We start from the raw sequence: 72,089 nt of genomic DNA on the forward strand, positions 1-72,089 counted from the left end.
TGCCCGACCCCTCTCGCGAGGGCGACCTCTATCTCACCGGCCTCCGCCCCTGGCTGGCTGGGCAGGTGGGGAAGCAGCTGGAGCTGTGATCATAGCCTGAGAACTCTGAGGAGCCCGCTGCGGCTGAGCAGTCTGTGAAGATGCACCCCTACCAAGTCTGGGACATTCCCTAACCATATGGCGTGTATCGTCACACTCGAAACAAGCTCTGGGAGGACGCGGTGGCTGTGACTGGCTGGGGCTAGGCCTGCTGGACTGACCTCTAGAAGTACCCCGCGCAGGAGGCGCGCTAGAAATTGGAGGCGCGTAATAAGGCTCCTGAGGTGTAGGCGGAGCTGGAGTACTGCCGGCTGCTGGTAAAGCTGAATGTACAGGGCGGCCAGAATAACCCTTACCATAACGACCTGCTGATAGGGTACGGGCACCAGAGTAGTGACCCGACTCTCGAGACGTCTTGGCCTCCCTCTCCCCTCGCTCCCTGGCGAGCATACCCTCAATCCTCCTAGCAATGCTCACTACCTGTTGGTAAGGAATATCCATCTCCAACTCTCGAGCCATGCTGGACCGGATGGGCGGAATAAGACCATCGATAAACCTCCGAACTCTCTCCCGTACTGTCGCAACCAAGGCCGGTGCATGCCTGGCCAACCTGGTATAACGGATGGCATACTTTGAAACTGTCATAGCACCCTGGCGCAAGTGCTCAAACTCCGCGCGCCATGAATCCCTGAGGCTCTGGGGAACAAACTCTCTCATAAAAATGTCTGAGAACTGGATCCAAGTCAGTGAAGCAGCCTTGACTGGACTGTCTAACTCATAAGTATGCCACCAATCATAGGCGGCTCCCCAAATCTGAAAGGCGGTGAAAGAAACCCCGCTAAAATCCACTATGCCCATAGTGCGAAGGATACGATGACACTCCTCCAAAAATCCCAAGGCATCATCTGATGCTAAGCTACTAAACACTGGGGGTTCATATTTCTTGAACCTCTCTAGTCTACGCTGCTCGTCCTCTGAAGCAGCTGACCCATCCCCGGGCTGTACTGGTGCTGCAGGCGGTGCAGGAATAATCTCCGGAGCCTGCTCAACCTGCACTCGTTGCTTGGGAGTGTGGACGGCGGGAGTCTGTGCTCCTCCCCCGGCCTGGGATGTGGCTGCAGTAAGGGGAAGTAACCCGGCCTGAGCCAAGGTGGTGTACATGCTCATGAACTGAGCCAGAGTCTCCTGGAGCGCTGGAGTAGTAGTAGCAGTGGTAGGTGTGCCAGGTGCCTGGGCTCCGGCCAAATCTGCTGGTGGTACCTTGGCGGCAGCTCGCGCAGGTGCTGTGGCTGCACCACGTGCGCGTCCTCGACCTCTACCCCGGCCCCGGCCTCTAACGGCTGCAGCAGGGGGCGCGGGTGCCTGGTCCTCTCGTGTAGCACGTGTCCTCACCATTTATGAGAGAATAGAAGACAGAAGTTTAGAATTGATGTCAAAATATCGCACGACAAGGAATTCAAAAGAAATGAAGGTTTTTCCTAAACAGTTACATAGCCTCTCGTAGATAAATACAGATGTCTCCATACCGATCAGCGAGACTCTAATAAACCGGCCTGTGTTTCGTGACTCCTATGAACCTAGAGCTCTGATATCAACTTGTCAGGACCCTAGTTCACCAACCATGAACATGTCATGACGGCACCTGGTCCCCAAGACCAGAAGCCTATTATTGAGGAAACATAATAATCGCGGAAAAATAGAGAAAATCAAATTAAATATCTAAAGGAAACTGTACTGAATGCCGCTCGGCATGTACAACTCGATAACACAAATCTAAGACAATTCCCAAAACCCGGAAACTCACGGGCAACACAGGCTACAGAAGTATATAGTATGGCTCCAAAACTCCAGAATATCTAACAACCGAAAGAGAGAAAACTAAGTACTAAAGATAGAGTAAGAGGGGGACTCGTCGGTTTGCGGACGCAGCAGATCTACCTCGAAGTCTCCGAAATCCTCCTGCCTCACTGATAGTGCGCCTGAGTAGAGGTACCTGGATGATCTGCACATGAAAAACATGCGCAGAAAGGGCATGAGTACACCACAGCGGTACTCAGTAAGTGCCAAGCCTAACCTCGGTTGGGTAGTGACGAGGAAGGTCAAGGCCCTACTGAGGCAAAAATATAACAATAGCAATAATTAACAGTGTGGAAATCTAACAGAAATAATAAATACAGCAGTGTAATAAGGCAAGTCAACGAGGCAATACTAACTACAAAGATAGAGTAAAACACAGAGGAAACACATCTCAATGTCAAGATACCAATGAGGGTCTCCCAGGATACCGTCCTGTAGCCCTTTCCTCAACTGTCCAGTGGATCTCCCGGGATACCGTCCCGTAGTCCAACTCACGTACCAATACCAGAGGATCTCCCGGGATACCGTCCCGTAGTCCAATCATCAATGTGCAGGGGGATCTACCGGGATACCGTCCCGTAGTCCCAAAGTAAAAGCGCAATCACAGCCAGGAACAAACCAAGGAATAAGGTACGAAAGACAAACACAGATAGAACTAGCCTAGCATGCTACATGTAGTGCAGTCAAAATAATCTAAGCAAGTAGGCAGTCAAATCAGCTAAACATGCTTTTCCTAATCTAGCATAAGTCATAACTCCAAGTAGACCAAAGCAAATAAGGATAAGAACTAAGTTTCCATAGCTTAAGCAAAAAAAAAATGGGATTTCACAATCGGCTCAAGTACGCGCTCGTCACCTCACGCACAAGGCACTCAAATATCAAGTAAAAATCCTAAGGGAAAAAGGTCCCCCACACAAGGTTAGACAAGTCACTTACCTCGAACCGGCTCAATATCACTAGAAACCTCGCCTTTGCAACGAGTATCCGACTCCAAATGGCCCAAATCTATTCAATTCAATTACACATCGTAAATAATATTGCAAACAACTGATTCCACTATTAAATATAAAGCTAGAGCGCGAAAATAGGTAAAATGACCAAAATGCCCCTCCAGCCAATGTCTCGGAATTGAATAATTTTCACGTTTTCAGAACCCTCGTACGCTCACGAGTCCAACCATATAAAAATCTCCCAAATCGGAGGTCAAATGCCCCCTCAAAACCCAATAGTTTGGTCTATGAACTTTCACCCAATTTTCATTCAAAATCCGAAATTTAAAGATGAAATCGTGATTAGATTAGTGAGTATTAAGCATAAAAGAGTAGAGAATCGTTACCCAATCGTTGCTCTTGAAAACCCCTCGAAATTTCTCCCAAATCCGAGCTCTCTAGCTTGAGTTTTGTTAAAAATGGCTAAAACCCTCGTTTGAAATGTTTATAACTGTTCAGGAGTTTAAAGCATCGCGAACGCGGAGGGTTACCCGCATTCGCGAAGAAGAAATTATTAGCTGGCCAAAAATGTCCTTCGCGATCGCGAAGGGAGGAATGCGAACGCGAAGGCCTGGGGTCTCAACCTATACGAACGTGATGCAAGGGAACACGAACGCATTGAAGGAAAAATGGAAGGGCCTGAAATTGCCCTATGCGAACGCGAAGTTGCACACGCGAACGCGACGGGGAAGGTGCTGAAGCTATGCAAACGCGGTGGCGGGTACGCGAACGCGTATAAGGAAATTGGCCCCCTCTAGGATTACACTACGCGAACGCGGTGGATGGGCCGTGAACGCGATGAAGGGATAGGCTACTACTACACCAACGCGATGGTTTCTTCGCGAACGCGAAGAAGAAATCTGGACCTGCAACTGCTGAGAGTTTTCTGCAATTTTTCAAACACTAAAATACCCCGTTGGGCATTTGAAACACACCCGAGCCCCCCGGGACCTCAACCAAACCTACGGACATATTCCATAACATCATTCAAACTTGTTCCAGTCCTTAAACCACCTAAAACAACGCCGGAAACACGAATTAATCAAAGATTCAAGCCTAAGAACTTCAAATTCTAACAAAACACACTTTCGATCAAAAACCTAACCAAACCTTGCCCGAATGACCTGAAATTTTGCACACACATCCCAAATGACATGACGGAGCTACTGCAACTTCCGGAATTCAAATCCGACCCTCGGATCAAAAACTCACTATCGGACCGGAAGCTTCAAAAATTCAAACTTCGGTATTTCAAGCCTAAATGAGCTACGAACCTCCAAAATACATTCCGAACATGCTCCCAACCCCGAAATCACCTAACGGAGCTAACGGAACCATCGGATTTCCATTCCGAGGTCGTCTTCACACTGTTCCGATTACGGAATATTTTTCAACTCTTAAGCTCTCATTTAGGGACTAAGTGTCCCAAAACACTCCGAATCCTAACACCGAATGTCCCGACAAACCAAAATAGCAGAAATGAACTTAGGGGAAGCAGTAAATGGGGGATCGGGCCGTAAATTCCAAAAAATGACCGGCCGGATCATTACACAAATAGCCAAGTCAGTTTCGTAGAAGAAGGAAAAATAAAGACAATAAAGGCAATAAAGAAGCAGTAAAGTCACAAGTAACATGAAATGGTAAAATCCTAAAGAAAAATCCCCAGCAGAGTTGCCATGCTGTCGATGCCCCCTTTTTCTCGCGAAATTGGGTTTATGACATTTGGGCGGACAACTTTTTTCCTTTTGGGAATTGGGTTTGCAATTTTTGAAGAGTCTCCACCTAATGATTAAGTGCATTAGGACACTAAAAATGAATTTGATTTAGAAAACCAGAGATTGGGTAAGGACTTGAAATTATCTCGAGGGGAAGGTGTTAGGCACCCCTCAAGATCCACTAGTGTGGTTCCCAGCCATGCTACAATTGTGACTTTAAGTATAACAAGTAAGCAAGCAAGAATTATAAATACTAGATAGATTCCATATAATGGTTGTAAACAACTAAAGTACAAGAAGTTAAAGAATGCTGAAATTTGGAAGAAAGCAGTTTTGGAATTCTAAGAAAAACACACGAGTAAAGGGGAAGGGGTTGGCACATGATTGGTGTAAGTAATCGAAAAAAAGGTGAAAGAAGCGGAGGTTTTGGGAAGAAAAACAGTACTGAAAATTAAACAAGTAAAAGAGAGGTTTTTACATAATTGGTGCGAGTAAGTGAAGTAAAAGAAAAGTTAAAGAAACTGAAAATTAAACACCCTTTTAAAATTCCAAAAAAATGTAAAAAAGTAAAGGGAAGGGGGGGTCCTAGGTTTATAAATAACATGGATCACCCCACACAACACCCGGTAACCGTTTATACATGTGGTGTTATCCCGTGGTCATCATATCCACGTCTACCCTTATCCACCCCGTTAAGGTATTAAACGCAGAATAATGTCATTACTTATTACATGCTAGTACCCGCCCCAATCCTATCAGTCCCGGAGGTATTAGGGATTACTAGTCCTAAAAGGGAGGGAGAGTTGGCTTTTAGTGGTTTAAAAGGACAAAAGTCTAAGGCGACAGTCAAAACATATATGACAAGTATGGGGAAGCACATAGACAAATAAGGCTCAAGCAAACCTCCTCACTTTAAAGCAACAAATTGTTAGCGTGACTTACATATACTGGTTATGGTCTGGATTAAACTTAAACGTTAAGGCGTGGCTGATTTATCACATATTTTCAGATAAGAAGTCCTAATTAAACCTGCCTGCTGGGTGTAATTATCAAAGTCATGTGCAGTTAATTAATCACCTAATGGCTTGCCTAGGTGAAACCTATGGGCATGATATCTAACAATACAAAGCATACCGATTTTAAGGAAGTATTACCGATTTTAGAAACAAATAAATTCTGCAGATATTAAACGACATTACTACTATTTTTAGACTTGTAGACGAATCAGATTCAAAAGATTACTCATATAGGCATGACTTCTAAGCGTTATTGATTTTAAAACGGTTGTGTAAGTGCAGGAGTCCTATAAGCATGGTGTCTAGGATGCAATTGATTATTTTTTAACCTATAGACTGTTTGCCTAATGACATATGTATATACAGAAGTGCAGAAAACCTATAATCATAATTTCAATATGCAGAAGTGCAGAAACTTATAGACATGGTTTCTAATGTAGAAGTGCAGAAACTTATAGACATGATTTCTAATGAAACAACTTATAGGCAGGATTTCTATATGCAGTAATGAAACAACTTATAGGCAAGATTTCTATGCGGTAATGAAACAACTTATAGGCAGGATCTCTATATGCAGTAATGAAATAACTTATAGGCAAGATTTCTAATGCAGTAATGAAACAACTTATAGGCAGGATTTCTAATGCAGTAACGAAACAACTTATAGGCAGGATTTCTATATGCAGATGCATAAACTTATAGGCAAGATTTCTATATGCAGTTGTATAAGCGAAAAAATAGGCTATGATTGTAGAAGTAAATACCTAAAGCATGATATCTACCCACATGCATAACATGAGTGACCCTCCCTTTTTTTTTTTTTTTTTTTTTTTTTTTTTGCAAACCGTTAGGCATGTGCCTACGGCTAATTTTGTAGTAACAAAGAAACAACAAACTACAATGGAAGAGTATGTGTAAGGGGGGCATGAACCTTACCTTACTATTCCCAATGAAGCTAAAAGGAAGCTAAAATAATCTAATCTTCTAGGAAGCATGTAAAAAATATGAACTTGAAAGTAGCAAGTATTCTATGATCGCCATAGAGTTTATAACACACTCTATGACGTTATTACAATTGATAATGCTTAGAAAATGATAAACTAACACGATGTAGAAATTAGATTGTTGCCCCTCGTTTATCAACATTGTGATTTCTTCAAATAGAACTTCGATGAAATCCTCTTTAACTGTCTTCAGAAATTCTTCAAAATTCTTCATTTCTTATATGATGTATGATTTCTTTCAAGTTCTGCACTTTGAAGATGCACCTTTACCTTGATTTGTTGTTGTCCAAAGAAGCCAATGGTATGATCAGTGCAGCATGGCATTTGTTCCCAAGTGAAGTCCTCAGATATTTGTCCTTTTTTGCGTGTGGCCATGTTAGCTTCCTCAAAATTCATTTGGACTACACAACTTGTTGCATTATGTTTCTTTACTGAACGGATCTCTTTATTCTCCTTGTATTGAATTTTCCTATAATGCCGACCATTTTGTTGCAATCTTTCCTGAATGTGTGACTTGCAGTCTTTTTGTGATGTCTTAAGAAATGTGTAACTTCCTGTGGATGTGTAGCAATTTTTTCCTTTTGTTATGTTTCCATTGCAACAATCGTGAATTAAACAGTTGCACAGCTGTGTTTGCCCATGTTGTATTGCCAGTTTTTCCTCGAAGTCTTGCCTTATCCAGCGAGCTGATTGTATGTCCAATGCATTTAGCCATTCTTGATGTGAAATGGTATGGTTTTGGACTTTGGCAGATCTTGTCTCTAATTGCTCCAGAAGAGAGTGCCGTAAACCTCGTGAGAAGAGTTGCTGCAACACAGTGATATTAGACCTCATTATTTTCATTGTACTGATAAACCTTTGTTGAGGCATTTGGTCTTTATTGCAGAAAATATGTGTATCATCTCTAGTCCTTGTTACCCACGTCTTCCCTTCAATGGATTGAGTACAATGTACTAATACCACCATTTGAAGGATCGACAGTAGGTAATGAAAAGCTGTAGTATATTTCCCTGCAAAAAAGAGTAAAGAGTTAGAAAATACTATGTTGTTCTCCTCCAACTGGATGTGACAAAGTCTCCCCTGATGCATTTCTCCTAGTCCATCCCTCGTTGATCTTTTCCTCATGCTTCTGTAAAGCATATACACCCTTATCCATTTCTGGCTACTCTTATACGTATGTAAGGACATTGAAGTTTATCACTATTAACAATCCTCCTTCCTTGTATCTCTAGTTGCTGAAAGTTGTGAGCCTCATGATCCCCATGGTCGAGTGCATGGTTTGCTAGGAAGTCAGCCAATTTGTTTCCTTCTCGCATGATGTGTGATACCCTACAATTACATCTTGTCATTAACTGTTTAATCTCCTGAACAAATGCCTCTACTGCCCAAGGTGGATCCCATGTACCATCTATCACGTTCTTCAAAAACAATGAATCTGTTTGGATGTGGATATTGGGATATCCTTACTGCACACATGTTTTTATTGCCTCAAGAATAGCAATGGTTTCTGCTTCCACATTTGTTCCCTCCTTAATTTCTTTCCCCCTTGCATATCTCACATCTCCTTCACTATCCCGTAGGACAAAACCAATGGAGCGTCTACCCGGATTTCCCCTCGATGCCCCGTCAGTATTCACCTTTATCCAATCCTGTTCAGGTAACTCCGAAAGTACCCTAGTGACTTTTAGAGCAGGCATATATTGTTCCATCATTTTTAGAAGATCAGGCCATTTATGAGGGACTTGTTGTATGCTTGGTTTTATGATTTTAACAAGTGATTGAAGGGATGTGGAAATCTGGTATATTACCCTACTAATAGTGACCATTTCACCATATTTTTGGCAGTTTCTTCTCTTCCATAATTCCCACAAAATGATCGATGGTAAAGCTTGGAATATAGGCTTGAGTCGTGGAACAACTTGTACAGTCCAACATTTTCCTATTGCCTGCTGCAATGACATTCCATTTATGGAAATTCCAGCATTTGCCATGAAGTAGTACCACACTGTATGTGCTGCAAAGGATTTGAAAAACACATGTGACATAGTTTCCTCGTCTGGTTCTCTGCAGCACCAACATCTTGAGGGTAAACAATATCCCAACCTCTTGAAAAAATCATCCAGTGGTATTCTTCCTTTCCAAACTTTCCACATAAAAAATGCAATCTTGAAAAGCAAGCCCTTGACCCAAATATTTGTGAATGCTGCATTTTGATCCCTCCTTCTTCTCACATAATCCCAGGCAGATTTGACAGTGAAGTAACCTTTTGGTTCCATCATCCAAAAAGGTTTATCTAATTCATCTGAGAGAGCTCGAGGTTTGATATTAGCAATGATGTGGCTGGCTATGTCGTGTGGCAATATCTGCATTAATCTTGTTTCATTCCATGTAGCACTACCTCATGAACATTGTGGATTGATTCATCACAGTAGAACTCAGGTGGTGTTGTGAAATACAATCCACCCATCCCTGTCCAATTGTCGAACCAAAAAAGAGATGACCCCATTCTTGGTTGCCAAATGATTTGGTGTTCAATTGCCTCCGTACAGTCAAGCATTTTCCTCCAAACATGAGAACCTTTTCTCCATGGTACTACAATCGTATTCAGCTTTTTGCAATATTTTTGGCTCATGAAAGAACTCCAAAGTGTTGGTTTAGTTCTAAAATTCCACCATATCTTACAAAATAATGCCATTGACATATCATGTAATGAGCGAAATCCAGCCCCTCCTTCCTCTTTAGGTAAACATAATGAGTCCCAAGATGCCCAATGTCTTGCCTTTCCTCCTGTGGAATTACTCCAAAAGAACTGAGCAATCAATTTGTGGAGTTTATTTATGACACAAGCTGGTGGATTTACTGCTGAAAGCAGATGAATAGGCATTCCTTGAAGCACATGGTTAATTAAGACTGCCCGACCTCCAATTGATAATAGTTTTCCTTGCCATGATTGGATCTTATCCAGTACCTTTTTCATCAGATCATGATAAAATTCCATCTTCCTCCTGGCGTAGAATATTGGACAACCAAGGTATCTGAATGGGCTGGTTATCACCCTACCATGCTATCTTGGACTGCCATGCCAAGACTGTGACCTTACCTTTGCCGGGTATGCCTCGTTTAAAGTGGAGAGGTACTCCCGGTCATTCTACCCGCAGTATTATCTCGTATGTGATGGCTTGGCGTATGGTCAAGAAGGGTTTTTGTCCTACTTGGCTTATGTTTGCAATTCCAGTGCTGAGGTCCCTTCTATTGATTCCGTGCCCATTGTTCGGGAGTTTCCTGATGTTTTCCCTTCAGACCTGCCGGGTATGCCACCCGACAGGGATATTGATTTTTGTATTGATTTGGCTCCGGGCACTCAGCCCATTTCTATCTCGCCATATCGTATGGCCCCGCCGAAGTTGAAATAGTTAAAGGAACAGTTGCAGGATTTGCTTGAGAATGGTTTCATTAGACCCAATGTTCTGCCTTGGGGTGCGCCAGTGTTATTTGTCAAGAAGAAAGATGGGTCAATGAGAATGTGTATTGATTACCGACAATTGAACAAGGTTACAGCGAAGAATAAGTATCCGCTGCCGAGAATTGATGATTTTATCGATCAGCTTCAGGGTGCCATGGTATTTACCAAGATTGACTTGAGATCTGGCTACCATCAGTTGAGAATTAGGGCATCTGATGTCCCTAAGACAGCTTTCCGCACTCGGTACAGGCATTATGAGTTCTTGGTTATGTCATTCGGGTTGACAAATGCCTCAACAGCCTTTATGGATTTGATGAACTGAGTATTCCGGCCTTATTGGATTCGTTCGTGATAGTCTTCATTGATGATATACTGATATATTTTCGTAGCCAGGAGGAGCACGAGCAGCACCTAGAGTGGTTCTTCAGACTCTGAGGGATAGCCAGTTATATGCCAAGTTCTCTAAGTGTGAGTTCTGGCTGAGTTCAGTTGCATTTCTGGGTCATGTTGTATCAGCAGAGGGTATTTAGGTTGATCCGAAGAAGATTGAGGCAGTCGAAAACTGGCCTAGACCAGCCTCAGCTACAGAGATTCGGAGTTTCTTGGAGTTGGCAGGCTACTATCGTCGGTTCGTGGAGGGGTTTTCATCTATTGCAGCCCCGATGACCAGATTAACCCAGAAGGGTGCCCAGTTCAGATGGTCGGACGAGTGTGAGGCGAGCTTTCGGAAGCTCAAGACAACTCTGACCATGACACTAGTGTTGGTTTTTCCCACAGGTTCAGGGCCTTATTCAGATTATTGTGATGTTTCTCGTATGGGGCTTGGTGTAGTGTTGATACAGGATGGAAAAGTCATTGCCTATGCTTCGCGGCAGTTGAGGATTCATGAGAAGAACTATTCGGTTAATGATTTAGAGTTGGCAACCATTGTTCACGCATTGAAGATCTGGAGGCATTATCTGTATGGCGTGGCATGTGAGGTGTTCACAGATCACAAGAGCCTTCACTATTTGTTCAAGCAAAATGAGTTAAATTTGAGGCATAAAAAATGGTTGGAGTTGCTGAAAGATTATGATATATCTTATATCACCAGGGAAAGGCCAATGTGGTGGCCGATGCCTTGAGTAGAAAGTCAGCCAGTATGGGCAGTCTTGCTTATATTCCAGTTGGTGAGAGGCCGCTTGCTTTGGATGTTCAGGCTTTGGCCAACCAGTTCGTGAGACTGGATGTTTCTGAGCCTAGTCGTGTGTTGGCTTGCACGTCGCTTGTTCTTCATTATTGGAGCGCATCCGTGATCAGCAGTATGATGATCCCCATTTGTGTATCCTTAGAGACACAGTGCAGCGCGGAGGCGCTAAGCAGGTTACCTTAGATGATGATGGAGTTTTGAGATTGCAGGGCCGAGTTTGTGTGCCTAATGTGGATGGGCTCCGAGAGTTGATCTTAGAGGAGGTCCATAGCTCCCGGTATTCTATCCATCCGGTCGCAGCGAAGATGTATCAGGATCTGCGACAGCATTATTGGTGGCGTAGAATGAAGGAGGATATCATTGCATATTTGGCTCATTGTCTAAATTGTCAGCAGGTCAAGTACGAGCATTAGAGGCCTGGTGGTTTATTTCAGAGGATCGAACTTCCCGAGTGGAAGTGGGAGCAGATCACTATGGACTTCGTTACTAGACTCCCGCAGACTCGAAAGAAGTTCGACGCAGTATGGGTCATTGTTGATAGGCTGACAAGTCAGCACATTTCATTCTGGTGGGAGTCACCTATTCTTCTGAGAGGTTAGCTGAGATCTACATTCGGGAGATTGTTCGCCTTCATGGTGTGCCCATATCTATCATTTCGGACCGGGGTACGCAGTTTACCTCGCGCTTCTGGAGAGCAGTTCAGCGAGAGTTGGGCACACGGGTTGAGTTGAGCACAACATTTCATCCCCAAACGGACGGTCAGTCAGAGAAGACTATTTAGATTTTGGAGGATATGCTCCAAGCTTGCGTTATTGACCTTAGAGGTTCGTGGGATCAGTTTTTGCCATTAGCAGAGTTTGCCTACAACAACAGCTATCAGTCAAGTATCCAGATGGCTCCTTATGAGGCTTTATATGGTAGGCTGTGTCGATCTCCGGTTGGATGGTTTGAGTCGGGGGAGGCTCGGTTGTTGGGTACAGATTTGGTTCATGAGGCCTTGGGCAAGGTCGGGATCATTCAGGATAGCCTTCGTTTGGCTCAGTCCAGGCAAAAAAGCTATGTAGACTGTAAGGTTCGAGACGTGGCTTTCATGGTTGGTGAGCAAGTATTGCTCCGAGTGTCGCCTATGAAGGGCGTGATGAGATTTGGGAAGAAGTGCAAGCTTAGCCCTAGGTTCATTGGTCAGTTTGAGATTCTTGATCGAGTGGGAGAAGTTGCTTATAGACTTGCTTTGCCGCCGAGCTTATCAGCCGTGCATCCAGTATTTCATGTGTCCATGCTTCAGAGGTATCACGACAATCTAGCCCAAGTGTTAGATTTCAGCACTGTCCAGTTGGACAAGGACTTGTCCTATGAGGAGGAGCCGGTGGCAATTCTAGACCAGCAGGTTCGTCAGTTGAGGTCGAAGAGTTTCCTTTCTGTTCGTGTTCAGTGGAGATGTCAGCCTCCTGAGGCATCGACCTGGGAGTTTGAGTCCGATATGCGGGGCCGTTATCCTCATCTTTTCCCCGACTCGGGTACTTCCTTCTTCTGTCCGTTCGAGGACGAACAGTTGTTTTAGAGGTGGAGAATGTGATGACCCAAACAGTCATCACTTGTTTTAAATTAAATTTTATGGCTCTGAGGCCTTGAAACCTCATTTAGAGTCACCTCTATTTGCGTGTGCAGTCCGGGCGCGTAGCCGGAAAGCTGAAATATGAAATTTTGTGAAAAATGCTAAGTTTTGATGTTAAAATGAATAAATTTAACTTTGGTCAACATTTTGGGCAAACAGACCCGGACCCGTGATTTGATGGTCCCAGAGTGTCCGTAGGAAAATATGGGACTTGGGCGTATGCCCGGAATCGAATTCCGAGGTCCCAAGCCCGAGAAATGAATTTTTGAAAGAAATTGTTTTATGGAAATGTTTAAGAAACTTTGAAATGAAATTCGATTAGAAAGCTATGGTATCGGGCCCGTATTTTGGTTCCGGCGCCTGGTACAGGTCTTATATATATCATAAGTACTTCCTGTAAAATTTGGTGAAAAACGAACGTCGTTCGACACGATTCGGACCTAAATTGGAAGATTTGTTGTTTTATGAAGTTTGAAGGAATTCATGGATTTTGAGGTTTAATTCGATGTTTATGATGTCATTTGGCAATTTAATCGCACGGATAAGTTTGTATGATGTTATTGAGTTAGTACGTATGTTTAGTTTGGAGTTACGAGGGCTCGGGTGAGTTTCGGGGTAGGTTCCGGGATGCCTTAGGCTTAGGAATCAGATGTTGCAGGTTCAGGAAGTTGAAGGCCTCTTGACCCACTTGTGCGGTCCGCGAGAAATCGCGTGCGACTGCGGAGGGTCCAGCGCGGTCGCGCTAGCCTTCGTGTGGTCCGCGGTGGAGGCTGTGCGACCGCAGTCGATTTTATGTAGTCCACACAGCAAGGTCCAGAGACCTTACCCTCAGGACCAGGGCTGTGCGGCCGCGGTTCGTTTTGTACGGTCCGCACAGGGGCTCTGAGAGGGGTACAAATGGACGGTATTTTCAGTCATTTTTCATTTTTCAAAACCCCAAAAACATAAGAGGCGATTTTTCAAACATTGTTTCTTCTCCAAAACGATTGGTAAGTGATTTCTAACTTATTTTCTTCACTCCTTAACATATTGTAACATGATTTCAATGTAGAATCAAAGATTTTCATGGGGAAATTGGGTGTTTTGGGTGGAACCTAGGTTTTTCAAAAATTGGGGATTTGGACCTCAATTTAAGGTCCGATTTCAAAACAAATTATATATTCGAGTTCATAGGGGAATGGTTAATCGGGTTTTGGTTCGAACCTCGGGTTTTGACCATGTGGGCCCGGGGGCGATTTTTGACTTTTTGGGTAAAACTTTGGAAAACTCATTTTCATTCATTGGGTTTAATTCATTTAGCATTTACTAATGTAATTAAGTAACTTGTGGCTAGATTCGAGAGGATTGGTGGTGGAATCAAGGGGTAAAACTATCATTGAGACTTGAGTTGTGTTCAAGGTGTCGAGGTAAGTGGTTGGTCTAACCTTAGCTTGAGGGATTAGGAGCTGAGTCCTATTTGCTATGTGGTAATTATCGTGTACGACATATAGGCATGGTGACGAGTATCTATACATCGGTGTCAAGCATGACCGTGAGTCTTTACATCGCGAATATCTTGATTTCGTTGTATCTCTCATGCCTTAGTGGTGATTCCTAATTGTTGTGAAAAGCTTGTGGAAGGAAATTGTGACCTATGAACATCGAGGAGAATTGACTCGAGTTATATTACAGTTGTGAAAGTATATGAGATAATTGAACCCTATGGAGCATTGGCTCAAGTGGTAAAGTGAGTTATGAAATAAAAGTGAGAGAAAGAGAAAGCGTATTTAATTGTTCCTTGTCGGGACATTATTGCTTTGTTGATGTTGTTACCTTTGTCGGGAGTTAATTGTTTAATTGTGATCCTTGCCGGAATTTCTATTATTATTCCTGTTTATTCCCTTGCCCCTTGTTTATGATTGCTGTTTGGGTGAGGAAGAGTGTTAAAGCACGAAGGGTGATGCCGTGCACTTGCTGCTTTCTGATTCTTTATTGATGTCTGAGTTATGTTGTTTCCTTCGTTACTTGATGACTTTTACTTGCAATTGTTACTTTTCCCCAGAGCATGCTCCCCTACCATATTGACTGGTTATCTCTATATTTCTGTTTCCGCTATATATATATATATATATAACTGCACAGGTTTATGCGGTGGTCTGGTCTAGCCTCGTCACTACTTTGCCGAGGTTAGGCTAGGCACTTACCAGCACATGGGGTCGGTTGTGCTGATACTACACTTGGCACTTATGTGCAGATACCGGAGCAGTATAAGGTGGTCAGCATTAGTTCGGGAGTCAGCCTTCAGCCCGTGAGATCCCGAGGTAGTCCTGCAGGCGTCCGCAGGCCCGACATCTCTTCTATCTATGTTGATGCACTGTTTACTTTTGTACCCGAGACAGACTTTATTTCTTTGTTTCAGATACTTGTATGTAGTACTCTTAGATAGTCCGTATACGTTGTGACACCAGTTCTGGGTAGAGACATATGTGGATTCTCTTACCATTTTGGTTTATTTCATCTAAATCTTCCGCTAAATTACAAATTTCGTTGTTGATTAATTATTTATATCCTGTTAATGAAATTATTAATAATGGAGTTGAAACAAAAGTACTTATGGATTCTAAATGCGTGGCTTGCCTAGCTTCTACGAGTAGGCGCCATCACGACTCCCGAAGGTGGAGATTCTGGATCGTGATACTTTTTTTTGAATTTTTAGTCTTAATATACGAAAGAAATATAAAAGAAATTTTTTTTGAGTTCTAGATATTAATTTCGTAAAATAAAACCACCTCAAGCTTCTTCTTTTTTTAAATTTTTAGGAGTAGTATTTCTAAAAACAATTCTAACAGAAATAAAAAACGCAAAATATCTCTTTTTTGGAATTTTGATTTATAATACATTTTCAAATGCAAAATAGGAAATAATAACAAAAGACTCGACAAACTTAACTGGACTATGACAGACTCTAGCATTAACTAAATGACTAAATACTACAATACAGGACTAGAAAGCAAAAGATGAGCAATAGACTCAAAAACATAAAAAAAAACTCCTCAGGCAGCTCCTGAATGCAGTGGTCCTGGGGTATCTATCATGCCCAAACTCCGATAAGTAGATCCACACATGTATCAGAAAACTTCAACCTACATTATGTGAGACAATAGCATTCCCTACTAGACACGTGCAAGACATGATTGTGACTATTTTTCCAAAATTAACTTATATGGCTAAAAATGTAAGATTTGGCTAAGACCCCGCGAAGCCAAGAACCTAAGATTTACTAGGAAGACCGGACCCTATGTGGGTTGCCTACGTATCACGCCCCAAAAGACGAGAATCAGGTATGCGTAGTTCCAGCAGATTGGATACAGGCAAGAATTAAAAAAAAATAACTAATTTAAAGAAAATATATTTTTTTTGTCTTTTTTTTTTGAATAATGATGAAACATGTAAACTCTTTTTTGGATTTTCTTTTTCCTCTTTTTTGATTTTTGATTTTCGGAAAATGATGAAAAAGTACAAAATCTTTTCACACTTCTTGCTTTACTTGCTTTATTTTCACACTTCACCCTCTCTTTTTTCTTTTCTTTTTTATTTGCCCTCAACTATCATTGGTTAGCCAAATGACCCTTTTACCCTTGAAGAAATGCAACATGTAGCACATAGGATGTATCAAGATGGTCTGTTATTTTGGGTATACCTGTCCTAGACGGACCCAAACCCTGTGTTGAGTCCCCAAAGTCAAATGCACGTGAAATATACGCTTTGGTTTTCAACTTAGATGCAAACCTTTATCAAGGGAATAAGAGGAAGTTGAACAGATGTCGGATAACAACCATGATTTGCAACCAGACGAGCACTTTGAATTTCTCTCCTCGAAATCTCAGTCAAGCCATAGACTGATTCTTGCTGCATCAGTCAACGGAATACTCATTCAAACTGCTGAGCTTATATTGGCCATAAGAAGATACTCAATTGGAGGAAAACTAATGAAAGAATTCTCTCATTTTCGCATATGATACTCCAAATTTTCTGGTTAGGACTCTGGTTGTAAACCTTCATATAACACTATATATTTGTATCAAACATGAAGTTCCTTTTATTTTTTTCATTTTTCTGGAACGAGGGAGAGAAGAAATCGACTACTCTACCTGCAAAGTTGTTGCTTTGTGAGGCTGGCCATACCATTCCTCATACTCAACAATATCTCGCAATCTAAAGTCCTACATGACCATGATGATGATAGTAAGAATAGAAATTTTTTGAGATGCAGAGAAGTATAACTGAAGTATAATCTGAATGCATACCGCAGAAAGATCAACAATCTTTAGATTTGTGGGAAGACTTTTGATAATTTTCTGCAAAATGTAACTAATTAAAAAAATTAAAAACTTAAATACAAGTCTCAAGATCTCCATTAGAATTTATGATACGCAAAATGAGACCACTCTTCCTTTGATAAGAGGCTGATTGATTTTGGAAAATCTGAGATATGGAATTGCTACAAACCTGAGTTGTACCATGTGGCAAACAACAAGAAACAGCTTCCACAGCAGAGAAATCTGCATCCTTAACATCAACCAGACTCGGAAGATCCTAAAGGGGAATGGTTGATAAGGAAAAGATATAGAGGACGTAAAATTAATACTTCATGGTCTAAATTGAAAATGCACAAAAAATATAGAGGAAGTAAAATTAATACTTTTGGGTCCTATATAACATCAATTCAAATTCCAAAAAGCATAAGAAAGAATAGAAGTAAGTGAATATGAATATCCATACTTGTGTGACTAGGTGAGAAAAAACCGATTATATTGATTGGCCAGCTTTCCTGTCAGCGGTCATCAAAGTAATCTGAAAATGTGGATGATTTGCCAGGAGTCTGATGATCTGCAACAAGTTTTATACTTGTCAAGCGAAAATCATAGAATGGAGGGATGGTCATGATACATCTAATGATATATGAAAACAAGAGCATAATGTGTCACGACCCAAACCCCGCTCCGGTCGTGATGGCGCCTCTCAGGAAGACAAGCCCAGCCAACCAACCCTATTTGCCTTTTTCATAAAAATAGATAACATGAATCAACAATTTTTAAAGACGATTCAATAATATTATTTGGCGGAAGTACAACCAAACACTGCCCAAACCGGGGTGTCACAAGTCACGAGCATCTAGAGGAGTCTAAATAATACTACAAGGCCAGCAATATACAGAATAAAATTTAGAATCAAAGGAAGAAGATTCGGTGCCACGAACGCTGCCGGTCACCTTGCTCAGCTACGATAGCAAAATCTTCCACCAGCTCAAAACCCGCTACCGGGTGAATAATTACCTGCATCTGCACGCGAGGTGCAGGGAGTAAAGTGAGTACTCCAACTCAGTGAGTAATAAAAGTAAATAATAACCGATCAGCAAGAAATCACGTAAGCAACCAACATACTGTATAGAAGCCGGGTACAAGTTTATGAGAAAACAGTGAAATCTATGATATCTTTAGAAATACCTTGGCTCAGTTCAAATCTCTTTTAAAAATGATCTTTTCAATAATAACGAAAACGATTTCAAAATAGTTAGTGCTGATAAGCACGGAAAAATCCGCCCCTCGGGCACAAATACCACAATATAACAGGTAAAAAGACAAGTAAATATGCAAGATGAGCACATCCAAGTTCGCCCCTCGGACAATATCTCAAAATAGTACCAGCCCCTCGGGCTCAATATCAATCACTCAGAACAGTATCAGCCCCTCGGGCACAGTATCACATCTCTCAAAACAGTATCAGCCCCTCGGGCTCCGTATCAGTCACACAGTACAACATCAGCCCCTCGGGCTCACTCTCAAATCAAATGGGTACCCGCGCTCATTGTGGGGGTGCAGACTCCGGAGGGGCTCCTACAGCCCAAGCGCTATATCATCATAAGGCCTGAAAGCCTGTACATATCAACATGAGGCTTGTAAGCCTTCTCACATTACACTCGAGGCCTGAAAGCCTCCTCACATATCACTCGAGACCTGAAAGCCTCCTCACATATCACTCGAGGCCTGAAAGCCTCCTCACCTCACGCTCGAGGCCTGAAAGCCTCACGCAGTCCAGAAAATATCATAAGCCCCTCGGGCATCAATAAAAATAGTAGTGCTCATCCCAATTAACAATGGAAAGTATCATTTAAGTCTCAAAGTTCAATTAAAACGGCTGAGTTCGTAAATCAGTATAATCAACAGGACTGAGTTCAAGTAGTATGTCAAATAGTGAGGAAACAGTGATAAAATCCCCGAAGGGTTCAAATAATTGGCACGAAGCCCAAATATGGCAATCAACCCAAATCATGATAATAACAAATATGTTTCAGTCAAATACGCGATAAAATCATCAATCGGGACGGACCAAGTCACAATCCCCAACGGTGCTCTACCCCACGCTCGCTATCCGGCGTGCAAGTCACCTCAATATAGCATTATGGTGTGCAAATCCGGGGTTTCTAACCCTCAGGATATCATTTACAATCATTACTCACCTCGAACAGGTAAAATCTCTAGCTCGCGATGCCTTTGCCCCTCAAACCGCCTCCACGCGCGTCGAATCTATCCAACATCAGAGCGAATACATCACAATATGCCAATGGGACAATACCCAATCGAAAACAATCGAAAAATAGCAAAAATCTCGAAATTAGCAAAACCGAGCCCCGGGCCCACTTCTCACAGAAAATTTAACATCAATGGATTCCTCATCTTCTCACGAGTTCATACATACTAAGAACTCTCAAATCCGAGCTCAAATGACCCATTAAATCCCAATTTAAAATATCAAAAACTCAAGCCCTAGTTCATCAATTTTAGGCTTAATTTCCATGAATTTCTAGGTTAATTTCACATAATAATCATGTTTTTAACTCATAAAACTTACCTCCAGTCAATCCCAGTCGAAACCCTCTTCAATTGCTCCCAAAAAGCTCTCAAGATGTTCAACAATGGAGGAAAATAACTTAGACTCGCGGATGAAATATCATTAAAACCCATTCTGTCCAGTCATTACCGCATCTGCGGTAAAATGTCGCTTCCGCGACTTCCGCTTCTGCGGTCTCATTCCACTTCTGCGGAAAATCCCAAAAATCCAAGACCCGCTTCTGCGACGCAAAATCCCGCATCTGCGACTTCGCAGATGCGGCTACCCAAGCGCTTCTGCGAAAACAGTGGCCCCGACAAAATCTCGCTTCTGCGATCCTCCCTTCGCTTCTGCGTGACCGCACCTGCGGTCCCATAACCGCAGGTGCGAAAACACCAGATACCAGCAGACCTTTAACATGCAAAAATTCCAAAACTCTCCGTTTAACCATCCGATCTCACCCCGAGGCCCCCGGGACCTCAACCAAAAACACAAACATGATCCAATACCTTATTCAAACTTCTCCCATCATCAAAACACCACGATTAACACAATAACCATCAAATTACATCAAATCCAAGCCTAAGTTCCTCAAATTCTTCCGAAACTCGCATTCGATCAAAAACCCAACCAAACCACCTCCGAATCACCTGAAATTTTGCACACACATCCCAAATCACCTAACGAAGCTACTGCAACTCTCGGAATTCCATTCCGACCCACGAATCAAAATCTCACCTTTCAACCGGAATTCGCCGAAATACTAACTTCGCCAATTCAAGCCTAATTCTACACCGGACCTCCAAAATCAATTCCGATCACACTCCTAAGTCACAAATCATCCCCCGAAGCTAACCGAATCACCGGAAATCACATCTGAGCCCTATAACTCATATGTGAACCTCCGATTGACTTTTCCAAACCAAGCCTTGCTTAAAGAGACTAAGTGTCTCATTTCCTACCAAAACCAATCCAAATCAACTCTAACACACCAATTACTGATAATGAAACATGAAGAAGCATAAAATGGGGGAAACGGGGCTGTAACTCCTGAGACGACGGGTCGGGTCGTCACATCCTCCCCAACTTAAACAAACGCTCGTCCTCGGGCGTACCCAGAGTTGTCCTAGAAGCCAACGAATAGCTGAATGACCTTACCAAGCATATACCCGGGGGTGATCCCACGTCACCCTATCTCGCATAGGTCCGATAACACAACATAACTAAAATTTCCACAATCCATCTGGTCCATAAACCATAGAACCACATTGAACTTTCCGAAATCATACACAAGATCAGAACCTCACATCTATATTCGGAATAAACCCGAACCAGCTGTAATAACCCATACCTGCAACCTCAGGTGCAATCACATGATATCCTACGTAACCCAAACACTCGAAACGATAACTTCTATTCACAACAGTTTCCCACAACACCCGAATACCGGTAGAAAACCTCTTATCAACTAAGGTCTTATTCCAACACTTTCATATACTGCCAACGATAAATGAAACACGCAATAAACCGTAACCATTTCTCAGATCAACCATTCATGAAGCCACTTCCCTTTGACTAATACCAGAGCAGATTCCGAGCCGAACCTCGATATTATCCGTCCAACAAGCTGAAATCAATCCGTTCGTATTCATTAGTGACCCCAACGATCATCTCGAATCCAACACACTACCCTGGTGATATGACACCTAAATACAGGCCTAAGCCACAACTTGCATAATACGCGCACCAATAAGAAACGATCTGAATATACTCAAATCATGAAAATGACTCAAACGAAAGAGCTTTACCTCAAGCTCATCAATACCATCACCACACAAGGCTGAGACCTCGTCTCACATCATAGAAATAGAACACCTGAATCTACCCTGAAAGGTCATATCTCCACGTGGCCTCGCCACAATGTACGATCCTATCCAAACACTGTTACACATGAAACACCTCAAGTCACTATGCTCAAAATCGACAGCCACACACAGTTTGATGTCTGGAACCCAAGCAATTCATTACACCCACAGTGAAACAGATAACATACGACATGCAACCTGATAGGTCATAACCAACACTCCATTTACGGAGCAACACCCAATTACTCTTCCCGCTCGACTTTCACTATGAATCCCCAATAGAACCGCACCATATGTGCCCATAACCAACGAATTATAACGCCTCACAACGCCAAAAAGCAACTCAAGCTGAATACGTAGCCACATCAGCCTGCCAACGAACTCATTACCAAGGAGCCTGAAGTTTCTCCTTCCACTACTACAACTCCTGCCGGAGCCGTACGATACGGTGCCCGACACCAAATCAATATTGAAATCCACAACCTCGCCCGGCGACATGCCCGGCCACAAGAAACGCATCCGAAAAGTGCCTCAATACCGGAACTGAATCAATGGTAGAAACCTCTGCAGTGACATCCATCACGAAGGCCCAATTAAGAAAAGCAATTCTTCCCAGCCGTCCGCTTAGTCTTTGAAATATAAACCACTCTGTTAGAACATAATCCAATGCACCTCGCCACTCAACCCGTGGTGTTTTCCGGCATAGCCTATAGCGCAATAATCTAGAATAACCCAACACTGAGACAACCAGTCTACACGCCAACATCATATCCAAAATCTAACATACCAGGCAAAGAAAGATCCACTCGGGCCTCCAAATCCCAGTAGCCGCTAAACGGCGCCGATACCCACGATCCACAACCACTACATAGTCTGTACCTGAGAACTCCCAGTCTCCAACTCCATATAGCACACGAATCACCATACCTGATCCCGAATTCCGCCGTATGAATATATATCACACCTCAAGTACCCAATCATTCCACGAAAGATATTCTAATATTTCCCTTGTGCCATCAAACAAAATCAGATATCGGCGATTGACCTAACAAGAAAGCACCGCAATACTACTGAAGTACTATCAGTTAAGCCACATTACCCATTTCCGAGACAAATACTCTCATCAAGTCCCTCCCATTTAGCAGTACCATTTCCTTGATTATCTGAGGCTACCCGTTGCCTAGGAGTTTTATGAACTTCTTTTCAGAACTGAACTGAAACCTCGCACACGCCAGTCTCGGTCCTCTACAGCATACCGCATATACCATACCATCCAAGGATAACATGAAAACTTTTATCTCCCTTCCGCGCCGCAGACATCGACGCACTCAACTAGTCTAGAACTTCCATTGATCCCATCTAGAAGAAAAATCATTACACACTCCATGCTCCGCATGTCCATAGAAAATATACATCTCCAAACCACGATGAAACCCAACAAGAATTCTCTCCCAATTCCATTTGCACAAGCTAAACTATCAGGACTGAATCCTTCTAACTAGACCAAGCTAAACAAGTTGTCAGAACTCAAGAGCTTTGCTGCAAAATACCTGTACGAACTCATTGCCTTGAACACACACGAAGAATTAATCACATCCTTACCATACCAATTCGGTCTTCTATCAAGATACTCCACCCATCTAATTTCCTTCTGTTCCATCCTCAATTTGATATTTCCCCTTGATGTAGCACCACAATGCCTCACCCAGGCTTACCACACGAGACCCAAGCATGAACCACACTGTCTGAAACCCATAAGCCGCTGAATACTCTCCCTCGAATATTCCCAAAAACACCACATTCCGCAGCACTTTATTCTGAAGAACATCCGGTGAATCTAAATCCGTTGCCTTTGCTTTCCTGATACTGATGCATAGAATCCCATAATTAACATAGAAATACCACAAATCTGAACCTCTTCCGATGAAAACACAGTTTCTAACCACACATGCAACTTTAAGATACCCGATTGTTCCCTGTAGACTCTTGAACACATTAGAACCATTTTCGAAAGTCATTCTCTCTTATTCAAACTGCAACTTACCTGACCTAACGAACAAAACCACCCGTGCCTCTTTGGCACACCGATGCCGCAAAATGAAATCCTCATCCTAATACAACCAGGCAACTCCCCGCTCTATGCGCCGGGCATTCTTTACCAACAACACTCTAGACATTACGTGATTCTCATACTCTATAAAGCATAATATGACCTCTAACACAATTTTGCTTCACTCGTGCCATCCTCGGCTCAATTTCCGCGACCCGAACTGATTCGCCAACATGCCTCAACCGGAACCAACATAGCACATAACCGTGCAATCAGCTAATCAACAGCAACCTCCCCACCTTGGCTCGAAGCCATATATCAGGACACACTCAATAACCCATAACACTTTTACTCTAATGATGCCACAATACCATAGTGAGATTAAACTCAAATCATTTACAAGTTTGTGAAAACACAGATCATCTATTACTGTAATCCTCTGCAAATCTCGCATTCATCCCCACATCAGTTGAGTCCACTCTCTTAAGCGACCCGAATTTTCAAATTTCAACACGTACTTTTCAATTGCACATGATATCTTCTAACATACCCCTACGGATCATACCACTTAAGAACACTCCGCAGGAGATAACCCACCTGCTTTGCCTCAATTTAGTATTTCTGCATACCTTCCACCGTCATACTCATTACACAGTCACTTAGTCTTCCTGGGTCTGAACTCATACCGCCACATGTAATGCACTTCCCTCCCCAACTAGGAGACACGAAAATATTCTTCACGCGCCCATAACTCGGGCTACACATCAAATCACAATAGGAATCGAACACTTAACAGTTCATCTATCATCCAACAGACTTCTTCGTCACTACCAAGTCATATAGATACATCTTGCAGCGCTAGCATACTCATCATATGGCTATCCAGCCGTCACTTCCACTAATAGGGACAATATCGAACATATAAGCTCAAATCACTTACTCACACAATCAGCACCTCGGTGCTCAAGCTATAGGCAAAGATCCGGCCTCAAGTCCTCCAGACTGGCCCAATATATGCTCAAGGGGATTACATCTCGCCCCTCGATGGGGGAATCACAAGCCGTCAAGGCACATCTGATACCGAGCGCTCATGCGCTCCTACAAACGCGTGGAAGGAATTTCAAGAGTTTCTTTTCAAGCTGAATCAAGATGCACGATAAGAATTCAAGAATGTGAAGTTTTCCTAAAGGTTCTGTAGCCTCTCGAGGATAAGTACAGACGTCTCCGTACCGATCCGCGAGACTCTACTAAAACTGCTCATGACTCATGAGACCTAGTAACCTAGGCTCTGATACCAACTTGTCACGACCCAAACCCCGCTCCGGTCGTGATGGCGCCTCTCGTGAAGACAAGGCCACCCAACCAACCCTATTTGCCTTTTTCAAAAAAATAGATAACATGAATAAACAATTTTTTAAGTTGATTCAATAATATTATTTGGCGGAAGTACAACCAAACACAACCCAAACCGGGGTGTCACAAGTCACGAGCATCTAGAGGAGTCTAAATACAGCTACAATGCCAGCAATATACAGAATAAAATTTAGAATCAAAGGAAGATGAATCAGTGCCGCGAACGCTGGCGGTCACCTTGCTCAGCTACGATAGCAAAATCTTCCACCAGCTCAAAACCCGCTACCGGGTGAACAATTACCTGCATCTGCACGCGAGGTGCAGGGGGTAAAGTGAGTACTCCAACTCAGTGAGTAATAAAAGTAAATAATAACTGAGCAGCAAGAAATCACGTAAGCAACCAACATACTGTATAGAAGCCGGGTACAAGTTTCTGAGAAAATAGTGAAATATGTGATATCTTTAGAAATACCTTGGCTCAGTTCAAATCTCTTTTAAAAATGATCTTTTCAATAATTACTAAAACGATTTCAAAACAGTTAGTGCTGATAAGCACGGAAAAATCCGCCCCTCGGGCACAAAAACCACAGTATAACGGGTAAAAAGATAAGTAAATATGCAAGATGAGCACATCAAAGTTCGCCCCTCGGACAATATCTCAAAACAATACCAGCCCCTCGGGCTATATATCAATCGCTCAGAACAGTATCAGCCCCTCGGGCACAGTATCATATCTCTCAGAACACTATCAGCCCCTCGGGCTCCGTATCAGTCACACAGTACAACATCAGCCCCTCGGGCTCACTCTCAAATCACATGGGTACCCACGCTCACTGTGGGGGTGCAGACTTCGGAGGGTCTCCTACAGCCCAATCGCTATATCATCATAAGGCCTGAAAGCCTGTACATATCAACATGAGGCCTGTAAGCCTTCTCACATTACACTCGCAGCCTAAAAGCTTCCTCACATATCACTCGAGGCCTGAAAGCCTCCTCACATATCACTCGAGGCCTGAAAGCCTCCTCACCTCACGCTCGAGGCCTGAAAACCTCACTCAGTCCAGAAAATATCATAAGCCCCCCGGGCATCAATAAAAATAGTAGTGCTCAGCCCAATTAACAGTGGAAAGTATCATTTAAGTCTCAATGTTCAACTAAAACGGCTGAGTTCGTAAATCTGTATAATTAACAGGACTGAGTTCAAGTAGTATGTTAAATAGTGAGGAAACAATGATAAAATCCCCGAAGGGTTCAAATAATTGGCACGAAGCCCAAATATGGTAATCAGCCCAAATCATGATAATAACAAATATGTTTCAGTCAAATACGCGATAAAATCATCAATCGGGACGGACCAAGTCACAATCCCCAATGGTGCTCTACCCCACGCTCGCTATCCGGCGTGCAAGTCACCTCAATATAGCATTATGGTGTGCAAATCCGGGGTTTCAAACCCTCAGGATATCATTTACAATCATTACTCACCTCGAACCGGTGAAATCTCTAGCTCGCGACGCCTTTGCCCCTCAAACCGCCTCCACACGCGTCGAATCTATCCAACATCAGAGCGAATACATCAAATTATGCCAATGGGACAATACCCAATCGAAAACAATCAAAAAATAGCAAAAATCTCGAAATTAGCAAAACCCGAGCCCCGTGCCCACTTCTCGAAAATTAGAAAATTTAACATCAGTGGTTTCCTCATCTTCTCACGAGTTCATACATACTAAGAACTATCAATTCCGAGCTCAAATGACCCATTAAATCCCAATTTGAAATATCAAAAACTCAAGCCCTAGTTCATCAATTTTAGGCTTAATTTCCATGAATTTCTAGGTTAATTTCACATAATAATCATGTTTTTAACTCATAAAACTTACCTCCAGTCAATCCCAGTCGAAACCCTCTTCAATTGCTCCCAAAAATCTCTCAAGATGTTCAACAATGGAGGAAAATAACTTAGACTCGCGGATGAAATATCATTAAAACCCATTCTGCCCAGTCATTACCGCATCTGCGGTAAAATATCGCTTCTGCGACTTCCGCTTCTGCGGTCTCATTCCGCTTCTGCGGAAAATCCCAAAAATCCAAGACCCGCTTCTGCGATGCAAAATCCCGCATCTGCGACTTCGCAGATGCGGCTACCCAACAACTTCTGCGGAAACAATGGCCCCGAAAAGATCTCGCTTCTGCGATGCTCCCTTCGCTTCTGCGTGACCGCGCCTGCGGTCCCATAACCGCAGTTGCAAAAACACCATATACCAGCAGACCTTTAACATGCAAAAATTCCAAAACTCACCGTTTAACCATCCGATCTCACCCCGAGGCCCCCGGGACCTCAACCAAAAACACAAACATGATCCAATACCTTATTCAAACTTGCTCCAATCATCAAAACACTACGATTAACACTATAACCATCAAATTACATCAAATCCAGTTCCTCAAATTCTTCCGAAACTCGCATTCGATCAAAACCCAACCAAACCACCTCTGAATCACCTGAAATTTTGCACACTCATCCGAAATCACCTAATGAAGCTACTGCAACTCTCGGAATTCCATTCCGACCCTCGGATCAAAATCTCACCGATCAACCGGAATTCGCCGAAATACTAACTTTGCCAATTCAAGCCTAATTCTTCACCGGACCTCCAAAATCAATTTTGATCACACTCCTAAGTCACAAATCATCCCCCGAAGCTAAACGAATCGCCGGAAATCACATCCAAGCCCTATAACTCATAAGTCAACCTCCGGTTGACTTTTCCAAACCAAGCCTTCTTTAAAGAGACTAAGTGTCTCATTTCCTACCAAAACCAATCCAAATCAACTCTAACACACCAATTACTGATAATGAAACATGAAGAAGCATAAAATGGGGAAACAGGGCGGTAACTCCTGAGACGACGGGTCGGATCGTCACATAATGTAACCAAGCAAAAGCAACCAAATGACATGATAGCACGCGCTGCAGAAGGAGAACATTAACTTACCTAGATAAATGGGTACAGAAAAGCGCCATTAACATTTTAGCCATATTGGGTCCTTCAGTTAAATTAAAAAATGTGGGGAAAGATTATTCTCTCATTTATCTTCGAAGAGTTTTCATCCCATACATAATGCATAACTTTTTCTAATCGTTACCCCGCACATAACACATAACTTCTAATGCTCAAGAGTAAAACTCACCTCTCGAGCATATCACGATTTAGAATAATAAGTATCTTCTTCCACTATGTAAGATCTCCAAAAACGACTTGACTATCCAGACAAATTTTTAGAAGAATCTGAAGATCCATTTTCCATATCGTTCCTTGATAAATTTCACCATGTTTAATCTCTTTGAAACATTATAGCAAGAAAAGCGACTTGTCCTCCTAAATATTAGGAACCATTTAAACTACCTTGGTTGTTTTAACAACACGCGACGATCAACAATGTAGTGGCAAAGGTCACTTTCCCATCGTAGCGTAAACCACAAACCTTGCACAAGCCAAGTTCATAACAGCTACATTAGCCGAGTGCGTGTTATCAAAGGCGCGGTTAAGTCCTGAAGCGAGGCTCAAAACATTTTGAGTGCTTCTCCTTGCTTAGGGGACGCTTCATTGTTGTCATCAAGGCTCTAAGGCATACTTTTCCTTGCCAATGAGCATAAGGATAGAAGAGACAAAATTAAACAATTGATATTTCACTTTATCATAAATTTTCTTCAATTTTTTTGTCCATATATTTGTAGCTTTCTCCATTTGCGTCTTTCTTCATTAAACACACACTTCATTTGCGTCTTTCTTCAATGGAACAATAAACTGAAACGGGTCAATTCGACAAAGAGCAAGATTAAATTGTACAGACCTCAGTACCAGTGTAACCACTAGCTCCAAGCACACCAATACGCAATTTGTCCAACTTGTTAGCTTTACCCTCCCCAAACTGCAAGCCTTGCGCTGGCGATGATGTCGCCATCGATGTAGCTCTTATTCTGAAATTCCCAACCTTACTAACCTTCGGTTCCTCCTGCAAATCGCTTCATTAATCAGAAAGCAGGAAAATAGAAAGGTAAATTTCATAAAGCTAACCCTAACTAATTTTGAGATTGGTTGAGATTTCAGTTGCGAATTAAATGAATGATGATTCAAAATTGAGCATTTAGATTGCATACTTAACCTGAATTTTGCAAAGGGAAGAAGCTCCATTGAAATGGCTTGAACTGATTGCAGCCAATGAAGAAAACATTGTAGATTCACACTTCCAGTATGAATTATGCAAAATCAGGAAACAGAAGAGTAAAGGGTATAGAACTGTCGAATATATAAAGATCAATTGACCCGACTCCACCTACTCCAATTTAAGACATGTGATTCTTGAGAACGTGGGTATGGGCTTATATTATAGTATTGTACTATGTAATTGCTTTTGATCAAATACAACACAACATTATTATGAAAAATGTGAAATAATTGATGGATAAAAAGTCAAACAAATCAGAAATAGACTTTTTAATTCATTACTGAGAAAGCATAATGAGTGACGGTATTAATTCTTGAAATCCATACAGCTCAACAAGAATAGAGCATAATGAAATAATAGTATCTAGATAAGCAACCCTATTAATTAATTAGTCAGGAATTTTGTTTTTTCTGGATATACTATTAGTTCGAGATGAGCTTTAATGAAGTGATATGATGAGGGTCGAGGAGAGATCCATATAATTAATTCTGACTTGTTCGAAATATGTAATTATTGTTGTTGTAATAAAGTATTTTCTAAAACTCCTTACCATTTGGTGCAAGTGTGCAACACAAGTTCATATTACTTTGGTTTTGTATTATAGCGGAAAACCCTAAAATTATTGGTCAAAAGTATAGTTTGGTATTTTGGTCAGTTAGCTAATGAGCCTTGGTTTGTTGATTACCAAATTCAAGTGAGAGGTGTTGACCAAGAAGTCTAAGATTCATATTTTTTATTATTATTAGTTATTGGATACGTGCATTGCACGTGTATCCGATATCAATCAATACAATTTTTTTAAAATAATTTTATTGTATTAAAGTATACATGAGTGTGATGAGTAACACGAAATTTTAATGTAACATTATTTGATATCTGCTAAATTTATGAAGTTGAGGCCAGTAAGTGTAACGTAACAATGTGTAATGAAATTAATTTTGATGTTATTAGGTTCAAACATGTAATACAATCGTACTCACGTCTAATATTTACTTTGAAACGATGTTCTTAGTATATATTTCATTCTCACGTTTCAACTTGTATGTTATGACCATAACTCTTGACATTTATGTAATTTTCAATTTACAGTTCGTGCATACGCAACACATATTATCCTGTGAGAATTTTAAAAAGCTTATGCATATAAGACAACAAAATTATTCTTTCAAGAATCATTTGCATTTACCTCAAGGTCATTAAATAACTAACTATTGAGGTGGTTCTTGCAACCTTATTTTTTCAACAAAGACGAGCAAGCATGACAAATAATTTTATCATTTATTGGAAAGCAACTTTAAGGCAATGAATAGGCTGCTAAGTGGATGTTGTAAGGAAATTATCCCACCCGTTTCTATACCCATTTACCTGATTCACTGTTGTACAACTTAATTTTATCATTTATTGGAAAGTAAACTTTTGGTATAAAAATATTATGGAAATTGTGGTTAAGGAGCTTGAATCTCAGTTTTGGAATGATTTGGTGAAGTTTTGAGGGGGTTTGAATTGAAAATTCAAAGTAAAAACTGAACATGAAAAAAATGATGTGTATCACATATGTATCAATTATGTATCACATGTATACCTGTGAGCGTGATACATGTGTCGCAGAAGAATTTTATGAACTCGATTCAATTACGAATTTTGATACAAAACCAATTCAAATCACCTCCAATCTTCCTCAAATTTTGTATATTGACTTACCTATATGTTTTCAATGAATTTCAACTATACCCATTGAAAAAGTTTCTTTATTGCTTAGATTTTGGAATATGTATTTTATTTTTATTTTGCATTTTATCACATTATTTTCTACCTCATCCATGAATTTTCCTTTCCATCTTGCATCTAATGTTGCTAATAATGCTTAAAAATATGGAAGGAGATTTTTGCATGTGGTTCTTTGAGAGAAAGAACCTTATTTATTTGGTTTTTCAATTTTTATATGTGCTTGGCTAGTTTTGGTAAGTCTATGACTAATGACAAGAGGTTGGTAAGTTAAGACTTATTTGGGACATTTGTGTAAGTTCCCTAAAAAAATATAAGTACTTACCGGCGAGAGAAGAAAAAATTGGAGTAGAGTTTAACATGGAACGAGAAATAATTGTTACGTCCAAATTGTCTTTTTCACCAATAAAACATAATTGTGACAGCACTGTGATTGTACAACATAAACCAAAATGCCATTGTAGAAGTTTACACTTGGAGATTAACAAATAAATGAATTACATATATTACCTAAATACTTTCAAAGGAATATATTACAAAAATCATGGATTCACTATTTATGAATTTCCATAATCTTCAACTTTTGTGGAGAACTGTATACATATACAAAAGAACATATGAACAAACTGCTAGCAAAAAACTAACACAATGTACAGATAAACTTTGCCTCTTTAAGTTGGTAAAGAAGCTTCACCGATCAAAGACTGTTAGAGGGGAAGATCCTCTGTTTGAAGTCTGTCCATTTTCATCTATTCTTACAGGGGAAGATTGTGGCATGATCTCAGACAATCGGATTCGTTCATTAGTCATTTTATTCTGGTAAAGGTGAGAGAATTTGTTAGTGACTTGGCATCGTTAGTTTGATACAAACTGTGTTTTGAGGTTTTCAATGAAGCAAAATGATTGAAATATTATGGATGTTAGTATGTTACCTTAAATTTGGCATCTTGTAGTTCTCTTTCCAGTGCATTCAATTTGTTTTTGAGCTGCTCAAGTGCTTCTTCAGCTGCTGAGATCCCTATCTCGGATGTTGGTCTAGTTATTCCAGCAGCCTACAGTATATGTTCCAATTGTTAAAACAAATGCCAATTGACAAAATTCAAAGAACTGTAGCTATAGAACTACATATCCTATGGTACTTAAGTAAATGGAAGATGAAGTTCTCCTGACCTTCAGCACAGTAGCACACAGGCCAAGTAACTTCTGCGCCAATTGCAGTCTTTCGTCTTCCTTTTCCTGTTGGACAAATTACAAAGTGTTTTAAGTCCTATACATACAACAATAGGATTCTTCTCTCTCTGTCACATTGGGGTTACTCCTAGTCCTAGGCAACATTAAATTCTAAGAATACTAACCTTCAACTTGTTCTCCAGTATTTGCTCCTTATCAAATAAAATGAAATAAAGTTAATCTAACTAGTTATTGACATTTATAACGACTGGCTGACTGAGCTTAAAGAACAAAACTTCGTAAAAAGATAATAGAGGATGAAAATCACTTCAGCATCTCTTGAGATGATTTCTCCCTCAAGAAGTTGTATGCGCTGACTGGCTTCTTGAAGATTTTTTATTTCTCCTGTAGATGCCTGTATAAATAAAAATCAAAACATTTACAAACCTAAAAGGGTCCGATTTTGAGAATTCATGTCACATGGTAAGGTTGTCAGAACCTTTTCATGCCGACATCACTGCCTTTTACATTGTTCATTTGTTGCTTGATAGCATGAAGTTCTAGTTCAAGCTCCTCCCTCTGTAAAGAAAAGGAGGGGGGGGGGTGGGGGGGGGGGGGAACGGAAGACACTGGAGGTCAATAACTAAAGAAAGTATATTATAACATGAGTCCACCTCTTTTGCTTCTATGGCAACTGCTTCACTTTCCTCTGCAAGCGTTTGTGCCATATCTAGCTCCCTTTTCAATCTGACAATTTCTCCATGGAGGTCATCCCTCTCACTAGTAACGTCATTCAGATTTCTCTTCAAGCATTCGATTGAATTGTTCATTTCACTAACAATATCACCAAATTTGGTGATTTCTATTTCTAAGTTCTCACAAACTTCCCTTTTCTCTAACAATTCCTCCTCCATGGAACATTTTGCTTCGATGGTGTCCTTGGCACTGGCACCCAGCTCCGAGTTTTCGATTGAAAGCAATTCTATGTCTTTGCACTTTTGCGTGATATCCCACTCCAAAAGAGCTATCTTATTTTTTTTTTCCTGCAACTGAACTTCAAGCGCTTGACCTTTACAAACAGCTTCATCAAGCTCAGTTTCCAAAGTACTAATAGAAGCTAAGATCAAATAACATTCCTTTGATGATGTCATCCTTCCTACTAACTCATTTTGCAGGGAAGCGCTTTGTAATAAAATCTCTTCGGCAAAATTCTTCAATGATTCAAACTCTTGCAAAAACTTGGATCCTCTCTCAACTTCTTCATGTATATCCTGTAACACGGTATCTATTTCAGCACATTTATTCTGAAAAGCATAAAATGCTTTACTCCCAATGCTGTTTACTTTGAGCACCATATCGAAAGTGTCATATGTACACTTCTCATGAGATCTGAGTTGGTTTCTCATGGAAGCATTCTCTGCATCCAAAGCATTGATTCTCTCGATCTGCGGTTTCAGATCACAATATTCCATATCTGCGTTCTTGACCTCCAACTCCTGGAAGAGTAGGCAACGTTCTCCTTTTAACTCTGTTATTTCATGCTGCAGTGCTTCAATCTCCTTTTCAAGACAATTCATTTTGCTAATTTCTGCATCTTTCATTTCCATATCATTCTGGAGTCTACATGATGCAGCTTCCAGCAAGCAACTTTCATTCTGCAACATCTGGTTTTGTTGGTCAAGGAAGAAGATGCGACTTGAAGAACTTTCAAGGGCTGAGTTCTTAGTTTGTAATTCTTCAAGCAACTTCTCATTTTCAGAGCTAAGTTCCTGGACCTGGGTTGTCAGAACAGTCTTTGCTTCCACCAATTCACCAAGTTCACGTTTCAATGTCTCATTCAAACAAGAAACTTCCATCAGTGAGCAAGTATCTTGTTCAAGAGCGTTATTTCTAGAGTGAACTTTGGCAATCATTGAATTCATTTCAGTAAGCTCAGCCAACATATTCTGATGCTTCATTCCTGCTTCTGCAACTTCTTGCTGTAGGATAGAAACCTCAACCTCCTTGTCAAGTAGGATGGATGCAGTTAATGCAACATCTAGGTTGCCAAAAATGATTTCTCTCTTCAAACTTTAGGCAACTTCACAAAAATGCTTAGTTTTTCTCTCCAACTCAGATATTAATATGGTGCTCTCTTCTAATTCAGATGACAAAATTAATGACTCAAAGCCTTTTGCAAGAAATCTTTGTCCTTGAGCACCCTTTCTTGATCTATAACAGATGTCAGGACAGCTTTGTTGCTGAGATCTATCTCTTTCATTAACTCAACAAGCTCGGATCCCATTTGCTCGGACCTTGCTAACATTGACTCTTCCTGGAACTGCAGATCTTATAGTTTTTTCTCGAAGGATCCAAGTTTGGAGGTGAATTCCCCTGCATCAGACTCTTTCCTTAGTACACGATCAAAATTGCTTTTAATGTCGGCCAATAATTTCCCCTTCAGTGTTCTGCACATTTCAAGCTCTTTCTGTGCTTTGATGTTCTGCTCCTTCAACTTCGATATTAATGAGTTAGATTCACTTAGCCCATGATGGAGTAGCCCATTTTCTGCATTCAGTCCAGCAGCAGCTTCTAAGAGAATGCCCATGTGACAAAGATGCAAGACAGACAGAGCGCAGTCCTTGACGATAATATCTGACCAGATATCCTCAAGCCATGACCTCATGCACTTAGTTTGATTCATGAAGCTGAGACTTTCTGATAAGGAGATCAGTAGTTACAGACTTCAGCTCATCTGTGGAAGTGGTTGTTGTTTGTGAAACTATATCCTCCATCTCTAATACCAGCCTTTGCATCATTGCCAGATCTGACTCAAACTCATGCTCCAGTCTTGAATGCATGTTATTTAGATCATTAGCCGACTGCAAGCTTTGATTTTCATTAACAAGGATGTCTCTCTGCTCGGCTAAGCTGATCTCCTTCCTCTTAAGATCTTTGATGTCAAGCTTTAAGGATTCATTTGCTATCATCAGTTCATTTATCATGATGTCTGCATCTTTCATGGTATCTTGGACCTCTTCGAATTTGGCTAGAATGCAGAAAGCTTCCGTAGTTTTCTGGGCCGCCACTGCCTTAGCATCACAAAGTTCAGCTTCAAGTAGCTGCAGATAAGGATTCCAGGAGAGCAGATCAGACTGTGTTGTTGGTTATATCACACTTACTTTAATGGCAGGAGTTTGTCCTTTACATTGAACTCTATGCTTATATTTTATGACGCATTATTTATTTCGTCATGATGATTGTTATCAAGGATTATAGTGATAAAATTGTAATATAACAGTCAAAAAGATGGATTCCCACATTGCAAGTCATAAGCAGTAAACATATGATGTTTTTATGATATGGGCCTACCTTTTTTTGCTCATACCAGGAGCTGCAGGACTCTTGCACAGCATCTTCTATTTTCTGTAATTTATCATCTACTAACTCCACTTTAAATTCAAGTTCATGTTCAAACTTATCCATATAGGTCTGTAGAGAAGTTACTGCAGTCACAAAATCTCCAATCCTCTCTCTACTCTTTTGCTCAGATGACTGCAATGCTTCTTTCTCAACGCATAATTTGGCCATTTCAGCTTGCATTCCTTTTAAGCATTCAAGAGCAGATTCCATTTCTTTCCTTAGTAGAATAATTGTATCATCTCTGGCATTCTTATCCTTCCAATTCATTTGAAAAGTTTTCCGATTGCTGGCTGATTTAAGCATGTTATTGCTTTTGTCAGAAGAATGGTCTGGTTTTTCAGCTGTCCTATCTTCAAGAGTGCATGACTCTAGGTGCTGGCTGTGTTGTCTTATCTCAGTACCTGTCTGCAACAATACATTAAAGTTGGATTACAATAATAATACAAACATCACCGGGAACCTACCATGCCACTTAAGAAGCAGATAGACTATAAGAATGAGTAATTTTCAAACATAACGGCGCATAACATACCCGTGTTTCAAACTTGTAATCAGAAGAAAAAGATGCATCAGTTTCATTGCTAATATCTTTTCCAGGACTTCCACTTCTTTCCACGCACTCACTCAGGTGCGAACGTACTGTTGAAACACCTACTTGCAGCTCTGTAAGTTTCTCAATCGTTTTCAACAGATCACTTTCTTCAAGCTTTTGTCTTTGCTCCTCAAGAGACTCATTTTGATTCTCTGCAGCAGCGACTACTGAGGCCTGATCACAGAGAATAGCATCCTTCTGTCTGCTTGTTTCTAGAGATTCCTTAAGCTGCATGTCCTTCTGGCTTAAAGCATCAATATAGTTGGAATTCTGTTCAGACAACCAGTTAACCACCACAAAAGCAACAGTTGCACTGACCGACGCCTTTCTGAGTTGATCCTCCCCATGCTTAATCTTGTTCTCAAGTTCTGAGATGACATGTGCCTTTGAGCTTAACTGGGATGTCAAAGAAAGTATCTCAGCATCCTTTTCACGGCAATCTAGCTGGTGCGCCTCCGTCATAACTAAAGCTGCCCCTCTAAGAGATCTCAACATGGATTCCATATCATTCCTTTTGTTGAGAGCATTCTCCAGACTCTGATTGAGCTCTTCAATAAATAAATCCTTTTCAAAAATGCATTTTGTCATTCTGCCAAATTGTTCAGATATCCTACTTCTCTTATCTGGAAATGTACTGGAAATAAAATCCAGTTGCTCACAGGCATCTTTGAGAGCCTCATGCCCCCCACTTACAATAGCTTCAATCTCGCTGTTTACCTGTGCCCATTCTTCAGACATATCTATTAACTCTTTTTCTTTTTCATGTACAATTTCACCAAGTTTTCGATTTTCTTCTGTCATCAAAGACAATTTTGCCTCCAAACTTTTAACCTCTGTTTCCAGCTCAGTTAACCTCTTTGTGCTCTCCATCTCTTTCAAGCTACTATTTCTGACTTCCTGCTGCAGAAGAAGGAGTTCTTCCTGCAAGCATACAATCACTTCAGCAGTTTCTGCCTCAGCCTGCCTACTTATTTCATCCATCGCTTCCTCATTTGAGACTTGAAATTCACAGTCATTTTGGTACCGCCGATTCAACATTTTGGCCTTCTCAAGGGAATCATGCATCTTTTTAAGCTTTGCTTGCAAGGGAGAATCATCACTTTCTAAGAGCTTCGAAGATGAGAGATCTCTCAATTCTTGACGAATCATTTGCTCCTTCAAGGAAGAGATTTCAAGCTCCTGTTTCTGCAGTAATTCAGCATAATGGCTGTTACTGTTTCTTAGATCTTCTACCTCAGTGATTGCTAAGAGATGTTGAGATTCAAGAGCTTCAATAATGGATTTTGCTTCCCCGAGTTCTGCCTGAACATCTTCACATTTCTTGGTCACTAACAGAAGCTGCTCTTTTGATGACTCTATGTCTTGCATCATGGATTCAGCACTTTGCTCCAATTCATTGCGATGCAACCTTTCTTCTTGAACTATAACTTTCAGAATGTCCAACTCAAGTTGCAAATCCATAATCTCCTCAATTTTCTTCATCATATCCTCTTTCCTCGTATCTTCCTTCTCTTTCTGATCAGCAGTTGTTGATTTGCCATCAAGAGCCAGAGCTTCTGGTATTGACTCCTGAAAAATTATGGTTATAGTCATCCACATAAAGAACATAAGCAAACTTGAGTTATGAAAAAAAAGTAAATCACACAATAGAATGTTCAGTGCGATCCTATAAGCAAAATACATGGTCAAAAATCATCAGAAAACAGTAGGAACTTGGACAGACTGTGCTTTAATATCGTGTATTTTATTGGTCAACTTATGAACATTACGTTACCCCAAAAGCTTTTGAGGCTTGAGCGCAACTTCAACTCAAGATTATTCTGTTTTTTCGTGGGATTACTTTGTTCTGGCCAAATTGTGGTATATTCTCATCTCAGATTCATTACTAAGTCAGAAAAAGCATCAGTTTAGTGTAATTCAAATGTGCAACAACTTTCTGAATCATGATAAAAGTCTCTAATCATCCTTCTTCTTCTTCTTCTTCTCTTATTTGTAGTTATATAATGACAGAAACATGCTTGTTTGGAGCTCAGAAAGAGAATTACCTTTCTGACTTCATTCCCACCATTGTGATCGTTGTCAGCAGAACTGATGCTATTTAATGAACCTCGTAATTCATCTATTTCCCTGATGTGACGACCCGGCCGCTCTTCTTAAGAATTTACGCCCCGATCCCCCATTAACTGCTTCCCCTAAGTTCATTTCTGCTATTTTGGTTTGCCGGGACGTTCGGTGTTGAGTTTCCGAGAGTTCGGTGTTGAGTTTCCGAGAGTTTTGGGACACTTAGTCCCTAAATGAGAGTTTAAGTGTGGAAAAGTGGTCCATAGTCGGAACAGTGTGAAGACGACCTCGGAATGGAAATCCGATGGTCCCGATAGCTCCGTTAGGTGATTTCGGGGTTGGGAGCGTGTTCAGAATGTATTTTGGAAGTCCGTAGCTCTTTTAGGCTTGAAATGCCGAAGGTTGATTTTTTGAAGTTTCCGGTCCGATAGTGAGTTTTTGATCCGAGGGTCGGATTGGAATTCCGAGAGTTGCAGTAGCTCCGTCATGTCATTGGGATGTGTGCGCAAAATTTCAGGTCATTCGGACGTGTTTTGGTTAGGTTTTTAATCGAAAGTGCATTTTGATGGAATTTGAAGTTCTTAGGCTCAAATCCTTGAATTTATCGAGTTTCCGACGTTGTTTTAGGTGGTTTAAGGATTGGTACAAGTTTGAATGAGGTATTAGGTGTTATTGGTGCTTTTGGTTGAGGTCCCGGGGGCCTCGGGATGAATTCGGATGGTTGACGGAAGGTTTTTGGAATTTAAGAGTTGCTGAAGACTGCTGGTACCTGTCATAAAGCGGCCTGATCATCGCAGGAGCGGAATTGGGCTCCCTCAGCTTTTTCCGCAGGTGCGGAAGACCTACCGCAGATGCGGTTACGCACCTGCGAGGCCCCTATCGCATATGCGGCCCTGGGCCCTTTGTGTGAAACCGCAGAAGCGGTAAGTGTATCGCAGAAGCGGCAACCGCAGGTGCGGTTTAATATCGCAGAAGCGAAAGCCTGGAATTTAATGAAAAACCGCAGAAGCGGGACCGCAGATGCGGTCCCTTGTCCGCAAAAGAGGAAATACCTGTGCAGATATAGAAATTTCGAGGGTTTGATTTCATAAGTTAGAAAAATCAATTTGAGCTCGGGTAAGGGCGATTTTCAGAGGGTTTTGAAGAGGAGATTATTGGGTAACGTTTCTTTAATCCCTTCTAGTTATATTTCATCATTTTGTAGTTAAATCCATCATTAAAATTCGAATTTGGGATCAAAATTGGAATAATTTGGGGTAAAACTTCATAGGCTAAACCATTGAGTTTTGAGTGGGCATTTGACCTCCGATTTGGGAGATTTTTATATGGTTAGACTCGTGAGAATACGAGGGTTCTAAAAATGTAAAAATTATTCGATTCCGAGGCGTTGTCCTGAAGGGCATTTTGGTCATTTCACCTAATTTCACGTCGTAGCTTTGAATTAAATAGCAAAACCAGTTGTTTGCGATGTTATTTACAATGTGTAATGGAATTGAATAGATTTGGGCCATTTGGAGTCGGATACTTGTGGCAAGAGCGTGGTTTCTAGTTGATATTGAGCCGGTTCGAGGTAAGTAGCTTGTCTAACCTTGTGTGGGGGACCTTTCCCCTTAGGATTTGTTATTTGTTATTTTGGGTGCCTTGTACGCGAGGTGACGACCGCGTACTTGAGCCAATTGTTGAAAATCCTCATTTTACTTAAGATAGTAAGATTGAGTTCCTTTCATATTTACTTTATTCTACTTGCAATTATAACCTGTGCTAGATTAGGAAAGCATGTTTAGTTGATATCACTTGCCTAATTGCTTAAGTTGCCTTGACTGTACTACGTGAAGCATGCTAGGCCAGTACTACCTATTTGCTTGTCTTTTGTACTTCGTTTCCGTGTACCTTCTAGTTGTGATTGTGCATTTATGTTGGGACTATGGATGTGGGATTCCGGTAGCTCCCCCCTTGTTTGTTTACTTTGGGACTACGGGTTCGATTCCCGGTAGATCCCCTGCACTTTTACTTTGGGACTGCGGTAGAATACTAACCTTCAACTTGTTCTCCAGTATTTGCTCCTTATCAAAATTAATGTAGGGGCTTCTTCCATTAGTTTGACGGAAGTGAGCCAGCTCTTCCCTGACTCTTGAAAGAATTGTTTCAGCTTTCTGCAACTTAACAATAAGGTCATCATTCTGATTTTTCAGTAAATTTTTCTCTTCCTGTGACGAGATAAACAAGCAGTGAGGATTAGTGCAGTAGCAAAAAATGCAACTAGCATTTTCATGGCGTTGATCTTCAGAGTCCGGGAAGTCTTAAGCATGGTAAAAGGTATGTACCTTTATTTTAGCATGATGGTGGATGCGTCGTTGAAGGTTTTGCTGACCGGACAACTTCTTTATATCTGCTTCAAGTTCCATGATCCTCTTCTTATGATTTACATTCTCCATCTGAGAAAATGTCCAGAAAATAAGTGGCTTTTAATATATTAACAACCTGCCGAGGTGTAATTGAAAGAAAAATAAAAATCACAACATTTCCAACCTTTATCATTTCATTTTCAGTTGTAAGCAAGTGATCTCGTTGACGCAGTTTTTCTAGTGCAATCTGTGCAGCCACCATCTCTGCTTGTTTTCTCTCAATTTCCTCAATCCATCTAATCAACAAAAAAAATAATGAGAAATGCACTTATCCAAAAAATAACAAGGGTATCTCAAAATCTAATTGACAATTAATACCCTTTCCTCTCCTCTATGAACTCATTTAGCTGTTGCTTCAGCTTAAGAACCTCTTGCTCCTGCAAACCAAGGAATCAGTTAATGATATTAAATAAGTCCAGACTATTAGTTGGTGATAACATCATCATCACTAAGGTTACCTTGAACTGAGCATCAGCATTACGGAGTCGAGCCTTCTCCGTCAACATTTGCACTTGCTGATTATCCAGCAGAGTCTGGTGGGTAACACACATGAGCAAAAATATAGGTGAAATGGTCCGGGCTCACCTGGGGGACTAATTCGGAATCTGAACCCTATTTATGGACGGTGCCTCCAATGCGAAAGGGTCCGGGCTCGGTATCGTGTTAAAACCACCTCTGGGAAGCGTGATCAGGAAGTTTATTAGAACTGCAAGTTGACTAACAATGAAACCGAGTATGAGACCATGATTGCAGGTCTAGAACTATATAAGAACCTTGGGGCCGAAGTGATCGAAGCCAAAAGCGAATCCCTCATCGTCGTAAATCAAGTCAATGGGATGTTCGAAGTAAAAGAAGAACGGATACGGAGGTACTTGGACAAATTGCAAGTGACCTTGTACCAATTCAAGGAGTGGACTCTGCATTATGTACCCCGAGATCAAAATTGAAAGGTCAATGCACTGGCTAACTACGGGTCGTATGTCGATTATAATGAATTTAGCTCGGGGGCAGTGGTACAACTTATGAACTCGGTAGTAGAAAAAGGTCATGCCGAAGTATACTTCACAAGTTTGACTTGGGATTGGAGAAACAAATACATAGACTACCTGAAGATAGGAAAGTTACCTTCGGATCCCAAGGAATCAAGAGCCCTGCGCACCAAGGCTGCCAGATTTTTCTTAGTCGAAGGGGCATTATTCAGGAGATCCTTCTTCGGTCCACTGGCCAGATTCTTAGGGACGGGGGAGACCGAATATGCCATGAGAGAAGTTCACGAGGGCATTTGCGGGAACCATTCGGAGGAAGAATCCTTTGTTCGGAAGCTAATTAGAGTCGGCTAATACTGGAATAAAATGGAAAAGGATGCGAAAGACTTTGTGTAAAAATGCGACGAGTGCCAAAGAGACACCCTGATGATCCTTCAACCAAGAGAGATGCTCCACTCGGTCATGTCTCCATGGCCATTTATGAAGTAGGGAATGGACATCATCGGTTCCCTGCCATGGGCACCCGGCAAAGTTTAATTCATACTATTCATGACCGATTATTTTTCCAAATGGGTCGAGGCCCAAGCATTTGAGAAGGTCCGAGAGAAAGAAGTCATTGAATTCATCTTGGATCGCATAATATGTCGATTTGGGATACTAGCCGAGATCATTTGCGACAATGGGAAATAATTCGTCGGCGGCAAGGTGAGTAAGTTTTTCGAAGATCACAAGATCAAGAAGATACCATCGACGCCTTATCACCCTAGTGGTAATGGGAAGGCGGAATCAACGAAAGCACGAGTTGCACTCTTTTTTCCCTTGAACCAGTTTTGTCCCGAAGTGGGTTTTTTGGCAAGGTTTTTAACGAGGCGGCAACAAAATGTGCTACCTTAGATTTGAAAATCGACTATAAATTGGAATTAGTGATTGTTTGCGTCAAATCAATAGTATCAGATCCCTCACAAGTTCGGCCTCGAATATTGGGGGCATTACCCTTGCTTAAGCTCTTTCGCAAAGGGGAATAAAGGTAAGAATTGGTGGTTAGGATTCATTGTAAGAGTCAAACGGTCATGCGAATCGTGCCTACGTAGTCCACTCTAGCCACGTCACAAGGTTTATGCGCCTCCGATCATGTACCTTACATATTAAGCAATGAAAGAAATTTCTACTTCCCTTACACTTTATTACCATACATTTTGCTTCTTCGATCCTGGATCCTAAAGCCACGGGCTACCGCTACTCGTGGACTATTAGCCCATGGGCTACCCCTACTCGGGGACTGTCATCCGATAAAAATTCGGACGACTCGGGCTACCAAATCCCGGAGGCCCAAGCCCATTAGGCGGTGCCCAAATATAAAAGGATACGGTGTCACGACCCAGATTTTCCATCCTCGGGAGTCGTTATGGCGCCTACTCGTGAAATCTAGGCAAGCCAACCGATACATACTAACGTATTGATTATTAAACCAAATAGGTATAAACAATAATTAAAACTAAACATATATAAAGTGCGAAAGTATCATAACAATTCAAAATACTCCAATACACGTCTACCCCGAGAATCTGGTGTCACAATTTCACGAACATCTACGAATAGCTACAAACACTAGTTTAGAAGGAAAAGTACAGCTGTTCTCGGAATGAAAAGAGACAACAAAAGCTAAAGCAGGGAAAAGGGGGACTTCAGCCTCTGCAGACGCCAGCAGATCTACCTTGGTCTCCTTGGACTAAAGGCAGCTACCTCAAGCTACTCACCAAGTCTGGCACCGAAATCTGCACAAAGAGTGCAGAGTGCATTATAAGTACAACCGACCCCATGTACTGGTAAATGTCGAGCCTAACCTCGACGAAGTAGTAAAGAGGCTAGGACACGACAATCATGTAAACCTGTACAGTTAAATCATATACAAACGAATAATAAAAACAGGGAGTAACAGATAAAGATGGGAAGGGAAGCATTCTGCGGGGAATATCAAATACTTAACAGAAATTCAGTAGAGAAGCATAAAGAACGCCATAATTATATCAACAGAAGTAAGGAAAACCATAACACGTGCACGACATCACCCTTCGTTCTTTTACACTCGTCCTCACCATAAGAATCAATAGAATCGGCACGACATCACCCTTCGTGCATTAACTCTCAAAATCATGGCACGGAATCACCCTTCGTGCAACTCTCACAATATTGGCACGACAACACCATTCGTGCATTAACTCTCACAAGCATGGCACGACATCACCCTTCGTGCTTTACACTCTCATAATATCGGCACGACATTACCCTTTGTGCATTTACGCTCTCTCACAATATCATGCACGACATCATCCTTCGTGATTTACTCTCTTTCTCAGCCAAACAATAGAAACAATATGTCCCGGCAAGGGAATCAATAATAGAAACAATAACATCCAGGAAAGGGAATCAACAATAGATACAATAATATCCCGGCAAAGGAATCAACTATAACCAATATCTTTTCAACAATTACTTCACAAAATAATCCTCAACTTGGGCCAATACTCAACGATAATCAATTACCAAGAAACTATAATGGGTCTTGTTCAACACTGATATTCCTCAATTTAAGCATAGACAATACATAATAGAGTCACAAAAATCATGATATAAGAATCACGGGCATGCTTAACACCAACGTATAGATACTCGTCACCACACCTACACGTCGTACTCAACACTAACACATAGCAAATTAGACCACAACTCCTATTCACTCAAGCTAAGGTTAGACCAAACACTTACATCAATTCCACGGACAAAATCAAGCCTCAATTACCGCTTTACCTCTCGATTTCACTTCCAATCTGCTTGTATTTAGTCATAATTTACTTAATACTATCAATAAATGCTAAATAAACCAATTATAATGCATGAAAATAGATTTCCTATTGTTTTCCCAAAAGTCAAAAACCGTCCTCGGGCCCGCTTGGTCAAAGCCTGAAGTTCGAACCAAAACCCGATCACCCATTCACCCACGAACTCAAATATGCAATTAGTTTTGAAATCAGACCTCAATTTGAGGTCCAAATCCCGAGAATTCGAAAAATCCTAACTTCTACCCAAAAGCACCCAATTTCCCATGAAAACCCCTAGATTTTGAAGTGAAATCATGTAAAAAGATGTTACAGATTGAAGAAAATAAGTTAGAAATCGTTTACCTATGATTTGGGGAATAACTCTCTTCAAGAAAATCGCCTATGGGAGCTTAGTGTTTGAAAAATTGAAATAATGAGTTGAAATCCCGTCAAAATCCCACTTAATAGGTTGCAGATGTCGCAATTGCGACATGAGCTTCGCAATTGCGAAGCTGGCAAATGCGAAACATGCTTCGCATTTGCAAACCTGTTGCATTGTCTGCTCCCCTCGCAATTGCGAGTAATTCATCGCAATTGCGATAACTGGCCATGCTTGATGACTTCGCAATTGCGAAGGGGTGGATCGCAAATGCGATCAAGGCAGGCCTGGGATTTCTTCGCAAATGCGATCAAGCCCTAGCAATTGCCAGATCAAAGCCTGACCTCGCAATTGCGAGATCAAAGCCTGCAACACAAATGAACCTGCAACAACTATTTCTCTAAGTCCAAATTCACTCCGTGGCCTATCTAAAACTCACCCGAGCCCTCAGGGCTCCAAGCCAAACATGCACGCAAGTCTAAAAATATCATACGGACTTGCTCGTGCAATTAAATCATCAAAATAACATCAACAACTACGAATTTAACCTCAAATTCATGAAATTCTTTAAGAACATTGAAATTTTCATTTTCTCTACTAAGGGTCCGATTTGTACCAAATCAACTCCGATCCTTACCAAATTTCATAGATTCGACTTAATTATTATTTAAAACCTGCACTGGGCTCCGGAACCAAGATACTGTCCTGATACCATAAAAAACACACATCATTTCATTTCCAAAAGCCATTATATTTTCCATCAAACAATTTTCTTTAAAAATTATTTTTCTCGGGCTAGGGACCTCGGAATTCGATTCCGGGCATACGACCAAGTCCCATATTTTACTGTGCACCCTACGGGACCGTCAAATCACAGGTCCGGGTCCGTTTACCAAAAATGTTGACCGAAGTCAACTTTAATCAATTTTAAAGGCTAAAATCTATATTCTCTTAAAGTTCACATAAAAGCTTTCCAGAAATGCGCCCTGACTGTGCACACAAATCGAGGTAGGAAAAATGAGGGTTTTAAGGCCTTGGAACACAGTTTTGACTTCTAAAACAACAGATGACCTTTTGGGTCATCACATTCTCCAGCTCTAAAACAATCGTTCGTCCTCGAACGGACATAGAAAAGTACCCGAGTCGGGGAAAAGATGGGGATATCGACTCCACATATTGGACTCGGACTCCCAGGTCGATGCCTCAACAGGCTGACCTCTCCACTGCACACGAACTGAAGGGAAATTCTTTGATCTCAACTGACGAACATGCCGGTCTAGAATAGCTACCGGCTTCTCCTCACAGGTCAAGTCCTTGTCCAACTGGACAGTTCTGAAGTCTAACACGTGGGATGGATTGCCGTGATACTTCCGGAGCATTGACACACAGAACACTGGATGCACAGCTGATAAACTTGGCAGCAACGCAAGTCTGTAAACCACCCCTCCCCCTCGATCAAGAATCTCAAAAGGACCGATGAACCTAGGGCTTAGCTTGCCCTTGTTTCCAAATCTCATCACGCCCTTCATGGGCGAGAACCGAAGCAAACACTTGCTCTCCGACATGAACGCTACATCACGAACCTTGCGATCGGCATAACTCTTTTGACTGGACTGAGCTATACGAAGCCTATCCTGAATAATCTTAACCTTGTCCAAGGCATTATGTACTAGATCTGTACCCAACAACCGAGCCTCTCCCTACTCAAACCACCCAACCGGCAATCGACGCCGCCTACCAAATGCCTCATAGGAAGCCATCTGGATGCTCGACTGGTAACTGTTGTTGTAGGCAAACTCCGCTAAAGGTAAAAACTGATCCCAAGAACCTCCAAAATCAATAGCACATGCACGGAGCATATCCTCCAAAACTCAAGTGCGGATTTGTCCTCGAGTGAAGTAGAATCTAACTACACCACATGGTATGGTAAGAGAGTTTGGGTCAATCGATAGCCGAAACAGCCCGCCAAGAAGCCCCATGTCCAACAATTCACCGACCGAGTGCAAGAACAATGGATTTGGTTAGCTAAAGAGACAGTATACCAGACCACCATAAGCAAGATAAAAGATCAAATCAAAAACCTCAAGTTTGATAGTAGTTTACAGGCTGCCGAGGATGAAGGAGAAAAGAAAAGGTTGGCCCAAGAAAATGAAGCCCTCCGAGCTTAGATTCAGAAGATGAAAATAGCCGCTAAAACCCCGGCAAGAAGCGAAAAAGATGACAAACTCATAAGCAATTTGTGGCGAAAAGTGCATGATTATTAGTTTGATCTGGCAAAGGCCAAGGATGAATTGGCAAAAGCTCGAGAAAAGTTGGCAAAGAGTATAGAACAACAGACAAGGTTTTCCCAGTAGTTAAAGCAAAAGTATGATGGAGGGTCACAATCTTAAGGAAAAAACTTACTAATCTCGAGAATGAAATGGTCCAGCAAATAAAGGATTTCAAAACAGAAAGACAGCATTGTTATATATTGATTTCCCGATTAGAAGAAGACATGCAACAGTTAGAAGACCAAAATCACACAGCCACGCAGGTGTTGGAGACCCGGTCTCAGCAAATTGGACGCCTGCTTCAAGAAAAGGGTGTCATTAGAAAGAGAATTAAGGAAATTGTTGATTATGTTGATATGAAGTGCCATGAATGCGAAGATATGACCAGGTCCATGTTCTTTGTTGTTGTGATGACCTTTGTCTGTCAGGTGATGGCTGATTTATAGTACCTTCAAGAAGAGATTTCACGCAGGCCCGCATCGAGACCGACTGATGTCTCACGGGCCCCCGGAGTAGCATTGGAGGCTCTTATATGTTCTTGACCTTTTTGGCTTTGAGTCTGTATTCTACTTTTTCGAGCATGTTCGTCTTTTTCTAGTTTGTTTGTTTTTCTGTTTTTTCTTTGAATCGTAAGTATTTCCAAGTCTTTGTAATAGAAAAACCCAAAAAGATTTTTTATTTAGTATTGAAAAACCCAAAAAATTTCTTTTCTTTATTTTCGCATTTATTTCCTGAACTACGTAATGATCTGATTCATGTGGCATCATGATATGTAGGCAATCCCCATCGGATTCGATCATAGCTATAGGTAATCTAAGTGAAAGAATAAACCAGAAACGAATATAAAAAAAAGATAAAAAGAGAAAATTTGAGTGAAATATAAAAGAGCGAAAAACAGCAAAAAGAAAAAGGAAAAGAAATCAGGATTTGAAATTTGAGAAAAGAGATAGCAAAGCCGGGATGAAACACACAACCATTGCAAAAACATTTAGAAACGTTAATTTGTTCAGGTGCATTGCATCATCAATATGCGATTCCCTATCTATTAAATATCTAAAACTAACTAGGTTGTTTTGTGTGCAAAAGGCAGGTTATGTTTAGGTGGTTGGTTTTGTGCTGATCTGGCTTCCCATCCTTACTTCACAATATCTAAAGGCAGTGTTCCTATTACCTCTGAAAGTCATCTACTAATTATTGAGCCTGAGGATAATCCGGTATCGGCTATTTCACAGTCAGAGTCTGCGACCGCTGAAGAAAACAGGAGGTTGTGCGTTTGCATGTTAAAAATGTGGGACGCTTGGTCTAATAGAAAAGGACCGCCCAGTACAATCCCCCGATTTCCTAAACTGTTTCCCAAGACGAGTGGAACCTCCAACGTCCCCATCCTCGTAACTAACCCATTCATCCGTTTGGGTACCCCACTATCAGCCAATTTCACTGGTATGCCTTCTGAGGTTCGCCCCTAGGCAACATTTTTGGGGGTACCTTCTACATTATTCACTGCACTACCAGTCTCTACTATGGCACAGCCTACAATACCTAGACCATGCTTCGAGCCTCCAGCTTTCACTTTTCAAGTCCCTCAATTTTAGCTAGACATAGCTCATGTCACCCCAAACCCTTACCTCAGCACCTGCAATATGAGTCTCCAATGGAACAGGAAAGAATAACGAGAAACCCCGAGCAAGAAGAAATGGCTCGGAAGATGAAAAGCCTTGAACAAAATCTTAAGAACATGCAAGACCTGAGTGGCAAAAAGAGTGTCTCATACTCCGATCTGTGCATGTTTCGTCATGTTCACTTGCCCGCTTGCTTTAAAATGCCAAAATTTGAAAAGTACGACGGGAATGGAGAGACGATCGTTCATCAGAAACATTACTGAACCAATTAAGGGGTGCTGGTGGAAAAGAAGAATTACTGATGGCTTATTTCAGGGAGAGCTTGACGGGAATTGCATCAGAATGGTACATGGACCAGGACATCTCCCATTGGCATATATGGGATGACTTGGCCCGAGATTTCGTTATGCAATTTCAATACAATGTTGATATAGCTCCAGATAGGAGTCCCCTGACCAATTTCAAGAAGAAAACTGCGGAAAGTTTTCGTGAATACGCTATCAAGTGGCGTGAGCAAGCAGCCAGAGTGAAACCGCCTATGGATGAGACAGAAATGGTCAATGTTTTCTTGTAGGCCCAAAAGGCCGATTACTTTCAGAACATGATATCTGCCATGGGCAAACCTTTTGTAGAGGCCATAAAAATCGGAAAAATGGTAGAAAATGGCCTGAAACTGGCTGAATCATAAGTCAATCTGCCTTGAGAGCCACCTCCTAAGCCATCGAGAATGGCTCGGGAGGTTTAGCAAATCGAAAGAAGAGAGAAGAAGGAGCCATGATGGCTTCAGGTTCGAGAGGCCCCCGTAGATCCCGTGATCATTCTTACCTGCCTTCCAGAACCCCACAACACTACTACCCCCATCAAGATGCAACATATGTCGTGGCACCGCCTCCCTATACGGTGATGAATTCCCAACCCTATACACGGCCACAACAACACTACAACCAAAAGAAACTACCCAGAAATAACCATCCTCACCAAGCTCCATATAACCCTCGTCCACCACAAAACAACTACCAATATGTGAGCCTCCCAGAAGAAATGACTTTACCTCTATTGGTGAGTCCTACTCTAGCCTATTTCCAAAATTAATCCAGATGGGTCTATTGCAACCTGTGCCTCCAAACCGGCAAAATCAGGAATCTCCATCATACCAGTCCGGTACCAGGTGTGCCTATCATTCGGGGGAAGAGGGTCATGATACGGAGGATTGTTGGACTCTCAAGAGGGCAGTTGAGAATTTTATAGAACAAAAATGAGTGGTGCTGAGGGACGAGGAAGTCCCCAATGTGACTAACAATCTATTACCGGCTCACAACAACGGCCGTTCAATGGAATGATTTGTGATGATAAAGAGTTTGATCCAGCCTTGAAAGCTATCATTGCCATTGCCGATTAAGAGGCAAGACGTAAAGTGGTAGCGAAGCAAGCCAGAAATGAGAAGAAAATCACTCCAATTCCTCAAGTCATAGAAAGAACTGTAAAAAGAAAAACTGGGGCGACACCTGCTAAGGACGCAATTCTCTATGTTCCTAGGGCCCCAAGGAAAGAACAACTCATGCTCAACACTCCCAAAAGATTCGAACAAAGGAAAGCTACGTTGAATGCGCAGAAGTTGTATGTGCCAAAAGGGACTTATGTGGTGTGGGGGCCGGTAATTCCACCAAGGATGACTGAGCCCGTGGTTATCAGTTGCGCACCACAGAGCCCTATGAGAGACCCCACCACAGTTCCCTGGAATTACAACAAGACGATAGTTACTTACAATGGGAAAGAGATCATGGGGGATGTGAACGAAATTAACCAATCTGGGAAGTACCAGAACCCGGAAGAGTTAAAGAAATCAAAGCTGAACAAGGAGAAATGATTTCCGACCAAGACGCCTGTGAGCGCTGAAGAAGCAAAAGAGTTTTTCAGGAAAATAAAAACTTCGGAATACGCAATAGTAGACCAGCTCCGGAAGACTCCCTCCCAGGTTTCACTTGTATCTCTGTTGTTGAGCTCGAATGAACATCAGAAGGTTCCTTTGGAAAAAATGAACGAGGCATATGTCCCAGTTGAAAATTTAGTCGAACAATTGGAGAGAATAGCTGAACGATTCTTCGAAGTCAACAAGATTTCTTTCAGCCGCGATGACTTTCCCCCAGAGGGAGCCGCCCACAACAAAGCTCTTCACTTGAATGTCAAATGCGAAGGTTATTATGTGAAGAGGGTCATGCTAGATGGTGGGTCTAGGGTCGATATTTGCCCTCTCTCAACGCTTCAAAGGATGGAAATTGGAACAAAAATAATTTGACCAAACAATGTCTGCGCGCGCGCTTTTGATGGTGTCAAGGGAGACACAATAGGGGAAATTGATTTGATTTTGACCATTGGCCCTGTTGATTTCGAAGTGACTTTACAGATTCTGGACATAGATACTTCATATAATTTTCTCCTAGGAAGACCATGGATTCACGGTGCAGGAGTTGTGCCCTCCACTCTCCACCAAATGGTCAAGTTTGAACATGAAAACCAAGAAATTTTCGTCCATGGGGAGGATGAACAGTCCATTTACAGGGACCCGTCAGTCCCGTATCTCGATGCTAGAGAAGGAAGTGAACACATTGTCTACCAAGCCTTCGAAATTGTTGTCGCCGACCATTGCGAAGAAGGGGCCTCGTTCTCTCAACCTTGCCTATCTAATGCTTTGGTCATGGTCACCAGTGAAATTATTAAACATTGGTACAAGCCCGGAAAGGGGATCGGGGTATCTCTACAAGGCATCACAGAGCCCATCACTTCGACCGTCAATGAGAAGTTCTTCGTTGTAGGTTTTCGAGATACATAGGCCGACAGAAAATGGGTTGATGAGCACAAGAAAAATTGGTGGGTCCTGCCTCAACCCGTTCCGCATATTGCCAAGTCATTTGTTAAACCCAAGTATGTAAAAGAAGAAGAAGAAGAGGCCTTCACGGCCGAAGAGATTGGGAATATTTCTGAAGCCATGAAACAAATGTTATACGAGTTCCACATGGTCCAGCTAGGGGAAGGCATGATCACTGCTGAGGTGCTATACATGGGACCAAACGCCAAGCTCCATAATTGGAAAGTTACCCCACTCCCTATCAGGCGGGAATCTCGGTAGTCCAATCTTGCCACCTTTTCTACATTACGAGTTATTTCAGGGTGTAACTTGAATGTTTTTATTTTATTGTCTTTTAATTTCGATGTAAACCCTCTTATCTTCAATTCAATTCAATGAAATCAATATTTCATCGTCAATGGATGTCTCGTTTTTCTTTATTATGATTTTGCTATTTTCTTATATTTTTCTTTTCAGTCCTAATAATGAGGATTTAAATAACATGACATGTTTGCGGACTTCATTCCCAGATCCTAAAACACTATCTAACTGTGAAATAATGAATCAAGAACTGAAATATGACGAAGATGAGGCTTTTAGGGAAATAAATCGAGAACTAGAACAATTTGAGAATAAGCCTAAGACAAACGTAAATGAAACCGAGCCAGTTAATTTGGGTAGTCCAGAAGAGGTCCGGGAAACCATGATAATCATTCACGACGATGAAAGAACTAGAGATCCATTGATCCAACTGTTGCTTGAATTCAGAGATGTATTTGCATGGTCTTATGATGATATTCCAGGACTGAGTGTTGATTTGGTGGTACATAAATTGCCAACTTATCCCGGTTACCCACCCGTCCAACAAAAGCAAAGAAAGTCTAAAACGGACATCAGTGATAAGATTGTCACACCCCTTTTTAAACCAACTTAAAAATAATAAAAGGATTTGTAAAGCTCAAAAGGGGTTTTAATTAAAAAGTGACAAAATTGTATTTAAAAGAAAATAACTCAGAGTCGCCACATGACATTTGTTTCGGTGTGCCAGTCACCGCTTTTTAAAAATGATTTTCCTTTTAAAACACTTTGGACTCCAAATTAAGTCTGTACCAGAGATTTGGGTAAGGGAGTTCATTTGACTCGGGGAAAAGGTGTTAGACACTCCCAAAGTCCAATAACTAGTACGGTTGCATACTTGATCTAGTCGGCTTTTGAAATATTCAAGTTGAGATAAAATCACAGAAAAGCAAAATAAACACACATGAGGCTCGAGGTCGTCCCCACCTAATAAAAAGAAAAATAAATAAAAATACGAGTTCTACTGTCGATCTCCAAGTACAAAAACTTCGGGGCATTACCCCGGAATAAAATATATACAAATCCTTCGGGGCATTCCCCGGATAAATTTAACTAAGGGAACGACCTCTCGCCTCGAGACCAACAAAAATCCTAAGGCTTGCCTACCCAAATGTGGTCGGCCTAAACATGCTCCTAACGAACAATATCATCAATAAAGAAAATAAAAGGAACTAAATAAAAGAACTAAGTAAAAGAACAATTCAATTCATGCTCATGTTTGTTTTTAACTTTTCCTTTTATTAGGCTGAGCCCGATACCTAAACCATGGAACAAATTAATTGCTAATGGACTTGGGCCTTTCTACCCCCTCAAACCACACGAAGCAGCAACACATCTAGCAAACATCTACCAGAAATTGTGATATCAAATGACCAAACACGTAAGCAAAGCGAAAACAAAAACAGACAAAGACAAAATGAGAAACATATATAAAGATAGCATCAAATATGTAAATCAATACAACATCCCAACATGCATGAGAAGAAAAGGATAGAGTGACCTAAACACATATAAGCCGTTTAAGACAAACACCTTGGCATGTTACTTTGTCATTCTAGATGCGGTTAGTACGTGGAACTTGCAAAACACATTTAAGCTAATTTGATAATCTCAGTGAATATAGATGAAACCAAAGTAAGGGAAACCCCCAATTTTCAAATACATGGACTATTCCGACTCAGTTTGGAAAAAACGCTAATCTAATATAATAAAAACTTCGACATTTTGGACTCAAATGTTTCGAAAATAAGGTCATAGGATGAACAAAATAGGCTCCATAATGCTTGAAAGAACTCAAATCCGAGCGAGTAAGACCAGTCACAAAAAAAATATTCATGAACTCAATCTAATTATAAAAAAACTACAGAAAAGCTAATAGGCTACATCAATCTAATTAAGAGCTATAGAAAATCCAACTAACGTGTAATCTTCTACTAAGAAAACAGCGACGACAATAACAAATTGCTTTAAACGTCCATGAAGTTATTAAAAGAAATCTACCCATATTTTAGAGTTCAAACCGCAAAGAAGCCTTAAACCAACAAGCTGCCATTTTCCTCGTGAGTTAACTTCAAACGTTCAACACAAATCCGACGTCATAACTATGTAAAGTTGAAGACCGAAACACGTGTTTAAGCTCATTATGACTAAAAAAAGAAAACAGAAAATGTGTCGAAGCAAGGATAAACCAACAACACTAAAGAGAAGCAAATTAATAAATCCGTAACTACTGTTAATTAAATCGTCTTATAATGGCTCATCTAAGGCTCGATTCATAAGCGAAATAAGGAGTAAGATGAGAGAATTGAACCTATTGAGTAAGCTCTTCCACTATACGAAGATGCAATAGATACAGAGATTTCAACTCCCAAAATTTGAAACGAGAACAACAACGCAACCGAGCAGAAACCGCGAGCCAAACCACGAACCTCGAACGGAAATTCGAATCGGCACCGGAATTTGGAATCCGAACACACAAACTCAAACTTCAATCCATTTGCATGTTGTAACAGAGATTGAAATTAAAGGAAGCATCAGATTTTTTTTTTAATATATATGAAAACAACAAAAAAATCAAAAGAGAAGAATCTGGAAGTCAAAAATTAAAACCCTAGAACCCTTTTTCTTCCGATTTTTCTGACTTTCCCCCCCCCCCCCCTCCTTTTTTTTTTTCTGAAAAAACCCCTATTTATAGGAACCCTAGAAGATTCCTCTTGCTTCCTCTCCAAGGAATTCGATTTTTTTAATCTCCAAATCCGAAAAAAAGACTCCAAAATTCTAGAAAACCTTTCGTACAAACGGATTTTAGGCAAATGAACGCCTAGGATCCAAAGATTTTGATCCTACGGCCCCCATTTAACTATCATCCATTCATGAATGGCCCAGATTCTTCAAAAAATTGCGAAAAGCGCATGAGATGAGAGGAAAACGCGTAGAATCGGGTTATAATGATGAGGGGGGACCAGGGCTTACGTGGAACGCCAGACTTTGCAATTTCCGGTGCGTTTAGGGTGTCTTAGCGGCGGGCAGAGGTGAAGAGAAGGGGGGGTGCCATTTGGGGAAGTTGGGATTTAGGTTTAGGGTTTGGGGAATATTAGGTTTATATGTGGGGTGTGGGAGTTAATAGGAGCCTTTGGATTAATAAGGGGTGAAGGGCTAGAATTTGACAATGGTCTGATGGGTTAAAGGGTTGAGGCGGACAGGTCATGGGTCAAGAGGGAGGTTGGGCCATCCGAAAATTTGCGCTCAAGCTTGGCCGAATTGGGCCTATAATTTGGGACTTTAACCTTTTAAATCCATCCATTAAGAAAGACTTAAACCTTTTCTTCTTAAAATATAATTCAATTCTAATTATATTTTCTCCATGCGGGTACCTGATTGCCAAAACTTGAACTGTATTCCCTTGTTCTCCAGGTGGGCGCCTGCCATTACAACAAAACAGACAAAACAGAAGAAATTTTTCTGCCCCAATTTAGAATCTGGGCACATCTGTGAGTCTTAATCGAATCATGTTACCTAAAAGAGCTCTAAGAATTTAAAAGCTAAATCCCATTATCCATGAGGGCCCTAAAAACTTCAAATTAAATCTCATCTTAAGAGTGACAACTTTAAAGCTAAGTTATATTTCCTAAAAGTAGAACTTACGCTAAATCTTGTTATCTATGAAGGTCTTGAAATTTAACTAGGTCCTATTACCAGGAGGGTCCTGAGAACTTTTAAAATTAAATCCCGTTATCCAGGAGGGCTTGAAAATTTTAAATTATATCCCATTATCCAGGAGGGTCCTGAAAACTTAAAACTAAATTCCATTATCCAAGAGGGTACTGAAAACATAAAACTAAATCTCATTATCCAGGAAGGTCCTGAAAACTTAAAACTAAATCCCATTATCCAAGAGGGTCCTGAAAACATGAAAACTAAATCCCATTATCCAGGAGGGTCGTGAAAATTTTAAATTAAATCCCATTATCCAGGATGATCCTGAAAACTTAAAACTAAATCCCATTATCCACGAGGGTCCTGAAAACTTAAAACTAAATCCCATTATCCAGGAGGGTCCTGAAAACTTAAAACTAAATCTCATTATCCAGGAGAGTCCTGAAAACTTGAAAACTAAATCCCATTATCCAGGAGGGTCCTGAAAAGCCGAGAATGAATTTACTTGAGCCATGCTCTCTTCTTGTAGGATTCTGAACAGAATTTCTTGCCCCTGAACCATGCGTTTTTCATGGGAGGGTCCCTGTGTATTAACAAATTTCTTGCCCCTGTTTCAGACAAATAAAATCTTGTTAGTTTGAAAACATGGTGGTTAGTTTGTGGCATCATTGGTGAGTGTCTGCTTCTGCCACTGCCATGCTTCATTCTGATTAGCTGCTTCGAGCCAGCAAGGAGTTGTTTGACCTTTTGATTGGAACTGGACCACAAAACCTCTGAATGACCTAAATCTCTCAAACTCACTTGTTGCATTGTGTTTTCATTCTGAAAGTTGTTGAATCCATGCATTTTCTCAAAATTCAGGATTCACTTTATTGGCTGAACCTCAGTTATCACCATACTGCTTATCCTAAATCATGTCAATTATGATGTGCCTGGCCGAATCCGTTTTGTGCAATTTAGAAGCTGGTAGTAGGCTTTGGAATCCTTTCCTGCTTGTTCAACAAGGGCTAACTCGACAGAGACTCATAAAGATAGACTCAAAGAGCAAAGTGAAATGATTTTTGCAAAAGGAACAAAGGAAAATTTTGACCACAGATGACTATGTGAAGAATAAGGGGAAAATGAAGACTTATATGAGTGAAGCGGCTAGATCCAATGATCATGACATGCATTTCGGACTGATCAGCCTAATCCTTCCAACAAATCATATTTTCAGTTCATGTCACGCCTTCACACTTCAAAAACCGGGCTTTCACTGATCCAATTTCTCTGTAAAGTCATGAGCCTCATTCGACTTGTAGTGCCCCCAAAGGGTTTTCACCAACAAGCATCTCTCATTCATTCATCTCTCAACTCACCATCGCCTTACGGTTCCCGTGAGGGTTTTCACTAATAAAACTCTCTCATTTTAAATTTTCTCTCAGCTCACCATTGCCTTACGGTGCCCGTGAGGGTTTTCACCAGTAAGACTCTCTCATTTTATTCATTTTCCTTTGTGTCCATGAACAAAGTGTTACCCATAATGTAAATCATACCTCTATCTCGCTTGACTTGGCATCCTCAAAGATTGATCGGAAGGTCTTTCTCTTGATCGTATTGTAGGCTTTTGGACAGGGTTAGAAAGAAAGGGTGGCAATGAAGGCTCAAAATAATTTAAGATGAAAAGGGTTCAAAGTTACAACTTTTGGAATCAGATCTTTTGAAAAACCAAAACTTCTGCCCCAGTTTATTTGGGCCTGGGGGAATCTTGGATTTTATTTTGATGGGACCGAACCGTAAGTAGGGGTGTTCATAAAAATACGAAAAACCGAACCAAACCGAAAACCAAACCAAACTGACTAAAAAAACCGATACTTTTTAGTTTGGTTTGGTTTTGGTTTTGAAATTTAAAAACCGATCAAATTTGGTTTGGTTTTGGTTTTAATAAAAAAAATCGAAAAAAACCCAAACCAAACCGACTATAGGAGTAGCTATTTCAAATTTATTATTACACCTATATATATGTATATTTTTATACAAAGTTTCAAAAATTTAATGGTAAATGTTAATAGTTTGTATTTTTAGTATAGTTATTTACCTTTACATTCTAGTTTGATTGGTAGTTTTCTTTTGTTAAGTGTAAGAATCTATTTCGTGTTAAAAATAATATATTTTTAATTGAGTCCTTAAATTATTCATTACTATTCGATTCAATTATCATCAATATATCTTGGTAAATAATAAATTTCTCAAAAGGCAATTGATTTGATAGTGTACATTGAAAATGTGGCCGCCGGAATATGTGTTTGATAGTGTATGTCTTATATTTAAGAAAAAACCGACAAATAACCGAAAAAATCGAAAAACCGACAGAAACCGGCATAAATCGAATCGAGAAAAAACCGACTTAATTGATTTGGTTTGGTTCTAATATTTGAAAAATCGACTTACTTGGTTTGGTTTCTTTTAAGGGAAAAACCGATCCAAACCGAACCATGAACACCCCTAACCGTAAGACTGCCTGCGTATCCTTAAAGGAATCAANATACGCAATTTGTCCAACTTGTAGCTTTACCCTCCCCAAACTGCAAGCCTTGCGCTGGCGATGATGTCGCCATCGATGTAGCTCTTATTCTGAAATTCCCAACCTTACTAACCTTCGGTTCCTCCTGCAAATCGCTTCATTAATCAGAAAGCAGGAAAATAGAAAGGTAAATTTCATAAAGCTAACCCTAACTAATTTTGAGATTGGTTGAGATTTCAGTTGCGAATTAAATGAATGATGATTCAAAATTGAGCATTTAGATTGCATACTTAACCTGAATTTTGCAAAGGGAAGAAGCTCCATTGAAATGGCTTGAACTGATTGCAGCCAATGAAGAAAACATTGTAGATTCACACTTCCAGTATGAATTATGCAAAATCAGGAAACAGAAGAGTAAAGGGTATAAAACTGTCGAGTATATAAAGATCAATTGACCCGACTCCACCTACTCCAATTTAAGACATGTGATTCTTGAGAACGTGGGTATGGGCTTATATTATAGTATTGTACTATGTAATTGCTTTTGATTGAATACAACACAACATTATTATAAAAAATGTGAAATAATTGATGGATAAAAAGTCAAACAAATCAAAATAGAATTTTTAATTCATTACTGTGAAAGCATAATGAGTGACAGTATTAATTCTTGAAATTCATACAGCTCAACAAGAATAGAGCATAATGAAATAATAGTATCTATATAAGCAACCCTATTAATTAATTAGTCAGAAATTTTGTTTTTTCTGGATATACTATTAGTTCGAGATGAGCTTTAATGATGTGATATGATGAGGGTCGAGGGGAGATCCATATAATTAATTCCGACTTGTTCGAAATATGTAATTATTGTTGTTGTAATAAAGTTTTTTTTAACACTCCTTACCATTTGGTGCAAGTGTGCGACACAAGTTCATATTACTTTGGTTTTGTATTATAGCGGAAAACCCTAAAATTATTGGTCAAAAGTATAGTTTGGTGGGGTGAAATATTATGTTTATTTTGGTCATTTAGCTAATGAGCCTTGGTTTGCTGAGTACCAAATTCAAGTGAGAGGTGTTGACCAAGAAGTCTAAGATTCATATTTTTTATTATTAATAGTTATCGGATACGTGCGTTGCACGTGTATCCGATATCAATCAATACAATTTTTTTAAAATAATTTTATTGTATTAAAGTATACATGAGTGTGATGAGTAACACGAAATTTTAATGTAACATTATTTGATATCTGCTAAATTTATGAAGTTGAGGCCAGTAAGTGCAACGTAACAATGTGTAATGAAATTAATTTTGATGTTATTAGGTTCAAACATGTAATACAATCGTACTCACGTCTAATATTTTACTTTGAAACGATGTTCTTAGTATATATTTCATTCTTACGTTTCAACTTGTATGTTATGACCATAACTCTTGACATTTAGGTAATTTTCAATTTACAGTTCGTGCATACGCACACATATTATCCTGTGAGAATTTTAAAAAGCTTATGCATATAAGACAACAAAAATTATTCTTTCAAGAATCATTTGCATTTACCTCAAGGTCATTAAATAACTAACTATTGAGGTGGTTCTTGCAACCTTATTTTTTCAACTAAAACGAGCAAGCATGACAAATAATTTTATCATTTATTGGAAAGCAACTTTAAGGCATTGAATAGGCTGCTAAGTGGATGTTGTAAGGAAATTATCCCTCCCGTTTCTATACCCATTTACCTGATTCACTGTTGTACAACTTAATTTTATCATTTATTGGAAAGTAAACTTTTGGTATAAAAATATTATTGAAATTGTGGTTAAGGAGCTTGAATCTCAGTTTTGGGATGATTTGGTGAAGTTTTGAGGTGGTTTGAATTGAAAATTCGAAGTAAAAACTGAAAATGAAAAAAATGATGTGTATCACATATGTATCAATTATGTATAACATGTATACCTGTGTGCGTGATACATGTGTCGCAGAAGAATTTATGAACTCGATTCAATTACGGATTTTGATACAAAACCAATTCAAATCACCTCCAATCTTCCTCAAATTTTGTATATTGAGTTACCTATATGTTTTCAATGAATTTCAACTATACCCATTGAAAAAGTTTCTTTATTGCTTAGATTTTTGGAATATGTATTTTTATTTTTATTTTACATTTTATCACATTATTTGCTACCTCATCCATGAAATTTCCTTTCCTTCTTGCATCTAATGTTGTTACTAATGCTTAAAAATATGGAAGGAGATTTTTACATGTGATTCTTTGAGAGAAAGAGCCTTATTTATTTGGTTTTTCAATTTTTATATGTGCTTGGCTAGTTTTGGTAAGTCTATGACTAATGACAAGAGGTTGGTAAGTTAAGACTTATTTGGGACATTTGTGTAAGTTCCCCTAAAAAAATTGAAGTACTTACCGGCGAGAAAAGAAAAAATTGGAGTAGAGTTTAACATGGAACGAGAATTAATTGTTACGTCCAAATTGTCTTTTTCACCAATAAAACATAATTGTGACAGCACTGTGATTGTACAACATAAACCAAAATGCCATTGTAGAAGTTTACACTTGGAGATTAACAAATAAATGAATTACATATATTACCTAAATACTTTCAAAGGAATATATTATAAAAATCATGGATTCACTATTTATGGATTTCCATAATCTTCAACTTTTGCGGGGAACTGTATACATATACAAAAGAACATATGAACAAACTACTAGCAAAAAACTAACACAATATACAGATAAACTTTGCCTCTTTAAGTTGGTAAAGAAGCTTCACCGATCAAAGACTGTTAGAGGGGAAGATCCTCTATTTGAAGTCTGTCCATTTTCGTCTATTCTTAGAGGGGAAGATTGTGGCATGATCTCAGACAATCGGATTCGTTATTGTGATCATATTTTGGTACAAAAGCAAATATACCTTTCTTTTTGAAGATTACTAGCCTCGCCCTTGAGTCACCCATAAAGATAAGTTGTATATTTTTAAGCAAATAATCTGTTTGAAGATTGCAAAGATGTAGTAAATGGTATGATCTTAAACACAAAATAGGAAAAAATTGAGGAAGTAAATAAGCTATTCTTGAATAAACAAAAGAAAGCATGGTTCAATTCTAGAACATGTAACATATGACGAATAATTCAAGGGCAATAGCACATAAATATTCAGAAAGCACTGAAATATAAATCTTATGTATACATTATCCGAATTCTAGCCAAATATGAAACTATAGCGGCTCTAATTTCAACAGCACAGAAGTTCATTATCCGAATTCTAGCCATAGCAAAGTTTCTTAATTTTGGACGAGCTTCATAAACACCAATTACAGTTTATATTTCAACTGGAGAAATTGAATTTCAGTCACTAATATGCGATTCTTGAAGAAAACAAAAGAACGTTCAAAAGGGACTATGTGAATCTGCAAAAGAGAAGAAAACATTGCTAACAATTTAGAACACGTCCCTAAGATTTACGATTGAGAGTATTGGGATGTCAACAAAATCAAGATAAATTACAGAAATTCAGAGATTCAATCAAAATAGAATATCCAAAAGTGAGAACAAGACACAAATAAGAGGCAAGCAAAACCTTCTAGTTTAGCCCCTTCTCAATCGTATTTTAAAAATGATATTTTTAAACCCTAAACTCGAAACTGAAATTTACCATTAGAAAAGTGGAAACAAGATGGAGAATTCCAAGTATAATTTTCAAAATCTTACCCAGAAAAAGATTCGGCGGTTGCTTGATCCTTGAAGAGAGAGACGTGTGAAGGATGAAATTTGTTTTGGGTTTACAAGAAATAGCCTGATGTCAAGAGAGAGAAATGGAGAGGCGTGTATTTTCGGTATTTTTAACCTCTGGACGGAATCAAGACTCAATTAAAGGTCTAACCGAAGCAGATCCAAGCAGACCTATCCAGACTTCTTAAAAATAAAAAAACAAATACACTTAATGGGCTAAGATAAACTCACTATAATCTCACTTAGTGGGGTATGGGGAGGGTAGTGTGTACGTAGACCTTACCCCTACCCCTACACCTACCCTGTGGTAGAGAGGTTGTTTCCAAATAGAAACTCGGCATCCTTCCCTCCAAGAACTTCCCACCTTGCTCTTGGTGAGACTCGAACTCACAACCATCAGAGCAAACCCTCTTGTCTTCTTTTTAAGTGCAAACAAACGGTAAAAATTGTACGGGACGCCCTATTTGGTCGTCCCCATTTAACCTATACCCATTTTTTTAAAAACTTTTAACTTGTACCCACTTCTTAAATAACTTTAGCCCCTTTCTCCTTCTTCTTCTCCTCATTCGTTTTCTTCTTCTTCTGAAACTGAGTTGTCAAGCAAAACTATTCCGTATTTCCATAATCTCTGATCTTGCAATGAGCTGAGCTCGTAGTTCAATCTCAAGTTGCTGCAACTCTTCTTTTTCTTTTATTACAGTATGTAGTCTCTGAAGAATATCATTGCCCGAACTTCCATCAATAGTAATTGAACAGAAGTCAAGAGCACGCCAATACAAATGTTTTGCTGGGTACTGCATTGTTTCTCTTCAGCCTAGTCTTAGCCTCATATGCAACAATGGCAGAAGCATTGTCAACATTAGATTATGAATTTCTAAAACTTCACCTCTAGAGCTTAAGCTTCCCAGTTACAACACAAAAAGAAGTTTTTGTGTTGTAACTGGAAACTTCAGCTCTAGTATGTAATATTAATAGGTGGTAAAAAAATTCAGCTCTACAGCTGAAGTTTCCTAGTTACAACACAAAAACTTCAGCTCTAGAGCTGAACTTCAGGCCCGGCTACTAGAATGCTGAAGTTTTACGTGATTGCCTTTGCTACTTCAGCCCCGCGGGGCCGAAGTTATGCGAAAAAATGGGTACGCTTGCAATTTTTTTTGCAAAGTGGGCACAAGTTAAAATGTGACACAAAAAGCGGGTATAGATGCAAATGAACCAAACAAACGAGATTACCTAAGGCCCATGACTATTTAACTACCATATGTAATGTGAATTGCTCATTAGAAAAAAACTAGTATATTATCTTATATATCAGGGTAAATTCTCTTCCACTAACTTAGCATTTAATCCAATAACTACAAACTAAATAATTCTCTAATTTCACAACTAATGAATATGTAATAATATATTTTTTCGGGTTATTACACTAACCAAAATATTTTTGAGTATAGAACTCCAAAAATCGTATTTAACGTGCAATAATGTCCGAACCAAACAGGTAAATTTTCAGAAAACGAATAGACTATGTATAAACTGATAAGAATGTATCAGTTCCATTAATGGTTGGAAGAAAATCAGTTCCATTAAAGGAGGATGGCAAATTTTCAGTATTTCAAACAATAACAACAACAACCACCTAGTGAAATTCCGCAAGTGAAGTCTGGAGAGAGTAATATGTACGCAGACCTTACCCCTACCTTACGAAGGTAGAGAGGTTGTTTTCGAAAGACACTCGGTGCAAGAAAATAAAAATGAAGTGTAACGACCCGGCCGGTCGTTTTTGGAATTTACGCCCCGATCCCCCCTTAACTGCTTCCCCTAAGTTTATTTCTGCTATTTTGGTTTGCCGGGATGTTCTGTGTTAGGATTCGGAGTGTTTTGGGACACTTAGTCCCTAAATGAGAGCTTAAGTGAATGTATTTTGGAAGTCCGTAGCTCATTTAGGCTTGAAATGCCGAAGTATGTATTTTTGAAGTTTCCGGTCCGATAGTGAGTTTTTGATCCGAGGGTCCGAATGAAATTCCGGAAGTTGTGGTAGCTCCGTCATGTCATTTGGGATGTGTGTGCAAAATTTCAGGTCATTCGGACATGTTTTGGTTAGGTTTTCGATAGAAAGCGTATTTGGAAGAAATTGGAAGTTATTAGGCTTGAATCATTGATTGATTCGGGTTTCCGGCATTGTTTTAGGTGTTTTTAAGATTGGTACAAGTTTGAATAAGGTATTAGGTGGTATTGGTATTTTTGGTTGAGGTCCCGGGGGCCTCGGGATGGTTTCGGGTGGTTAACGGAAGAATTTTGGAAGTTGAGAGGTAGCAGTTCTGCTGCTTCTGGTATCTTTTTGCTTCTGCGGCTTGGGAACCGCAGAAGCGGAGCCGCATAAGCGGCTGGGCCATCGCAGATGCGGGTTTTGGGCTTCTTCAGTCTTTTCCGCAGGTGCGGACGTTTTTCCGCAGATGCGGTTACGCATCTACGAGTTTCCCATCGCAGATGCGGCCCCTGAGCCCTTTTGTGAAAACCGCAGAAGCGGTCGACATCCCGCAAAAGCGGAACCGCAGGAGCGGTGGTTTGTTCGCAGAAGCGGAATCTGGTCCATTAAGTGAAAAACCGCAGAAGCGGTTGTTTCTCCGCATAAACGGGACCGCAGAAGCGGTCCCTTGTCCGCAGAAGCGGTCCCTTGTCCGCAGAAGCGGAAATCCCTGGGCAGAAATAGAAATTTCGAGGGTGTGAGTTCATAAGTTACAAAAATCAATAGAGAGCTCGGGAGAGGGCGATTTTGAGTGGGTTTTGTCACGACCCGGATTTCCCACCATCAGAGTCGTGATGGCGCCTACTCGTGGTAGCTAGGCAAGCCAACTTAATTACCTTTTCATTACTAAACAATTAATTTAACAGTTTATAACATCAATATAAAACATGGAGTCTAATAAGAACAATAGCAGAAGTCTGTTTTGTAAATATGAATTTAAAACGCGGAATAGTCAAAAACAACCTCTACCCAAGATTTGGTGTCACATTACTCACGAACCACTAAGACTAAACTAAATACAAAGGTCTGAAAGAAATATAACAGCTGTCTGTCTCGAAACAAGGAGGCAACAGTCTAAAAGAAAACAATGAGAAGAGACGCCGGGCCTGCGGACGCCTGCAAGGCTACCTCAGTCTTTTCGTAAATGAAATCCTGCTACCGTACTACTGCTGCTGCTGCTCCTCAAAACCTGGACCTGTGCAAAAATGCACAGAAGCGTAGCACCAGCACAACCGACCCTATGTGCTGGTAAGTGTCTAGCCTAACCCCGGCGAAGTAGTGACGAGGCTAAACTGGACACCACATAAGCCTGTGCAGTTATAAATATACAGCGGAAATCGAATATAAAACAATTACCAACATGGGAGGGGAAACATGCTATGGGGAGTTACAATAATAACAATAATCCAGAGTAACAAACTAAAGCAACTTAGAATTTACAGCGAGCAAGAATCTAATACCAACAATAAGCACATTTGTATCGAATAACTGTTGCGGCGTTGCAAACCCAGCCCTTAATTCCATTGTTGCGGCGTGCAACCCGCTCCAACAATATATCTATTGTTGCGCGGCGCAACCCTCCATATCATTTGTCATGTATCATTGTTGCGGCGCGCAACCCGATCCTCACTATTATTTGTTGCGGCGTGCAACCCGACCCTCAATATCATTGTTGCGGCGTGCAACCCGATCCTCAATATCATTTTACAGTCTGACTCCCCAAACAACAGTCACAATTAAGGGCATAAAATAAGCAAATATTTGACAAACATCCCGGCAAGGGAAAGAACCCAACAAGTTCAACCAGACGTCCCGGCAAGGGAACAATCAACAACGCTTTCTCTTTCTTACTTTTCTTATCTTTTAATTCACTTTACTATTTTGAGCCAACGCTCAAAAGAATCAAGTCTTTTGGTATACTTTCAATATCCGTATCACAATTCGAGCCAATGCTCCCCAGGAATCAAGTGATCATATTATCGTTCACATATTATTCTACAACAACTAGAAATCCTCCAATAGACACGGAGTTCACAACCAAGTCACAATAATTACATTATAAAGACTCACGGTCATGCTAGACACCAATGTATAGATACTCGTCACCATGCCTATACATCGTACTCGATCACATAGCAATTAGCAACAAGACTCAACTCCTATTCCCTCAAGCTAGGGTTAAACCAAACACTTACCTCAAAGCCTTGAAATCCACTTAATCCTCAACTATTGCTTTACCTCGCGGTTCCACCTCCAGTTCGCTCGAATCTAATCACAAATTGCTCAATTACTTTAGTAAACACTATATGAATTAGTTTGAATGCATAAAAACGATTTTTCCCAAAGTTTTACTCAAAATTTCCCAAAACGCCCCCGGGCCCACGTGGTCAAAACTCGAGGTTCGAACCAAAATCTGGTTACCAATTCCCCCACGCGTTCAAACATATAATTTGTTTTGAAATCGGACATCAAATCGAGGTCTAACTCCTCAATTTATAGAAAACCTAGGTTCTACCCAAAAACCCCAATTTCACCCATGAAAATCCTTGATTTCAAGTGGAAAACATGTTTAATGATGTTAAAAGTTGAAAGAATTGAGTCAAAATCAACTTACAAATGATTTGAGATGAAGTTTGCTCTTGAAAAATCGCCTATGGGTGTTTGGGTTTGAGAAATATGAAAAGTGAGGCTTAAAATCGTTTAAGTATAAAAATTGCAGGTTGCAGATATGGGAATTGCGAATAATAGTTCGCATTTGCGAACTAGGGTCTGGGGGGGGGGGGCAGAGTTCGCATTTGCGATGGCCACCCCTTCGCATTTGCGAGCCTCTTGTCGCATTTGCGACATACACAGGGCCTCCCATTTATCGCATTTGCGATCAAGTAGTCGCATTTGCGATATCGCACTTGCGATTTCTTCGCAAATGCGAAGATACCAGAGCTGGGAATACTAGGTTTTTAAAACATGGAAAATGCACTCCGATGCATATCCAAAACTCACCCGAGCCCTCGGGGCTCCAAACCAAACATGCATACAACCTCAAAAACATCCTACGGACTTACTCGCGCGATCAAATCGCCAAAATAACATCATTTACGTAGAATCAAGGCTCAAGGCACATGATTTTTCATTATAACTTCATAAACTTCAAACTTTTGATATTTAGGTCCGAAACACGTCAAATGACGTCCGATTTCGACCAAACTTCACAGAAAGTGCTTAACACATATTTAAGACTTGTACCAGGCGTCGGAACCAAAATACGAGCCCGATACCATAGTCTTTTCATAGAATTTTATTTCCATTTTCCTTAATAATTTCAGAAAAACAATTTCACGGAAAAATTCATATCTCGGGCTCTAGACCTCGGAATTCGATTCCGGGCACATGCCCGAGTCCCATATTTTTCTACGGACCTTCCGGGACCGTCCAATCTCAGGTCCGGGTCCGTTTACCAAAAATGTTGACCAAAGTCAACTATAATCATATTAATATCAAAATTCTTCAAATTTTTCACGGAATTCACATATTTCAACATAAAAGTTTTTCGGTTATGCGCCCGGACTGCGCATGCAAATCGAGGCAAGTAAAAAATGAGGTTTTCAAGGCCTCAAAAGCACAGAACGAATGAGGAAATAGGTGATGACCCTTTGGGTCGTCGCATCCTCCTCCTCTAAAACAACTGTTCGTCCTCGAACGGACAAAAGAAAGAAGTACCTGAGTCGGGAAATAGATGTGGATAACGGCTCTGCATGTCAGACTCGGACTCCCAGGTTGAGGCCTCAGGGGGCTGACCTCTCCACTGAACACGAACAGAAGGAAAACTCTTCGACCTCAGCTGTCGAACCTGCCGGTCTAGAATAGCTACCGGCTCCTCCTTATATGACAGATCCTTGTCCAACTGGACCGTGCTGAAGTCCAATACATGGGTAGGATCGTCGTGATACCTCCGAAGCATAGACACATGAAAAACTGGATGCACAGCTGATAAGCTAGGTGGCAATGCGAGTCTATAAGCCACATCTCCTACCCGATCAAGAATCTCAAACGGACCAATGTACCTAGGGCTAAGCTTGCCCTTCTTTCCGAATCTCATCACGCCTTTCATAGGCGACACCCGGAGCAATACTCGCTCACCAATCATGAAAGCTACATCTCGGACCTTACGGTCCGCATAAGTCTTCTGCCTAGACTGAGCTGAACGCAGCCTCTCCTGAATAATCTTGGCCTTATCTAAGGCCTCCTGAACTAAGTCTGTACCCAATAACCGAGCCTCTCCCGGCTCAAACCATCCGACTGGAGACCGACATCGCCTACCATACAATGCCTCATATGGAGCCATCTGAATGCTGGACTGGTAGCTGTTGTTGTAGGCGAACTCTGCTAAAGGCAAAAACTGGTCCTACGAGCCTCCAAAATCAATGACACAAGCCCGGAGCATATCCTCCAAAATCTGAATAGTCCGCTCGGACTGACCGTCCGTCTGAGGATGGAACGCTGTGCTCAACTGAACCTGGGTGCCCAACTCTTGCTGGACTGCTCTCCAAAAGCGCGAGGTAAATTGCGTACCCTGGTCCAAAATGATGGATACCGGCACACCATGAAGGCGAACAATCTCCCGGATATAAATCTCAGCTAACCTCTCGGATGAATAGGAGACTGCTACTGGAATGAAATGCGCTGACTTGGTCAGCCTATCAACAATGACCCAAATAGCATCAAACTTCTTCTGAGTCAACAGAAGACCAGTAATGAAATCCATGGTAATCCTCTCCCACTTCCACTAGGGAAGCTCAATCCTCTGGGACAAACCGCGGGGCCTCTGATGCTCATACTTGACCTGCTGACAATTCAAACACCGAGCCACATGCGCAACAATATCCTTCTTCATCCTACGCCACCAATAATGCTGCCGCAAGTCCTGATACATCTTCGCGGCGCCCGGGTGAATAGAGTACCGAGAACTATGGGCCTCCGCTAAGATCAACTCTCGAATACCATCAACATTGGGCACACAAACTCGACCCTGTAATCTCAAAACACCATCATCATCTAAGGTCACCTTCGTGGCACCTCCACGCTGCACCGTGTCTCTCAGGACACACAAATGGGGATCATCAAATTGCCGATCACGGATACACTCCAATAGAGAAGAACGAGCGACCGTGCAAGCTAACACTCTGCTGGACTCAGAAATATCTAATCTCACCAATCGATTGGCCAACGCCTGAATATCTAAAGCAAGCGGTCTCTGGCCGACCGAAATATACGCAAGACTACCCATGCTGGCATACTTCCTACTCAATGCATCGGCCACCACATTGGCCTTACCCGGGTGATATAAGATAGTAACATCATAATCTTTCAACAACTCTAGCCATCTCCTCTGCCTCACATTCAACTCCTTCTGCTTGAACAGATACTGCAGGCTCTTGTGATCCGTGTACACCTCACACGTCACACCATATAGATAATGCCTCCAAATCTTTAAAGCATGAACAACCGCTGCCAACTCTAGATCATGAACCGGATAATTTTTCTCGTGGATCTTCAACTGTCTCGAAGCATAAGCAATAACCTTGCCATCCTGCATCAATACTGCTCCAAGTCCAATACGGGAAGCATCGCAATAGACCGTGTAAGGCCCTGAACCCGTGGGCAAAACCAACACCGGTGCCGTGGTCAGAGCTGTCTTGAGCTTCTGAAAGCTCGCCTCACACTCATCTGACCATCTGAACTGGGCACCCTTCTGGTTCAATCTGGTCATCGAGGCTGCAATAGAAGAAAATCCCTCCATGAACCGACGATAATAACCTGCTAACCCCAAGAAACTCCGAATCTCGGTCGCTGAAGCTGGTCGAGGCCAATTCTTGACTGCCTCAATCTTCTTCGGATCCACCTGAATACCCTTTGCTGATACAATATGACCCAGAAATGCAACCGAACTCAACCAAAACTCGCACTTCGAAAACTTAGCATATAATTGACTATCTTTCAGAGTCTGAAGAACCACTCTGAGGTGCTGCTCGTGCTCTTCTTGGCTGCGAGAGTACACCAAGATGTCATCAATGAAGACTATCACGAATAAGTCTAGATATGGCCTGAACACTCGGTTCATCAACTCCATAAACGCTGCTGGGGCATTGGTCAAACCAAATGACATAACTAAAAACTCATAGTGCCCATACCGAGTACGGAACGCTGTCTTAGGGACATCAGACGCCCTAATCTTCAGCTGATGGTAGCCAGACCTCAAGTCTATCTTTGAAAAAACCTTTGCTCCCTGAAGCTGGTCAAACAAATCATCAATTCTCGGCAGTGGATACTTGTTCTTTATCGTCACCTTGTTCAACTTCCGGTAATCAATACACATCCCCATCGAACCATCCTTCTTCCTCACAAATAACACCGGCGCACCCCAAGGAGAAACACTAGGCCTGATAAAACCCTTCTCTAGTAATTCCTGCAACTGGTCCTTTAACTCCTTCAACTCTGGCGGGGCCATGCGATACGGCGGAATAGAAATGGGCTGCGTGCCTGGAGCCATATCACTACAGAAATCAATATCCCTGTCGGGCGGCATGCCCGGCAGGTCTGAAGGCAAAACCTCAGGGAACTCTCGAACAATAGGAACAGAGTCAATAGAAGGAACCTCTGCACTGGAGTCGCGAACATACGCCAGATAAGCTAAACACCCCTTCTCGACCATGCGTCGAGCCTTGACATATGTAATAACACTGCGAGTGGCATGACCTGAAGTCCCTCTCCACTCTAGTCGGGGCAATTCTGGCAAAGCCAAGGTCACGGTCTTGGTGTGACAATCTAAGATGGCATGATACGGGGACAACCAATCCATCCCCAATATAACGTCGAAATCCACCATATCTAAAAGCAGTAAATCATCACGGGTCTCAAGACCCTCAAACACAACCACACAGGAACGATGCACCCGGTCAACTACTATAGAGTCACCCACCGGTGTAGATACATAAACAGGAATGTCCAAAGCATAACTAGACATAGCCAGGCAGGGTGCAAAATAAGACGACACATACGAATATGTAGACCCAGGGTCAAATAGCACTGACGCATCTCTATCGCAAACCAGAATAGTACCTGTAATAACGGCATCTGACGACTCGGCCTCTGGTCTGGCTGGTAAGGCATAAAACCGGGGCTCAACCCCACCTCCCTGAACCATGTCTCTAGGACGATCGGCCACCGGCTGACCCCTACCTCTGGCGGTCCGGCCTCCACCTCTACGGTCTCGACCTCCACCTCTATGATCCCTACCCCGCCCCTGGCTGGCTGGGCAGGCTGTGGGTCAACTGATGCCTGAATCATGGGGCGAGGACCCTGCTGCTGCGACTGTGTACCCCTCAATCTCGGGCAAGCTCTCCTGATGTGGCCATACTCACCACACTCATAATATCCCTCTCTACGATGAGGCTGGCTCTGACGACCCGAATGACCTCCACGAAAACTCTGAAGAGGCTATGCACTGATGGGAGCTGGCGGTGCACTGAGTGACTGCTGATCGGAATACTGCCCACGAAAACCACGATCACCTGGGACACCCTGCGAAGCCTGGAGGGCTGACTGAAAGGGCCTGGAAGACTGACCCCTATCATAAGAATCCCTGCCTCCAGATGAGGCACCACTGAATCGACCTGAGTGACGGGGTCTCTTGTCTCCCCTATGACCACCCCCCTGTGGCAGAACCATCTCTATCCTCCGGGCCACATTGGCCGCTTTCTGAAACGTAATATCACTCCCGCCTCTCTGGCCATCTGAAGACGAATAGGCTGGATCAAACCGTCAATAAATCTCCTCACCCTCTCCCTCTCAGTGGGGAGTATGACAATGGCATGGCGAGCTAGATCAATAAACCTGGTCTCATACTGAGTGATTGTCATAGACCCCTGCTGGAGACGCTCAAACTGTCTCCGGTAAACATCTCTCTGAGTAACGGGAAGAAACTTTTCCAGAAACAACTCTGAAAACTGATCCCAAGTCAAAGGCGACGACCCTACCGGTCTGGCTAAACAGTAATCCCTCCACCAAGTCTTGGCGGATCCAGATAGACGAAAAGCCGCAAAATCAACTCCATTAGACTCCACAATGCCCATGTTTCGAAGAACCTCGTGGCAGCTATATAAGAAATCCTGGGGGTCCTCAGAAGAAGCTCCGCTGAATGTAGCAGTAAAAAGCTTGGTGAACCTGTCCAGCCTCCACAAAGCATCTGCGGACATAGCCGCTCC

The 72,089-nt window shown here is 41.1% G+C and overlaps 2 protein-coding genes and 3 long non-coding RNA genes across 5 annotated transcripts; all 5 read right to left on the reverse strand.

The window, feature by feature from the left end:
- Positions 16,644-17,284, reverse strand: LOC109227557 (probable N-acetyl-gamma-glutamyl-phosphate reductase, chloroplastic). Its single transcript, XM_019392759.1, has 4 exons — positions 17,267-17,284; positions 17,174-17,224; positions 17,018-17,089; positions 16,644-16,775 (listed from the first exon to the last, which is right to left on the reverse strand). The coding sequence occupies exons 1-4, from the start codon at positions 17,282-17,284 to the stop codon at positions 16,644-16,646; spliced, it is 273 nt and encodes a 90-aa protein (XP_019248304.1).
- Positions 17,376-29,045, reverse strand: LOC109226442. The gene is made up of 3 exons (XR_002068051.1): positions 28,884-29,045; positions 17,649-17,756; positions 17,376-17,462 (listed from the first exon to the last, which is right to left on the reverse strand). It is a non-coding gene; the product is annotated as an uncharacterized LOC109226442 (long non-coding RNA).
- Positions 31,405-32,035, reverse strand: LOC109226443. The gene is made up of 2 exons (XR_002068052.1): positions 31,916-32,035; positions 31,405-31,799 (listed from the first exon to the last, which is right to left on the reverse strand). It is a non-coding gene; the product is annotated as an uncharacterized LOC109226443 (long non-coding RNA).
- Positions 34,751-37,629, reverse strand: LOC109227558 (kinesin-like protein KIN-12D). Its single transcript, XM_019392760.1, has 3 exons — positions 36,088-37,629; positions 35,505-35,960; positions 34,751-35,254 (listed from the first exon to the last, which is right to left on the reverse strand). The coding sequence occupies exons 1-3, from the start codon at positions 37,627-37,629 to the stop codon at positions 34,823-34,825; spliced, it is 2,430 nt and encodes an 809-aa protein (XP_019248305.1). The 3' UTR covers positions 34,751-34,822.
- On the reverse strand, positions 40,782-41,156 carry LOC109228142. Its single transcript, XR_002068315.1, has 3 exons — positions 41,072-41,156; positions 40,932-40,990; positions 40,782-40,849 (listed from the first exon to the last, which is right to left on the reverse strand). It is a non-coding gene; the product is annotated as an uncharacterized LOC109228142 (long non-coding RNA).

This window comes from Nicotiana attenuata, chromosome 6, assembly GCF_001879085.1.
Source record: "Nicotiana attenuata strain UT chromosome 6, NIATTr2, whole genome shotgun sequence".
Taxonomy (NCBI): domain Eukaryota; kingdom Viridiplantae; phylum Streptophyta; class Magnoliopsida; order Solanales; family Solanaceae; genus Nicotiana; species Nicotiana attenuata.

Bases quoted from the DNA above. Each gene is read 5' to 3' on its own strand.
- LOC109227558 (XM_019392760.1), bottom strand. From the start codon at position 37,629: ATGAAGAAAATTGAGGAGATTATGGATTTGCAACTTGAGTTGGACATT. The intron at 35,961-36,087 runs GTATGTTATGCG...GTATTGTTGCAG, and splicing joins ATTACAAGTTTGAAACACGG to ACAGGTACTGAGATAAGACA. The intron at 35,255-35,504 runs GTAGGCCCATAT...CCTTATCTGCAG, and splicing joins CCTGGTATGAGCAAAAAAAG to CTACTTGAAGCTGAACTTTG.
- LOC109227557 (XM_019392759.1), bottom strand. The intron at 17,090-17,173 runs GTATGCATTCAG...ATGGTCATGTAG, and splicing joins AGATTGTTGATCTTTCTGCG to GACTTTAGATTGCGAGATAT. The intron at 16,776-17,017 runs GTAGAGTAGTCG...TGACTGATGCAG, and splicing joins ACAAAGCAACAACTTTGCAG to CAAGAATCAGTCTATGGCTT.